The sequence below is a fragment of the Phyllobates terribilis genome, unplaced genomic scaffold (assembly GCF_046119375.1).
Source record: "Phyllobates terribilis strain yellow unplaced genomic scaffold, ASM4611937v1 Scaffold_11__3_contigs__length_659146591, whole genome shotgun sequence".
Taxonomy (NCBI): Eukaryota; Metazoa; Chordata; class Amphibia; order Anura; family Dendrobatidae; genus Phyllobates; species Phyllobates terribilis.
In genome coordinates this window covers 347,630,364-347,702,452 of record NW_027362771.1, presented here as the reverse complement: position 1 = coordinate 347,702,452, position 72,089 = coordinate 347,630,364, and positions in this window count along the sequence as shown.

Genomic DNA, 72,089 nt, shown 5'->3' with positions numbered 1-72,089 from the left:
GGGGCTAGACGTGGAAACCTCCTCTCACGGGTGACCACTTTGGCGCGCTCCTGGAACCGGATGTCAATCCGGGTGGCAAGGGTTATTAAGTCGTCGAGAGTGGTAGGAATGTCCCGACTGGCGAGTTCATCTTTAATACGGCCGGACAGACCCTCCCAAAAGACAGACACCAGGGCGTCGTTATCCCAGGCCAGCTCCGAAGCAAGGGTACGGAACCATATGGCATATTGGCCCACGGTGAGATTTCCTTGACGGAGGCGTAGCAGAGATGATGCGGATGAGGTCTTCCGTCCTGGTTCGTCGAAGACTTTCCGGAAGGCCGTGAGAAAGGCTGGCAGGTTGGACACCAGGGGGTCTCCTCTCTCCCATAAAGGATTTAGCCAAGCCAGTGCCTCTCCCGTGAGATGGGACATGATAAAGGCTACTCTGGGTCGGTCGGTGGAAAACTGGTGTGTCAACAGTTCGAAGTGCAGAGTGCACTGGTTAATGAAGCCCCGTGCCTGGCTGGGATCTCCGCCAAAACGAGGAGGAGCGGAGAGGCGGGGACCAGGAAGAGATGCCATGGTGTTGATGGGCTGCGGCGGTGCCGGGGTAGTAAGTGTGTGAGTGGAGGCCGCTCCCGAAGAGGTAGTCAAAGTGTCCAGGCGGGAGCTAACACTACGCAGGTGACTCAGGATGGACTCCTGTTGGGACCTCTGACGGGAAAGTTCATGACATAGGTCCGAGAGCGAGGGAGCTTGGGTGCCACCGGATTCCATGGCCCGAGCAAACTGTAATGGGTCTGGGAGGTGGAACCTCTGAGCAACTATACAAGGGGGCGGTCCTTGTAAGGAAGCGGGTGGCTCCCAGGCAAGACGGGCAGGTAGTCACGGCAAGTGACAGGGACAGTCTCTGGGTAGAAGGGCAGGTAGTCACGGCAAGTGACAGGGACAGTCTCTGGGCAGAAGGGCAGGTAGTCACGGCAAGTGACAGGGACAGTCTCTGGGTAGAAGAGCAGGTAGTCACGGCAAGTGACAGGGACAGTCTCTGGGTAGAAGGACAGACAGGTAGCAGGTGGACGCTCCCAGGTGAGCGGGCAAGAGTCTCTGGACGGGCAGGTGGTCACGGCAAGTGACGGCAGAGCCTCCAGGTAGACTAGCAGACAGGTAGCAGGTGGATGCTCCCAGGTGAGCGGGCAAGAGTCTCTGGACGGGCAGGTGGTCACAGCAAGTGACGGCAGAGCCTCCAGGTAGGCTAGCAGGCAGGTAGCAGGTGAGCGCTCCCAGGTGAGCGGGCAAGAGTCTCTGGACAGGCAGGTGGTCACGGCAAGTGACGGCAGAGCCTCCAGGTAGGCTAGCAGGCAGGTAGCAGGGGAGCGCTCCCAGGTGAGCGGGCAAGAGTCTCTGGACAGGCAGGTGGTCACGGCAAGTGACGGCAGAGCCTCCAGGTAGGCTAGCAGGCAGGTAGCAGGTGAGCGCTCCCAGGTGAGCAGGCAGGCTGGTCCATAGACAGACTGACAGGTGTCGGAAGGCAGACCGTCGGACCGCAGGCTTGCAAGCAGATAAGCGGATATCAGGCAGGTATCAAGCAGGAATCTGGCAGGTGACTGGCAGGTAACAGGCAGGAATCTGGCAGGTGACTGGCAGGTAACAAGCAGGAATCTGGCAGGTGACTGGCAGGTAACTGGTAACGGGACCTGAGGGCTGAAGCAGAGTGAAGGCTTTGCAACAACATTGCTCGGGCACCTCCATTTTGGAGGAGGTGCCTTATATATGATGAAGTCCTCCGGCCATTGGCCGGGGACTCCTTAGGACGGCGCGCGCGGCCCCTTTAAGAGAGGGGGAGCGCGCGCGCCCTAAGCACCGAGGCCGGGAAGCAGCGTTCGCTGCCAGCAGAGCGGGAGGAAGACGCCGGGCACGGAGCGGAGAGGTGAGGGGAACAGCGTCCCTGCCTAGCAGGAGGCAGGGACGCCGACGCTACAATAATGAGGGAGAAAGTGGTGAGGCTATTATGCAGCGTCGGGGCCACAGCGGCTCCTGATCATGGGCACATAGCCTTAGCCAAAACCAGGAGCGGGTGATAAATACAGAAGTGGTGACGTGTTTCTATTATACTTTTCCTCTGATTGTTCCACTCCTGGTTTTGGCTTACAAATACTGATGTAAAATACTGATCAAATACTGAACGTGTGAACGTGACCTTAACAGAATACTGGAATGCCTGACAGACGGAGGCCCCCAAAAGACTTTTTGACTTCTGAAAAAGGAACCTCACAGACTCACTTAGCGTGTACGCCAGTAGCTGTCCCAGCATACATGCTGTTTGTAAATGAAAGACATAATATGACCCTGAATGTTGCTGCAAGAGATAAAAACGAAACACTGTGCCTCATTGTGCAATAAGCCCAATATGAGGTGGGGATGTAGATGGTTTAGAGGGGAAGGTAATCACCTTCTGAGGTTGTGCAAATGCAGGCACAATCCTGATAAAGGCTTGTAGACTTCTGGACTGTCAGCTGCTGCAATGGTGGAAAGACACTGCAGGATACACAATATAAAAGAAAATACAGGACACGGGCGCTACTGATAATGAGTGTCAAAAGAAGAGAGGATGGTTGGAGTCATTAGTGCCCTGCATTTTTATCTATATTGTTATGATATGACCTTGGCTTTGTGAACACAAGCTTTATTTGCAACATTTTTTTCTGAGTAGTAAAAAAAAGCATTGACTTTCATTTCTGTTTTTTCAAGCATTTTAATAAATTCAAAAAAGGCAGCACCTAGAGCATGCTGCATTTTTAAAACTATTAACAAAAAGGTAATAAACTTCACAAAAAATTGAAAAGACACAGCATAGAAGTCACACCCTAAGGGCTCTTTCACACGTTAGTGTGTCCGGTACATGCGGTGACATTTTCCACAAGTACTGGAGACACTGACACACGTAGACCCATTCAAATCTATGGGTCTGCGCACATTTTAGTGTGTTTCCACGGGCCGTGTGTACATGTGCTCCACATGCTGACATGTCCCTTTGTTCTGGATGCATGATCCACAAAATGCCTCACGCTGTACACACACAGATGACATTCGTGGGTGTACAGCGTGACACATACCTGCGCCTACAGTTAGCGCTGGTCCTTATACTCACCTGTCCGGAGATGTCCCCCGCTGTAATCTTCTGACCACTGACGCCGAGGAGCCGGTGAGAATGAGCTACTCCAGCAGGGACCTACACTGAGCGGAGCTCACTGAGTGACAGGACACTGCTTCTGAGCTCAGCGCAGCTCCGGGGCCCGCTCGCTGGTGCGGTTCATTCTCCCCGGCTCTGCGGCGTTAGCGGTCAGAGGATTACAGCCGGGGACATCTTCGGACAGGTGAGTATAAGGATTTTATTCTTTTATTCTTATTTTTACACAGGGACACTGCGGGAGCAGACACTACTACTCCCAATATTGTCTCTTGCTCATGCTGAAAACAGCGCGAGCACGGACACACAGGACACAGATATCTCCGATACCGGAAATATACGGATGTGTGAAACTGCCCTAAGATGAGAAAATGACCCTAATGCCACATGCACATGTTGAGTATTTGGTGAGTTTTTACCCCAGTATTTGTAAGCCAAAATCAGGAGTGAAACAATCAAAGGAAAAGTATAATAGAAACACATCCCCACTTCTGCATTTCTCACCCACTCCTTGTTTTGGCTTACAAATACTGAGGTAAAATACTGACCAAATACTCTGCGTGTGCACGTGGCCTTAGAGTGCCTTCACACATCCATATAAAATCTATACATGAAAAACTGGTTCCAGTGTCGTCAGTGTGTCATCCGTGTGTCCGTTTTTACCATCAGTGTGTCATCAGTGTTTATCCAGTATGGATAAAGAAATAAATTACCAAGCTTCTCCTATACTTTGCAATGTTATACATGGACAGCACACTGATGCCATTGGTCGTATAACTCAGACAAGGATCACAACGCAATGCTTGGACTGGCCAGCGGCTCTCCTAACCCGAGCGTGTAAATACAAGCCCTCGAAAGAAGCGAAGCAAAACAGCTATGTGCCCATGATGCAGAAATGCTCCGGATTTTTTCCTGAGCATTTCTGCATCTCCCTGGCAGAAAAAAAAGCATGCGGATTGTACATGCGTTTTTCCTGCCAGGGACATGCGGATGTGAAGCGTTCTTCACATGCATTTCCGCATGCGGGTTGACAAGCGCTTTCCAAGCGATTTTAGCATCACTTGGAAAGTGCTTGACAACTTGGTCACACTATATAAATCCATGCAACCGGCATGGATTTATATACTGTGACCGATAGAATGGTAAAAAATAAAAAAAAAAATCTATACTTACCTTCTGATGGCCCCCGAAGTCCTTGTCTCTGCTTGCCGGCAGCTCGCAGTAGATGTAAGGACCTGCCGACGTCAGCGGTCGCGTGACCCGTCACATGAATAAATGACGTCAGCGCAGGTCCTTTAGTCTATCGTGAGCTGCCGGCAAGCAGAGACAAGGACACCGGGGGCCATCAGAAGTTAAGTATAATATTTATTTATTATTTTATTCTTTTTTTTACAGGTTCTATGGTACCCGGGTCCGGAGGAGAGTCTCCTCTTCTTCAAACCCGGGTACCATCCGCACATTGAAACGCATGGATTCCGCATGTACAGATCCAGTGATGCGGATTCCATGCGTTCCAATGCAAGTCAATGGTGGCGAAAGCGTAGCACTTCGGCAAAATAATTGGTAGTGCTGCGTATTTTTCCCGCAAGGATAATCCGCAGCGGAAATTTCCGCAGCATAAGCAGAGCACATGTGGATTATCATTGGGGAACATGGCAGACCTTTTACCATGCGTTTTTTAAGCGTTTCTGCAGCAGAATTGCCGCTGAGGAAACGCTTAAAAAACGCATAGTGGGCACACAGCCTTAAGATAGTTTGACACTGAGCCTGAGACCTCTTAGGTGGCACATTTATTACAGGTAACTTAGGGAAAGTATAATTGGGAAAACAAAAGGGGGAAGTAAGAAGGTAAAAATACAGGGGTGGGGAAGCAGAAGGGAAATGGAAGGATGAGAAAAAGGAGGGGAGGAAAAAAAGGGAAGGAAAAAAAAAAGGAAAGAGAAGAAACAAGAAAAATGGAAGAAGAAAAAGATCATCTGAAACGTGGTTAATCACGGTAATGAAATTACAATTACAGTTATTTATTCTTCACATAAAATATTACTGACTAACGTAACAAAATTTATTACTTAGGAAGGTATTCCTTACTTGTAGGAAAAGTAGCATTCCATGAAGCCCATCTCACTTGATATTTATGAAGAGAATTGTTCCTTAAAGCAAAGACTAATTCAAAGGAATTATGAACTGATATTTTTTCAATAATATCATTAGTAGTTGGAATAACAGGAGATTTCCATTTTGCTCCAATAAGTAATTTAGTTACAGCAAAATATGTAATGATATGTGTTTGATTCCCATAAGGGTTTCCATATCAAGAGAAAGAAGAGAAAGCTGAGGAGAGACGGTTACAGTATCTTTCTTAATTTTGTTCAATAGAACATTGACCTCTTCCAAAAGAGGCCTAATTTTCAGGCAGGACCAGAATATATGGATAATACTACCTTTCTTTCCACAATCCCTCCAAGATAAATCAGAATACTCAGGAAAAACGTTATTGAGTCCTACCGGTGTAAGATGCCATCGAGTGAGTATTTTGAAATCATTTTCATGAATATTGGCATTTATGTTGGATTTATATTTATTTTCAATTGCTTTATTTACAATTGCTTCCCATTTAATGATACGGTTAGGCTTATTGAATTCTAAATCTAAATTGAAAAACATATAAATATTTTTAGTGTTCCGGATTAATTCTATTGAGATATTATCAAGTCGAGTTGCTATTACCCTTGGGATGGCCAAAGGTAGTATTAATTTATTTTTTATATATTTCCAGAGATCTAAAAATTGAGTAATTCTTCATTTGGTAGCCCATGAGATATTTTGAGCTCTTGAAAATTGATAACTGAGTCCTTATTTGTTCCAGTGAACAGATAGGAGTAATTATCAATTCCTAACTGTATCCATTTGTTGAATTGGAATTTAGGAAAAATTGAATAAAAATTAGTAATAGGAATTTTCTCCAATGGATAGAGTCATATTATTAGATGTTAGTTTAAATAATTTTTTCCAATATATGTTTGCAGATTTTATAGTAGGTAGTGGAAGAGAAGAGTTGAATAAATGTATCAGAATAAGGGATAACAAAGAGATATTACCATAATAATTCTCTTCCAATTGCACCCAGTTTGGTTTATTATTTGGTAGTAGCCAATTCTTACTTTGGAGGATGATATTGGAGTCATGATAATTCTGATTATGGAGACCTATACTACCTTTGCTTTTGAAACTAAGGATTTTAGAGGTCATAGATGGTTTATTTTGCCAAATATAGTTGGATAGTTACTTATGGAGTTTATGAATCCAAGAAACCAGTGAATTTAAGGGAATGGATGTAAGAATATATTGAATTTTTGGAAGTACCATCATTTTATATATGGTGATCCTACCTAACCAGGAAATATTGGATTTGTCAAACTTTTCAATATCGATTTGGATTTCTTTGATGATATTAGAGAAATTCACCTCCAAGGTATGGTTGGTTTAAAGGATTTGTGATTTTGATACCCAAATAGGTTATGTTGCAGTTCTCCCACTTATAAGGAAATTCACTTTTTATTGAAAGTTGTAGATTCCGGTCCAAAAAGAAGTTTAACATTTTTGATTTCTTATTATTTATCGTATAGTAAGAGTAATGTTTTTTTAACACTATCCTTGGTTATTGATTGTTACCATGCTTTTAAGCACATCATTCATGCTTATCCCACTCTTTTAGGTAATTATATTTAACAATGTGTAGCATCGGCATCTCTGCCCTGCTCCCAGCCCGGCTCCTTCCGGCTCTCCTGCTGCTGCCGGCGCGCGCAGCTTCCTGGGCACTGTGCTTAGGGCACACGCGCGCACTCCCTCCCTCTTAAAGGGGCCGCGCGCGCCGTCCTAAGGAGTCCCCGGCCAATGGCCGGAGGACTTCTAATATATAAGGCACCTCCTCCAAAATGGAGGTGCCCGTGCAAGGTTGTAGCTTTGTGTTCTAAACTCTGCTTCAGCCCACAGGTCCCGCTGCTAGTCTGACTACCAGTCCAGTCTGCCAGCCTGACTACCAGTCCAGTCCGCCAGCCTGACTACCAGTCCAGTCCGCCAGCCTGACTACCAGTCCAGTCCACCAGCCTGACTACCAGTTCAGTCCGCCAGCCTGACTACCAGTCCAGGCCGCCAGCCTGACTACCAGTCCTGTCCGCCAGCCTGACTACCTGTCTCCGCCAGCCAAGTGTACTCTCCATCCTGACAGTCTGCCTATGATCCAAACCCGCCAGTCTGTCTATGGGCCAGGCTTGCCTGCCTACCCGGAGAACGTACCAGTTACCTGCTGTGCCTACCAGCCAGCCTACCTGGAGGCTCCTACCAGTTACCTGCTGTGCCTATTAGCCAGCCTACCTGGAGGCTCCTACCAGTTACCTGCCATGCCTACCAGCCAGCCTACCCGGAGGCTCCTGCCAGTTACCCGTGGGAGTCACCTACTCTCATACAAGTACTGGCCCAGAGTAGCACCTGGTCCCTCTGCTCGGTCCTTCCCTGGTTCACGGAGTCGATTGAGCCGCCGTGCGACCTTGGTCAGTCCGAGTTGATACCTAGTTACGCCCCTCTGGTCACTCCTTGCACCGCAGCACAGAGGTTCCACCACCCGGATCCGTAACACAATGGTGAATAACAAACTTTTTTTGTGGGATAATAATGTAAATAAAAACAAAACATTACATTAATTTTTTGAAACAAATATTTTCAATCATAACCACATTTTATATAACAAATTGCATAGGTGACAGAGTTGTTTGTTGTAGTATGTTTTTGGCTACCTTAATGACACACAGTGATTTGTGGAAAAAATACATAACAGATCATGTTGATTAAATGTCTTGCCTTTGAATTCACATATACACCAAGTGGCATGAAATTCCACCTATTGTGAGGAAAGAAAGTACATTCATGGGCCCAGAGTCTGTTTCCAATAATGTTGGCAATATGTTAGCGTGGATAATGCAACAAACCTCAGGAGACAATGTGTGTAATCTTGAAGACTGACTGAGCACATGTAATTTCTTTCATCTCTGTCAGCATGAATGCACAAACTGATTGTCAGGTGTCAGCTTCTTGTATTCTGCACTAAATTATGCAAAATTTTGGCAGTCTTAAAGGGTGCCTGGACATTGGCCGGATGGGTTTGTATTGTGCTCTGAAATATTCACCATATAAAGATTAAAATTCTAAAGGCACACTCAACAAATCGATGGGTCATTTGTTAAAAATGCGTCTCTGGGTGCCCAAACCTCTACGTGGAAATTGGCGTGGAACAAGTCTTGAGAAAGCAAAACCCTCATCAGCAACCATAATAAATGGTGCAGACGGCCCCGAGGCTGATGAAGGCGCACATGGCTATGGAAGGTTTAGATTCGTGTCTGTCAGCAAGCCGCCTAGCAAATCTGGAAGAGCGAAAGATGCGAGCATCCGACGCACTCCCTAGGCCCCAATGTCAGGAATTACAAAACAGTAGTTACTGTCAGCCAAAGCCACCTGCACTACTGAGAAAAATCTTTTGTGATTAAAGAAACGGGAGCCAGAGCTTGGGGGCTTCTTGACACCCATGTGTTTACCAGCCAGTGCCCCAATACAGTTTGGAAACTGGGCTGCTTCCATGAACCCCTGGATAACTGTCACCCAGTCTTGTGTGGTTAACTAACAAAGTTGCACTCTGTATTTTTAAAGCTAAAAGGATGTGAACATGAAATACATGAAATTTGAATTGCATTACTTCTCTAGAAAATAGGAAAAAAACAAAGATTCTTAGCACATAATTTGGCCAATTCATGCATGCTCAGCAGCAAACAAGGCAATCTTCTTATGCTGCGAACCTATCCTAATGTGATTCCTCTCCTGGGCTGATAGCCTACACTTATATGGGTAGGTAGGATCCTGCTGTAATTAAAACTGCCACGGGCCAATGGGTGGAGTGCTCAGTCAGAGGGTCAATGCTTATAAATAACAAAAGACGGACCGTCACTTACAAAAAGAACACTGCATGAATTGGCCAAATTATGTTCTAAGAATCTTTGTTTTTTCCTATATTCTAGGTAAATAATGCTATTCAAATTTCATATATTTCATGTTTACATGAAAAAATACAGAGTGCAACTTTATTTGTTAGTTATGTATGGAGATGGCAACTCTTAGTATGCACATGTTCAGACAAGTGTTCTATTTGGAAGTGACGGTCAATCTTTTCTTAGTCTTGTGTGATTGACTGAGGCACCAACCGGATCTTGAGTTTGTCCAAAATAATATCACAGGTTGAGTGCACAATCCCGGATATCGTTTACGTGCCAAGCAGGAACTCGAAATGGAGCAAATCAAATGAATTGCCAGTAGCCAAGAATCTGTCAAAATAAATATATTTTATTTGTAAAATAATTATCCAAAATAATAAATTACTGACAAAAAGGAGCTATCTGCACTATTGTTTCCGACCTTGTTAATTCTTTGCATTGTAACTTCTACGCTGGTTAAACATTGGACTGAGATTAGCTCCTTCATAAGGAGGTGACAGGCTTGAAACTGAGACGTAGGTTGATATATTTGTATTTCACCTCTGTTTACTTTGGTAATTTCAGGTAAATTTATAAACTAATTTTAAGATTTAAGATGATTATAACTGGCAAATTTGGGTTTGGCATATTGTGTGTTTGCACGTTTTTGAAATGCTTGTAAATTACATTGGATCCTAAAGATAGAGATAGGAATAAAGTACAGTTTGGGGGAGCAAAATAATTGAAAACAAGGCAAAGTGTGACAAATTAAAAGCCATGTCCCGTAAAGATGGATCACATTGTTGCCTTGTGGTTTATAAAACATTCCGCTGCCGGATAACTATGAAATGAAAAATAATAGAGAGAACATAAAGGTTAACATTCCTAAGCAACATTTATAAAATTAAAATAAAAAAATAGACTAGGGCCATAGTTGCGCATTAAATAGATGTGTTTAAAAAATGTATGATGAGGACAGTGTAAACACATTATTTAGAAAAATTGGTTAAGCTCATACAGCACATATAATCATAAGATATATGTGGTTAATGTGTGGCCTTAAAGATAAAGCACACCCATGAAGGAAGCACGCAGGTGTCACATATACCAGACAGCTGACAAATGGTGCGTTTGCACACATGGAGGGGAATGGTCTGAGCTTGGATGTCATTGTTAATATGAAAAGGCTTTGGGGTGCATTTGTTATTTACAAAATTAAAACAACCAAAGACTCTTTTAACAAAATTTAGGGCCAAAAAATGCAACAGTAAGCATAGTGGAATGGAGTGTTAAGCAAACCTACCTCTGGGTTAATAGAAAACGCTCCTCTGGAGAAATGCTTAGTCGCATGTAGTTGTCTAACTAGAAAAGGATGCAAACTGTCAACTAGTTGGTCAAAACTGCGAATGGACAGGTGGCAGAAGGCAACAAACTTTGCCGGATAATTGCGAAAGTTCACTATACAATGTGTGAAAGTGACTATATGCCTCACGTTGCAAGACTAGAGGGTGAACCCATAGCCTTTTTGAACTCCGTGGTTCCTCAGCAAGCATATGCCGCCGAACCCCGAAGCAACGAGACACAAACCAGGCCAACCACAACAACGCCTCATTTGAAAGAGAGATATTTATCAAGCCAAAGGACTACTAACACAGAAGCCAAAGCAGAAATGTGACAGATCATTGTGTTTAGTATGATTTTCATACCTAATTAATAAATTAGCACACCTTTTCCTTGTCGAACTCTTTAATTACAGGTAAAACCCTTTAATTTCCAAACAAACACATGGAAAGCACACGAATGACACACGGATGGTACACACGGATAGCACACGGATGACACACGGATTATACACACGGACACATATAGCACCGGTACTGTTTTTTCCAGTACCGGAAATATCAGGATGTGTGAAGCGGGTCTTACATGTACAGAGTACAAGCTATGGAGGGCACCATCCAATCTGTTTAGGGATCAACATGCAACATACCAACTCCATATAACTAATAACCAAGAAAAAAAGAAGTATGTTAAGGTGCAGTGATCACCCAATCTAAACAATATATCAATGGTGTATATAAAAAATATACATATAAGTTTTATTCATATCAATACACATAACAACGTCACAAACATAAATTCATTAAAACACAAGTAAAAAATTATACAGTGGAATTACCCACTAGTGGACAACCCATCTACTTCAGAAACCATCCCAAAACATGATCACAGTAAATCAAATACATGATAGAAATAAATATAATCTAAGTGCAGGCTAACCCTGATGATCAATATTGCACAATGAGTAGATGGCAAAATAGCCACCAATAATACCAGGAATATACTGCAGCTAAAGTGACCTGTGCACAATATAAATAAGGGAAATAAGGTATTGTATTGTTGTACCTGACGCTATAATATTGAGTTGCTCAGGAATCCCAAACCAGCCCCAAATAGGATCACAGCATCAGTCTGATTAAACCATGTAAATAGACAGGGAAAACAATACCAATAACAATGATGATAGCCCCACACAAGCTGCTAATGCCCCTGCCATAAATAGTTTGTAAAGCCGAATAAAGACTTGCGTCCATCAAGTTCGACCTGTTAGTTCTGTAATTGCTAAAGTTGATCCAGAGGAGGGCAAAAACCCCAAATGATTTGGCCAATCTTCACCTGAGGAAAAATTCCCTCCCGACTCTGAAACCAGCAGTCAGAATAAATCCCTGTATCAACCTACTATTTTATTTTATTTTTAAGTATACGCTGAAATCTGCCTGGTATCTAGAAATGCATCCAGTCCCCGCTTGAACTGGTTTAGTGAATCCGACATTACCGTCTCCTCACTCAGTGAATTCCATATTCTCACTGCTCTTACCGTAAAGAACCCCTTTCTATGCTGGTGCTGAAACCTTTTCTCTTCCAGTCTTAGTGAATGCCCTCTTGTTACCGTAATATTCCTCCTTTTGAACAAATCCCGGGCAAGATCTCTATACTGTCCCCTAACATATTTGTACACATTTATTATGTCACCCCTCAACCTTCTCTTTTCCAGGCTGAATAGTCCTAGTTTTGCCAACCTCTCTGGGTATTGCAGTCCCTCCATTCCCTTTATTAATTTTGTTGCCCTCCTTTGTACCTTTTCAAGCTCATTTATATCCTTTCTATATATTGGGGCCCATAACTGAGCACAGTATTCCAAGTGTGGTCTGACCAGTGCTTTGTACAGTGGAAAAACAATGTTCTCATCCTTTGCAGCTATACCTCTTCTGATACATCCCATTACCCTGTTTGCCCTTACAGCAGCGGCCTGACTTTGGGCACTCCAATTTAGTTTGCTATCAATCAAGATGCCCAAGTCCTTCTCCATCTCTGAATTTCCCAATGATTTCCCATTCAGTGAGTACTGGTGACTTCCATTTTTCCTTCCCATATGTATGACCTTACATTTCTCCTCGTTAAACCTCATTTGCCATTTAATGCTCCACCTACCCAGCTTATCCAAATCCCTCTGTAGGTCTGCACTGTCCTCTTTTGTATTAATTGTTTTACATAACTTTGTGTCATCTGCAAATATTGATATTTTACTATTTATCCCGTTGACTATGTCGTTAATAAAGATATTAAATAACATTGGGCCTAGTACAGACCCCTGTGGTACCCGACTAGTGACGCTTACCCAATCTGAGTATATTCCATTTATAACCACCCTCTGCCTTCTATCCTTTAGCCAGTTAGCTACCCACTTGCAGACATTTTCCCCCAGCCCCATCATTCTCATTTTGTATACCAACCTATTATGTGGCACGCTATCGAACGCTTTTGAGAAGTCGAGATACACGACATCCACTGGTTCCCCCTGATCTACTCGAGAGCTAACCTCCTCGTAGAAGTCAATCAGGTTTGTTTGGCAGGAGCGATTCCTCATGAATCCATGTTGGTTCGGGATTAAAAGATTATTAGCATCAAGATGCTCCGTAATTGCCTCTTTAATGAAGCTTTCAAAAATTTTGCCCACAACGGACGTCAGACTCACCGGCCGATAGTTTCCGGCGTCACTTTTTGCTCCCTTTTTGAATATTGGCACTACATTCGCCTGTCGCCAATCAAGTGGCACAGACCCAGTCTCAACAGAATCCTTAAATATAAGATATAACGGTCTGTCTATCACATTACTTAGTTCCCTTAGTACCCGTGGGTGTATGCCATCAGGTCCTGGTGATTTGTTTATTTTAATGTTACTGAGGCGTTTCTGTACCCCAGCTTGGGTTAGATTTGTCATACTTAGTGGAGGATTAAGTTTGTCACTTCTCATTTCTCCTGTTAGTTCGATTTCCTTTGTGAAAGTTGTCGAAAAAAAATTATTTAATAGATTAGCTTTATCCTCATCTTTCTCTATGATTTTGCCTTCCTCACTTTTTATCGGTCCAATATTATCCGATTTAATCCTTTTACTATTTATATACGTAAAGAACAGTTTGGGATTTGATCTACTTTCCCTAGCAATACGTCTCTCTGTTTCCTCCTTCGCTATTTTTATTTGTTTTTTACAGGTTCTCGTTTTTTCCTTGTAACACATTAGTGCCTCCTTATGACGCACCCCCTGGGCCAGTGTTGTTTGGGGAATACCCGGAGCCGGATCAGATGGGGGGTTGTAGTCTCCGAGTGGCGGTGACCCGGTCCGTGCCCAGGGTGTCAAGCTCAGTGTGTGGCAGTCCTACAGATGTTGCTGGATGTTCTTTTGTGTCGACTACGCCACCCGTTGAATTGCGGTCAATACGGCCGCCGCTGCAGCAGGGTCCGCTGAGGCTGGTGATGTGTGTGCAGCTCAGGTAGTATAACCCCCAACGGGAGGGGTATAGCCTCAGGGGGTCAGGTGTAGAGGATGGTGGTTGTGGAGGTGCAGTGAGGATGGTAATGAGACTCAGAGTCGGGCTGTGCAGTTCAGGGTCTTTACTTACTGCTGTTATTCTGGTCACTCCGGCCTTGAGTGACCGCCCGAGCCGTGCTGCGTCCACCAGGTCCTGGACTCGGCCAACTCCCAAGTAATTCTGGAGCGTGATCCTGAGCTCCCTTTCTGACGTTCCTTCTCTCTGGCCTTCCCCACCAGGGATCCACCTAAGTCCGGCTCCCTCGGGCCTCTTGTTGGTAAACCCTTGTCTCTGGGTTCCCTGACCCTATTCTTGGTTTGCCTTCCGGGTGGATTTAGTGGGTGGTCGTGGCAGATCCTGCCCACGACCTCCGGTCTCTGGCTAAGGATTAGGGCCCTCCACCAGCTTGGGATCCGGTACCCTTGTGCCAACTCTTCACCCTCTGATCTAATCTTGGGTTCTTGGAGTTCTCTCTTCTCCCCCTCTGGGTCCTTCTTTCTCCTCTCTCTTTCTGGGCCTTGGAGCTGCTCTTCTCCTCTGCTCTCTTCCTCTGACTCTACTCTGACAAAAGACTGACAGACTGACCGACCAAACCTCTACAAAAGACCCTGATCTAAGATGGTTCCCACCTTATATACTCCCTCTATGTGTGAGCTCAGGTGACCAGCACCCAATGAGCTCCTAGCATTACCCAGACTGCTCCCCCTATCTGCCCCTACACTACTGGGATGTTCCACCCCCCTCCCACTCCAGCCAGGGACAGACACTGTCGTACCTGCACATATATTGGTGGGAGTACCGTCGATCTGTCCCCCGGAAATGGGATGTATGTAGTGCATGCAGCTATCTGAGCTCAGTTCCACACTCCATCCTTACCCGGGAGTGGAATATCACACCTCTGGCTTGAGGTGTAATACCCCTGTAGCAGCCGAATCCTCAGGGTGCTACACTTACTCTTTTCCTGTTTTAATCTCTTGAATGCCTCTTTTTTGCTATTTAACGCCCCTTTTACGTTCTTGTTCAACCATATTGGTTTCCTCTTATTTCTGGCCCTTTTATTCCCATACGGTATATACCTCTCGCACTGAGTATTCAGAATTCTTTTGAAGGTTTCCCATTTACTATTCGTATTCCTTTGATTAAGAACTTTGTCCCAGTCAATAAGTTGAAGGCTTTCTTTCAGCTGATCAAACTTCGCCCTCCTAAAGTTTAATGTTTTTGTTGTTCCCTTATTGATAACCCTACTGAAGGGCATTTTGAAGTCGATAATATTATGATCGCTATTACCTAGGTGCCCCCCTATCTGTACCTCAGTTATTCTATCAGGCCTATTAGTCAATATTAAGTCCAACACGGCCTTCCCTCTCGTTGGTTCCTGCACTAGTTGGGAGAGATAATTAGTAGCAATAAAACCAGTATTCCCCAAATGCGGGAGAGCCTAGCAACGGGATAGATGGGTGTTCAATGCCCAACGTGTGTCGCCACACACAGTGGCTTCATCAGCCCCTCACTAAACAGCTTCGACAAGCGTCCAGGGCTGCGGAGCGGCGTTGGAAGAACACATACTCAAGATGACTTCACTGCATTCAAATAAGCAACACTCACATTCAAATCAGCACTCACCACTGCTAAACAGGCCTACTTCACAACCGTCATATCCTCCCTATCCTACAACCCCAAACAGCTATTCAACACTTTTAACTCTCTCCTCCGCCCTCCACTGCCCCCTCCGACCTCCGTCATCTCTGCTGAGGAGATTGCCACACACTTCAAAAACAAGATTGACCAAACACGGCAAATCTTTACTGTCCGACTACCACAACCCCTTTGTTTCCCACACCTTTTCCCTACCCCCATAACCTTCCTTCCCAACATCACGGAAAGAGACCTTACTCGTCTCCTCTCCAAATCACACCTCACCACATGTGCACTCGACCCCATCCCATCCCACCTCCTCCCCAACCTCACCCCCACATTCATCCCATCCCTAACCCATCTCTTCAACCTATCACTATCTTCTGGTACCTTCCCCGCTGCCTTCAAACATGCCACAATCACGCCCATCCTCAAAAAGCGATCCCACGACCCAACCGCCATGTCCAGCTATCGCCCCATATCGCTGCTCCCATTTGCTTCCAAACTCCTTGAGCAACACGTTCACGCTGAACTTTCCTCACACTTTTCATCTAACTCTCTCTTCGACAACCGACAATCCGGCTTCCGCCCCCACCATTCCACCGAAACTGCCCTTACCAAAATCACCAATGACTTACTTATAGCCAAAGCTAACAGACAATTCTCTGTACTCCTTCTTCTTGACCTGTCCTCTGCTTTCGATACAGTTGACCACTGCCTCCTACTACAGATCCTCTCTTCCTTTGGTGTCAAAGACCTTGATCTATCTTGGATCTCCTCATACCTTTATAACCGCACATTTAGCGTCTCCCACTCCCACACTACCTCCTCATCCTGCCCCCTCTCTGTTGGAGTCCCTCAAGGCTCTGTCCTAGGACCCCTACTCTTCTCAATCTATACCCTTGGCCTGGGACACCTCATAAAATCCCATGACTGCCAGTACCATCTGTACACTGATGACACCCATATCTACTTCTCTGGCCCAGATGTCACCTCTCTGCTGTCCAGAATCCCAGCATGTCTAGCAGCCATATCCTCCTTCTTCTCCTCCCGCTACCTCAAGCTCAATGTGGACAAAACTGAACTCATTATCTTTCCCCCATCTCGCATATCTTTCCGACCTGATCTTTCTATCACAATAAATGACATCACTCTTTCCCCTGTACCGACAACCCGCTGCCTCGGAGTAACCCTTGACCCTGCCCTGTCTTTCAAACCCCACATCCAAGCTCTCGCCACCTCCTGTCGCCTCCAGCTCAAAAATATTTCCAGAATCCGTCCTTTCCTCAACCCTCAATCTACTAAACTGCTTGTGCATGCCCTCATCATCTCCCGCCTCAACTACTGCAACATCCTCCTCTGTGGCCTACCTGCTAAGACTCTCGCACCCCTCCAGTCCATCCTCAACTCTGCTGCACGACTTGTTCATCTCTCACCTTGCTGCTCCTCTGCTACCCCTTTCACTGGCTCCCATTTCCCCAGCGTATCCAGTTCAAACTACTAACACTGACCTACAAAGCCATCCATAACCTCTCTCCTCCGTACATCTCTGAACTAATCTCCTGATATATTCCCTCACGTAACCTCCGGTCCTCCCAAGACCTCTGTAGCGCCGGCGTCCCTGCCCTCTGCTAGGCAGGGACGCTGTTCCCCTCACCTCTCTGCTCCGTGCCCGGCGTACTCCTCCCGCTCTGCTGGCAGCGCGCGCTCCTTCCCGGCCACTGTGCTTAGGGCGCGCGCGCGCGCTCTCCCTCCCTCTTAAAGGGGCCGCGCGCGCCGTCCTAAGGAGTCCCCGGCCAATGGCCGGAGGACTTCACCATATATAAGGCACCTCCTCCAAAATGGAGGTGCCCGAGCAATGTTGTTGCACTGTTCACTACTCTGCTTCAGCCCTCAGGTCCCGTTGCCAGTTACCTGCCAGATACCTGCCAGATTCCTGCCAGCTTGCTGTCTTATTCCTGCCTGATATTCTGCTACCTGCCTGCTAGCCTGAGGTCCGACGGTCTGCCTTACTACTCCTGTCAGTCTGTCTAAGGACCAGCTTGCCCGCTCACCTGGGAGTGCACATCAACTACCTGCCTGCTTGCCTGAGGTCCGACGGTCTGCCTTCCAACTCTTGTCAGTCTGTCTATGGACCAGCTTGCCCGCTCACCTGGGAGCGCACATCTGCTACCTGCCTGCTAGCCTACCTGGAGACTCTGCCGTCACGTGCTGTGACCACCTGCCTGTCCAGTGACTCCTGCCCGCTCACCTGGGAGCGCTCATCTGCTGCCTGTCTGCTAGCCTACCTGGAGGCTCTGCCGTCACGTGCTGTGACCACCCGCCTGTCCAGAGACTTCTGCCCGCTCACCTGGGAGCGCTCATCTGCCGCCTGTCTGTTGGTCTTCCTGGAGGCTCCGCCGTCACATGCTGTGACCACCCGTTTATCCAGAGACTCTCGCCTGCTCACCTGGGAGCTCACGTCTACCATCAGCCGCCACAGGTCGTACCAACCCTTTACCCAGAGACTGCCCCGGTCACTTGCCGTGACCATCTGCCCGTTCATCCAGAGACTGCCCCGGTCACTTGCCGTGACCATCTGCCCGTTCATCCAGAGACTGCCCCGGTCACTTGCCGTGACCTCCTGCCCGTTCTTCTAGAGACTGTCCCGGTCACCTGCTGTGACTGCCTGCCTGGTCGCCACCCGCTCCCTTACAAGGACCGCCCCCTTGTATAGTAGCTCAGAGGTTCCGCCTCCCAGACCTGTTACAGTTTGCTCGGGCCATGGAACCCGGTGGCACCCAAGCTCCCTCGCTCTCGGACCTGTGTCATGAACTGTCCCGTCAGAGGTCCCAACAGGAGTCCATCCTGGGTCACCTGCGGAATGTCAATTCTCGCCTGGACACTCTGACTGCTCCGCCAGCAACCTCCGCCAGTGCCATGACTCGCAATCCGGCAGCTCCGCTGTCCACTAATACCATGGTATCCTACCCCGGACCCCGGCTTTCTGCACCTCCTCGCTTCGGAGGCGACTCCGCCCAGGCTCGGGGCTTCATAAATCAGTGCACCCTGCACTTTGAACTCCTGTCCCACCAGTTTAACTCCGACCGGGCCAAAATTGCCTTCATCATGTCCCATCTCACCGGGGAGGCCCTGGCCTGGCTAAATCCTCTATGGGAGAGAGGAGACCCCTGGTGTCCGACTTGCCTGCCTTTCTCATGGCTTTCCGGAAAGTCTTCAACGAACCCGGACGAAAGACCTCATCCGCATCATCACTGCTACGCCTCCGTCAGGGAAGTCTCACCGTGGGCCAATATGCCATACGGTTCCGTACCCTTGCCTCGGAGCTGGCCTGGGATAACGACGCTCTGGTATCCGTCTTCTGGGAGGGTCTGTCCGGCCGTATTAAAGATGAACTTGCCATTCGGGACATTCCTACCACTCTCGATGACCTAATAACTCTTGCCACCCGGATTGACCTACGGTTCCAGGAGCGTGCCAAAGAGGTCACCCGTGAGAGGAGGTTTCCACGTCTAGCTCCTACTTTTCAGAAATCCGTCTCTCCCCAGGTACACTCTCCTGAGCCTATGCAGGTCGACCAGACCAAGATGGTCAAAACCCGTCAGGACTTACGCCGTGCCGAGGGGAGCTGCTTCTACTGTGGCAGTAAGGAGCACCGGATCCGTGCCTGCCCGGAGAGGTCGGGAAACGCCTGTGTCTAGGTTCGCTCAGAGAGGTCGACCTAGACAAGAATAAATCCTCTCCATCTCTGCTGCTGTCAGTCTCAATCGTCTGCGGGGAGAACTGTTATTTCGAACTAGCCCAACTTGACTCTGGAGCAGCCGGGAATCTTATTTCACAGTCCCTGGTAGAGAAATACCGCATCCCCACCAAACCTCTGGCTGTACCCTTGTCTGTTGCTGCCGTGGATGGGGGTCTCTTACCACGCCCCATCCAACTCATCACCGAATCCATTACTCTGCAGGTGGGAATGCTGCATTCTGAGAGTATCTCCTTTCATGTTCTGCCTGGACTCTCTCACGCCCTCTTGCTAGGTCTACCTTGGCTCCAGAGACATGCACCCGTGCTTGACTGGCAGACCGGAGAAGTCCTTCGCTGGGGACAGGACTGCCATAAGACCTGTCTGGTTCCCGTCCATCCCGTCCGTCCTTCTCCTACCCCAGCTAATCTACCTGGACTTCCGATTCCTTATTGGTCTTATGCTGATGTCTTTAATAAAAAGGAGGCAGAGACACTACCCCCTCATAGACCATACGACTGCCCTATCGACCTGTTACCTGGTACTACTCCTCCCCGTGGGCGTATTTATCCATTATCCGCTGCTGAGACCCGGTCGATGTCCGAATATATTGAGGAGAATCTGGCCAGGGGATTCATCCGGAAATCTACCTCCCCGGCGGGAGCAGGCTTCTTTTTCGTCAAAAAGAAGGACGGCTCTCTCCGTCCCTGTATAGACTATAGAGGCCTTAACCAGATCACGGTGAAGAATAAGTACCCCCTTCCGCTCATTCCGGAGTTATTTGATCGTCTGAGGGGGGCTAGAATCTTCACCAAACTGGACCTCCGTGGGGCGTACAACCTGGTTCGTATCCGTCAGGGGGATGAATGGAAGACGGCATTCAACACCCGGGACGGCCACTATGAATATCTGGTAATGCCCTTTGGTCTCTGTAACGCTCCTGCCGTCTTTCAAGAGTTGGTCAATGACATCTTCCGGGACCTTCTCTACTCCTGCGTAGTGGTGTACCTGGACGACATCTTGGTCTTCTCTCCGGATCTCCAGACTCACCGGAGGGACGTTCGTCAGGTCCTGCTCAGGCTCAGGCAGAATCACCTCTTTGCTAAATACGAGAAGTGCCTCTTTGAGCAGACCTCGCTTCCGTTTTTGGGCTACATTATTTCTCAGACCGGCCTACGAATGGATCCAGAGAAACTGTCTGCCATCGAGAAATGGCCTCGACCGGAGGGGTTGAAGGCCATTCAGCGGTTCCTGGGCTTCGCCAACTACTACCGCCTCTTCATACCGCACTTCTCTTCCCGGACTGCCCCAATTTCCGCGCTCACCCGTAAGGGTACTAATCCCAAAGAGTGGCCGCCCGAAGCAGAGGAGGCCTTTCTTTCCTTAAAACAGGCCTTCTCTTCCGCCCCGGTGCTGCATCGCCCGGACGGCAACAACAGTTCTTCCTGGAAGTTGACGCCTCCTCCTCTGGAGCCGGAGCGGTACTTACTCAAAAATCATCTTCCGGGAGGATGGTAACTTGCGGCTTCTTCTCTAAACTCTTCTCCTCCTCAGAGCACAATTATTCCATAGGAGACCGAGAGTTATTGGCCATCAAACTGGCATTGGAGGAGTGGCGTTACCTGCTCGAGGGGGCTCTTCACCCGGTAATAATTTACACTGACCACAAGAACTTGGCTTACCTCCAGCATGCCCAGAGACATAACCCGCGCCAAGCCCGGTGGTCCTTGTTTTTTGCTCGCTTTGATTTTGTTGTTCATTTTCGCCCGGCTGACAAAAAAGTCAAGGCGGACGCCTTGTCTCGATCCTTTCTGGTGTCTGATCTCGAGGAAGATCCGAAACACATCATCGATCCCGCCAGAGTAATGCAGGTGGCTCCCGTGAGTCTAAATCGTCTCCCTCCCGGAAAGACGTTCGTATCAGTACCTGATCGGGAGAAGATCCTTCACTGGGGTCACTCGTCTAAACTGGCTGGCCACGCCGGTCAGAAAAAGACCCTCCAGCTTATTACCCGGCACTACTGGTGGCCTACCCTGCACAAGGACGTAATAGACTTTGTTTCTGCCTGTGTGTCCTGCGCCCGCAACAAGGTTCCGAGACATCTGCCAGCCGGTCGCCTCCTTCCGCTTTCTGTACCTGCTGCCCCCTGGCAGCATATAGCAATGGACTTTATAACTGACCTCCCAGTCTCTGCCGGTTGTACGGTCATTTGGGTGGTCGCTGACCGCTTCTCCAAGATGGCTCATTTCGTTCCCCTGCCAGGCCTCCCGTCTGCACCCGAGATAGCTAAAGACTTTATTCGTCACATCTTTCGTCTTCATGGCCTGCCCCTCCACATCGTGTCGGATCGTGGGGTACAGTTCACCTCACGCTTCTGGAGAGCCACTTGTAAACTGCTAGACGTCACCCTGGACTTCTCTTCCGCTTACCACCCACAGTCCAATGGTCAAGTGGAGCGGATCAATCAGAACCTGACCAGTTACCTCCGGCACTTCGTTAATGCCCATCATTCAGACTGGGTGGATTCCTACCATGGGCCGAGTTCTCTTATAACAATCACGAGAGCGAATCCTCCTCCAAATCCCCGTTTTTTGTAGTCTTCGGTCAGCATCCTCAGATTCCTTTTCCTGTCTCCACCTCTGTGGACAACCCGGCTGCGGAATCTCTCGTTAGCAAATTTTCCTCCATTTGGGAGAGTACCCGATCCGCACTCCTTCAGTCGTCCGAACGGATGAAAAGACACGCTGACAAAAAACGCCTGGATCCTCCACAATTTCGTCCTGGAGATAAAGTCTGGCTCTCATCTAAATATGTCCGACTCAAGATACCTTCTTACAAGTTAGGGCCTCGGTTCATCGGTCCTCTGGAGGTCATCAGTCAGATCAACCCGGTGGCCTATAAATTGAAACTCCCGGCCAACTTACGGATCCCTAACTCCTTCCATGTATCTCTCCTCAAACCTGTGGTACTTAACTCTTTTTCCAAGTCTACAGGTACGCCTCCTGCTCCGGTTTCTGCTGAGGACGAGTTTGAGGTAGAGAACATTCTTGCCACCAAAAGGGTAAGAGGAAAGACCTTTTTTCTAGTAGATTGGAAGGGGTTTGGTCCTGAGGAGAGAACGTGGGAGCCCCGGGAGAACATCCATGCCCCGCTCATCCTTGCTAAATTTCTGTCTGGCCTAAAAAAGGGGGGGCCTAAAGGGGGGGGTACTGTAGCGCCGGCGTCCCTGCCCTCTGCTAGGCAGGGACGCTGTTCCCCTCACCTCTCTGCTCCGTGCCCGGCGTCCTCCTCCCGCTCTGCTGGCAGCGCGCGCTCCTTCCCGGCCTCTGTGCTTAGGGCGCGCGCGCACGCTCTCCCTCCCTCTTAAAGGGGCCGCGCGCGCCGTCCTAAGGAGTCCCCGGCCAATGGCCGGAGGACTTCACCATATATAAGGCACCTCCTCCAAAATGGAGGTGCCCGAGCAATGTTGTTGCACTGTTCACTACTCTGCTTCAGCCCTCAGGTCCCGTTGCCAGTTACCTGCCAGATACCTGCCAGATTCCTGCCAGCTTGCTGTCTTATTCCTGCCTGATATTCTGCTACCTGCCTGCTAGCCTGAGGTCCGACGGTCTGCCTTACTACTCCTGTCAGTCTGTCTAAGGACCAGCTTGCCCGCTCACCTGGGAGCGCACATCAACTACCTGCCTGCTTGCCTGAGGTCCGACGGTCTGCCTTCCAACTCTTGTCAGTCTGTCTATGGACCAGCTTGCCCGTTCACCTGGGAGCGCACATCTGCTACCTGCCTGCTAGCCTACCTGGAGGCTCTGCCGTCACGTGCTGTGACCACCTGCCTGTCCAGTGACTCCTGCCCGCTCACCTGGGAGCGCTCATCTGCTGCCTGTCTGCTAGCCTACCTGGAGGCTCTGCCGTCACGTGCTGTGACCACCCGCCTGTCCAGAGACTTCTGCCCGCTCACCTGGGAGCGCTCATCTGCCGCCTGTCTGTTGGTTCTCCTGGAGGCTCCGCCGTCACATGCTGTGACCACCCGTTTATCCAGAGACTCTCGCCTGCTCACCTGGGAGCTCACGTCTACCATCAGCCGCCACAGGTCGTACCAACCCTTTACCCAGAGACTGCCCCGGTCACTTGCCGTGACCATCTGCCCGTTCACCCAGAGACTGCCCCGGTCACTTGCCGTGACCATCTGCCCGTTCATCCAGAGACTGCCCCGGTCACTTGCCGTGACCTCCTGCCCGTTCTTCTAGAGACTGTCCCGGTCACCTGCTGTGACTGCCTGCCTGGTCGCCACCCGCTCCCTTACAAGGACCGCCCCCTTGTATAGTAGCTCAGAGGTTCCGCCTCCCAGACCCGTTACAACCTCCTTCTCTCCTCCACACTTATTCGTTCCTCACGTAATCGCCTCCAAGATTTCTCCCGATTATCCCACGTCCTATGGAATTCTGTGCCTCAACACGTCCGATTATCCACCACACCTGGATCCTTCAGACGGAACGTGAAAACCCATCTCTTCAAACAAGCTTACAGCCTGCCATGACCTTGCTTGCTGCCACCCCCAACAACACCGGAGTTACTGCAACCCCTCAACCTACTGTCTCCTCCCCCATTCCTGTAGAATGTAAGCCCGCAAGGGCAGGGTCCTCTTCCCTCCGTACCGTTCTATCATAGTTAGTTTGTTTACTGTAAGTGATATCTGTATTTGGTATGTAACACCTTCTTATGTACAGCGCCATGGAATCAATGGCACTATATAAATAAATAATAATAATAATAATAATGAATGTACTTCCCATATTTTCACTATCCTGTAGAACAGGGGTGGGCAATTAATTTTTCCGAGGGGCCACATGAGAGACCGTGACTGTTGTGGAGGGCCGAACCAATAAGCTGATATTAATTCTGTTTAATATTAATTTTAACATATTAATTATAATTATTATATTATTAATAATTATATTAATATGTATTGTATCACTTAATATTGAGCAGTATGTTGAGCAAGTATGTTGACATCCCCCTATATACCATTTGAACCGGAATACAGCCCCTCTATATATCGTATGAGCCCCCACACAGCCCCTTATGTACCGTAAGAGCCCCCACACAGCCTCCCCATATACAGCATGAGCCCCACACAACCTCCCCATGTCCAGCATGAGCCCCACACAACTTCCCCATGTTCAGCATGAGAGCACCACAGTCTCTCCATGTCCAGCCATGTCCAGCGTGAGAGCCCCATAGCCTCCCCATGTCAAGCATGAGAGCACAATAGCCTCACCATGTCAAGCATGAGAGCCCCATAGCCTCCCCTCCCCTCCTCCACCAATGCAGTTAGCCTTCGATGAAAACAGCAGAGAGAGCGGTTACAGCGGGCGGGCACAGTGCGGCCCGAGGGCCATTGTTTTCAGCCCTTCAGGGCAGCTCAAGAGGAGTGAGTACAGAGGCAATTTAGTGCGATGTTCACTGAAATGACAGCATAAAGGGGTGTAACCCCAAAAACCATATTCCAGTGCTTATTCCATAAAGAGAGCAAAGAAATACCATTACAACATTATATTTTGACATTAATGGCCTCTGCAGAAAACACCATTTCTAAACTTTCTATACTGTACAGTACGATATTGAAGTCAATATTTCAGCAGCAGAAAGGAAGGAAGGGAGACACAGATCCATTACTAGTGGGTAGGCGGAGCCCCACAGGATAGTTCACCTCAGATTAGAAAAAGTGACGACCGGCCCCTCCAGCTTAGGCTCCTCCTACTCCCATGTTCTTCAGTCTAAAATTTGAGGTCGCAGAGGATAGTCGCTGCCTTTGCAGCTCCTCAGAAGAATTTTTTATTTTACTCCGGAGACCTGGACCCCCCATGGTCTAGAGGTCTCACGGGGTCTCGGCGCTGCTGGGACCCCTGACCCTCCCCTGGCAGATCTGTGTACCCCCTAAGGAGGTCCCCGCAGAAGCCTGCCGGCCCCGGGGGATACAGGGCGCTCCCTGGCGGAGACGCACACCTCTTCTGTGGGGTCCCTGCGCGCTCCGCCGTGGGGGGGGAGCAAAGTGCCACGGCGCCACACATCCCTGGGGGTCCCTGTGGCACTCAGCTGGGTAAGTGCTCTCTGTGGTCTGAGTGCTTCAGCGGCTGCTGTGGCGCTGTTACTGTTTTCAAGTGGTGACTGCTTGTTTTGTCCCTGCAGGAGGATATCTCCGCTGCAGGCGTGTGTGTTATTGGCAGAGGAGCGCGGCCTCCGTTGGTAGCGGCGGCAGGGGGCGTGGCTTCGCGCCTCTCTGCTGCCTGTCATCATAGCTCAGGCAGGAAGTGCCAGGAAAGCGCGCGCTGGAGCTGTCCCTGCCCCCTCTTCTTCTTCCGGCCATTACCTCGTGCAACCTCCTGCTCCCTGCTCCCCGCTCTCTACGCCAGACACCGATAAGGAAGAGCAGTCACCGCGGCCAGCTGGTGAGTCACTTCTGTCTTTTAAGGCAGAAGATTCCTCTCTCACACTATTGCAGCGCAGAGCACCTTACTGCTGGCCTCTTAGGGCAGACAGGGTGTGCTATATACAGCGCTGCTACTTCCCCGCTGTGGGACTCGCACACCGCTATCCTTCTAAGGCAAAGGCGTATTGCGTGGTCAGCAGAATTAACCCCTTCTGAGGGGTCTGGCCTCACCAGGGCAGTTAACCCTTTCTGGACCCTAGTCTGTTAGGTTAACTTTTGCTCTGCAGGCAGCTGGGGTAGCTCTTCTCCCTTTAAGGAGGAGCTTTAACCCTTCAGTGTTTGGGGGTTTTGTGTGTAGGAACAGGCTGTGGTAGCAGAATCACACATCCTCGGTTCCCGTACCCATTGTAAGGGGTTATTACCGCCTTATCCGCGACGCTTGCAACTGTGTGGGGGCATGTCAGATCAGGGACCAGGGGGCGCGGACCTCTCTCCCGGTCCGCTTCAGGATCGGTCACGCGTATCTGATACACCGGGGTCTTCGACGGCGTCAGGTTCGACACTGGTTGGGGGTCTCAGTGATGTTAAAGTGGAAGCGCTCACTTGCTCCATTGACAGTCTGTCTGACCTCCTGGGTCATTGGGTATCAGCTAAGTCCCAACTGACGTCACGAGGCAAGAAGCGCCACAGGCCTGTGGTGGCGCTGTCTCCTCCACGCAGTGCGTCAGAGGCTTCGGAATCACCGACAGACTCTGCTGGTGAGATCTCCGATTCTGATGAAGAGGATCGGCAGGGTCGCTCTGCTTCGCTTTCGGGCCGCGTGGACGCTTTTATTGGGGCTATGCGGGAAGCGTTACAGCTGTCTGAGTCTGAAGAGGTGACGAGGCGCCCTGGCAAGTCGGCCCGGCTGTATCAGGAGTCGCGTCGGGCCCGTTCTACGCTGCCGGGGCACGATGAACTTAACGAGGCGGTGGAGAAAGAACGCCTGTGTCCGGATAAACGCTTCCAAGGGATGCGGTTTTTTGATGCCCTGTATCCCTGCTCCACGGAGACGATCGCTAATTGGGTCCCCTCTCCTGAAGTGGACGTGCCATTGTCTCAGCTGAGCAAATCCTCTTTGCTTCCTGTTAAAAGGAAGGCGAGTCTACAGGACCCGTTGAATAGAAGGTCGGAGTTAGCGGCGAAGTCCATCTACGAGGCCGCGGGTCATGGATTCCGAGCGGCCTTGGGGGCCATGTGGGCTACTGAGGCTTCTCTGCGGTGGTTGGATCAGCTGCGGACGACGTGGCAAGATGGGACTCCGCTGTCTGAGGTAGAAAGGCTCTTCCAGCTGTTGGAAGAGGCGGCCCGATATGGCAGGGACACAGTGCTGGATACTACTTTGGTTCTGTCCAGGGCTCAATCCTCGGCCATCTCAGTCAGGAGAGCACTGTGGCTTAAACAGTGGACTGGAGACGGGTATCCAAACAAGGTTTGCTGAGTCTGGCGTACAAGGGCGGTCAGCTTTTTGGTTCGGACCTCACGGAGCTGATTGCTAAGGCCAAGGCCAAGGATTCGGCTTTGCCGCAGCGGAAAGCAGCGGCTTCTACGTCTGGCAAGTCAAGTGCTGGTAGTGGTCGTCGGTCCTTTCGGGCCAGGGGACGGTTCGGTCAGCCCTCTTGGAGATCGGGTCGTCCCTCGTCTTCTGGAAAGAAGACCACCCAGAAATCCCGTACACCATGGAAGCAACATTTCCGTCAGGACAAACGGGAGGTTGACAAAAAGACCGCTAAGGCGGACTGATGCCTGGAACCCTCTCGAGGGCTCTCGGGTGGGAGGTCGTCTGCTTCAATTCGGGTCGATTTGGGCGTCCAGCGTATCGGACGCCTGGGTGTCGCGGGTTATGTCGGCAGGCTATTTCATAGAGTTTCATTCTCGACCCCCGGACAGATTTCGTAAGTCACGCATCCCGTCCGAGCCCAAGCTGGCTGCCGCACTGCTGCGGGAGGTCGACTCTCTTCTGCAGCAGGGGTGGTGGTTCCGGTTCCGCCGGAGGACAGAGGAAGGGGGTTTTACTCCAACCTTTTTGTGGTCCCCAAAAAGGAGGACAAGTTTTGCCCCATTCTGGACCTCAAAGAATTGAATGTTCATGTCCGGAACCGGAAATTCCGTATGGAGTCTCTTCGCTCTGTCGTGGCGGCCCTGTCGCAGTACGATTTCTTGGTGTCGATCGACATCCGCGACGCCTATTTGCATGTCCCTATCGGCAGGGCTCACCAGCGCTTCCTGCGTTTTGCCTTAGGTCAGGCCCATTACCAGTTTGTGGCCCTACCATTCGGGTTGGCCTCGGCGCCCAGGGTTTTTACAAAAATTCTGGCGCCGCTCATGGCGCTCCTTCGAAGGCAAGGAGTTACGATTCTCCCCTACCTGGACGACCTGTTAATTGTGTCATCCACAGCGGAGGAGGCGGTGATGGCTCGCGATCTCTCCCTTCAGCACCAAGAGGACTTCGGGTGGCTGGTCAATTGGAAGAAGTCGTCTTTGGAGCCGTCGCAGTCAATCCTGTTCTTGGGGATGCATTTCGACACGGTTCGAGCAGTGGTGTCCCTGCCTCCGGACAAACAAGCGACCCTTCGTCACCATGTCCAGGATATGAGGTCGGCGATGGCGATGTCCCTTCGGAAGTGTATGCGCCTTCTGGGTCTGATGGTGGCAGCAATGGAAGCGGTACCGTTTGCACAATTTCATTCCCGGGGTCTCCAAAATCTTATTCTGACCCGTTGGGACCGATCGCCGGCTTCGCTAGATCGCTGTGTCGGTATCTCCCGCAGGGTGCGAGAGTCTCTTGGATGGTGGTTACGTCCGGAGGCTTTATCCCTGGGGAAATCCTTCCTCCTCCCACGGTGGTCGGTCATTACCACCGATGCCAGCCTGACTGGCTGGGGGGGGGTTTGGAACGATCTCTGGGTTCAGGGGGTCTGGTTGTCAGAGGAGTCGTCTCTGCCGATCAACATCCTGGAGTTGAGAGCGATATTTCTCTGCCTCCGACATTGGACGGTCCCCTTGAGCGGTCTGCCGGTCCGGATTCAAACGGACAATGCGACAGCGGTCGCGTATATCAACCATCAGGGCGGGACGAGGAGTTCCAGACTCATGATGGAGGTCTCTCGGATCCTGGTATGGGCCGAGTCCAGGGTCCCAGCCATCTCCACGATTCTCATCCCAGGAGTGCTGAATATCACGGCGGACTTCTTCAGTCGCGAGCAGGTGGATCCCGGAGAATGGAGTCTTCATCCGGAAGTTTTTACACTGCTGTGCTCCCGTTGGGGGACTCCCCAGGTGGACTTGATGGCATCCAGGCTGAACGCCAGGATTACGACGTTCATGTCCAGGTACAGGGACCCGGAGGCTGTGGCAGTAGATGCTCTAGTGGCCCCGTGGGACCAGTTCGAGCTGATCTATGTGTTTCCGCCGGTATCCTTGCTTCCTCTGGTCATCCAGCGGATCAAACTCGAATGAATTCCGGCAATTTTGGTGGAGCCGGATTGGAAGCGGAGGGCGTGGTATTCAACGCTGGTGTCTCTTCTGGCGGCGCCTCCGTTTCCACTGCCTCTTTGCCCGGACCTGTTAACCCAAGGGCCCATTTGTCATCCGGACCTGAAGTCGCTTCGTTTGACGGTGTGGCACTTGAGACCGAGATCTTGACCCGTCGTGGGTTTTCAGCCGAGGTCATTGCCACCTTGCGGGCGGCCAGAGGTCCAGCTACGACTAGGATTTATCACAGAACTTGGGAGGCCTTCTATTCATGCTGTTCTGGATCGTCAAGGAACCCGAGGGTTTTTTCCATTCCCAACTTATTGGCTTTTCTGCAATGTGGTTTGGCCAAGGGTCTGGCAGTTGGTACCTTGCGGGGTCAGGTATCTGCACTATCCGTGCTTTTTCGGAAGGCTATTGCCTCGCGCAGGGATGTGCGCTCGTTTTTTCGCGGGGTTGCTTGTCAGCTTCCGCCTCGGAGGGCGTTTTTGGCTCCTTGGCGGCTCAATCTAGTCTTAGAGGCTCTTCAGCATGGGCCGTTTGAGCCTATGGATTCAGCTACGCTTTACTTACCTTCTTGGAAGGTGGCCTTCCTGGTGGCGGTCACCTCTTTGAGAAGGGTTTCTGAGTTGGCGGCACTGTCTTGCTCGCCCCCTTTTCTGGAGTTCCACTCGGATCGCGTGGTGCTTCGTACCCGTGGCGATTTTCTGCCTAAAGTGGTGTCGCGTTTCCACGTCAATCAGGACATCGTGTTACCCTCCCTCTGTCCGAATCCGAAAAGTAGAAAGGAGCGAGCCTTGCACTCGTTGGATTTGGTGCGGGCTTTGAAGTTCTATCTTTCAATTACGCAAGGGTTTCGGAAGTCGGACTCTCTTTTTGTGATTCCTGCTGGTCGTCGGCGTGGTCAGCGGGCCTCCAAGGACACTATAGCTCGGTGGATACGTTCGGCTATCCTGGAAGCGTACCGGCTCAAGGGCGAGCCTTGTCCGGTTAAGGTTCGATCTCATTCCACGAGAGCTGTTGGTTCGTCGTGGGCTTTTCATCAGGGGGCCTCGGAAGCGCAGCTCTGTCGGGTGGCTACCTGGCGCTCTGTTCACACTTTTAGTAAATTTTATAAAGTGGACGTGAGTGCTTCCGCCGATGCGGCCTTGGGACGCAGGGTCCTGCAGGCGGCGGTGGTTTAGGTTATCTCTTTATCTAGTTTTGGTGCTTGTTGCACGATTGACTAAGTTGTTGGGGTGTTGGCGATTCTGCCACTGTTTCCCACCCTTGAGTTCTGGACTGCTTTGGGACGTCCCACTATTAATGGATCTGTGTCTCCCTTCCTTCCCTTCTGCTGCTGAAAGACGGATTTTGGTAAGACCTTACCTGTAAAATCCTTTTCAGCGAAGAAAGGAAGGGAGACACAGCACCCTCCCATGGCAGAAGTGCATTATTGTTTTCTAGATGCGGCGCGACTCCTCTCTGATGGCGGTCATCTGGGCGGGGGTCGGCGCACAAGGGCTCTGTTCCAGCATTGCCAGCTCATTGCAGTTGTCAGGTCCAGTGAGTAGTGCCTGGGACTGTGTGTTTTTTCTGTTATATGCATAACCTGTTCTCTCGCATTTCTGAATTTTCGGAAGGGGTTGTGTTGTTCCGCTGGTGTTGTCTGCTCTTCCTTAGCTTGTGTACGGACTGAAGAACATGGGAGTAGGAGGAGCCTAAGCTGGAGGGGCCGGTCGTCACTTTTTCTAATCTGAGGTGAACTATCCTGTGGGGCTCCGCCTACCCACTAGTAATGGATCTGTGTCTCCCTTCCTTCCTTCGCTGAAAAGGATTTTACAGGTAAGGTCTTACCAAAATCCGTCTTTGATGCTCATTGTCTCCAATGATTAGACTAGGCACATAAATATCACTAAATATCACTAAACTGACAGTCCTAGGAACATCTAGGGTCATTTCTAGTGATGAGCGAGCATGTTCACTACTGCTCAGTGCTCGCCCAAGCATCTCACTGCTCGAGATGCTTGGCGCTCGCCGAGTATTTCCGGGGTTGCTCGGTGGGAGCTCGGGTCTCCTCCCTGCATGCTTGGCACTCTTTGGAGCGCCAATGAACATGCAGGGATTGCCAGCCATGCACTGTAATGCCGTAGCCATGTTGGTTGTGGCATTGCAGTGATTGGCTGGCCGCACAGCGTCATCAGGTCTATATCAGACCTGGCGCCGCCATGCTCGTCACAGTCACTCCGGAATCAGACAGTGTAGGGAGAGCTGCTGCTGAGCTAGGGAGAGATTTGCTTGTTTCTAGTTAGTGTAGGTGTACCAAACTTTATTAGAGACACATATCCATCTCAACAGACAGTCCTTCTGAGGACTAATCCATCTGCAAAGATATCAGGCAGGCAGTGTATATAGGCAGGCAGAAAGGGTATATAGCAGACTGCAGTGCACATAGCACAAGAGGCTCCATTCCAGTTTTGTCTGCTGCTGTTAGATATTTCTAGAAATAGGCCCAGGTCTCAGGGGCCAGGATGAATTTTTTTTGGGATCTTAATCCTCATTATTTGCTTAAAAAGCAATCCAGAGAACACAGTTTTTCTGTGCCATTTGCTTGTTGGCACTGCAGAATACAGCCAGGTCCTCTCCATATTACAGTGCTAAAAATCCAGCTATTTAAAACTGTGGTTTGTCCGTCACATGGATCACATATAATTGCGCTGAAAATACTGCCATTTCTGGCCTCCATTAAAAAAAATTTCAGCGTGTCAGTGAAACAATTGACACCAGATTGCTGTTCAAAATAGTTACCTACAGGCCAGGTATTCAAAACTGTGTTTTCTCCGTCACACGGATCACATATACGTTTTCAGAAAATACTGCCATTTCTGACCTATATTAAAAAAAATTCAATGTGTCAGTGAAGCAATTGACACCAGTTTGCTGTTCAAAATAGTTACCTACAGGCCATCTATTCAAAACTATGTTTTCTCAGTCACACGGATCACATATACGTTTTCAGAAAATACTGACATTTCTGACCTCCATTAAAAATTTGTTTCAGTGTGTCAGTGATGCAATTGACACCAGATTGCTGTTCAAAATAGTTACCTACAGGCCAGGTATTCAAAACTATGTTTTCTCCGTCACACGGATCACATATACATTTTCAGAAAATACTGCCATTTCTGACAACCATTAAAAAAAATTTCAGTGTGTCAGTGAAGCAATTGACACCAGTTTGCTGTTCAAAATAGTTACCTACAGGCCAGGTATTTAAAACTGTGTCTTCTCCGTCACATGGATCACATATATGTTTTCAGAAAATACTGCCATTTCTGACCTCCATTAAAAATTTGTTTCAGTGTGTCAGTGAAGCAATTGACACCAGATTGCTGTTCAAAATAGTTACCTACAGGCCAGGTATATAAAACTGTGTTTTCTCCGTCACACGGATCACATATACGTTTTAAGAAAATACTGCCATTTCTGACCTCCATTAAAAAAATGTCAGTGTGTCAGTGAAGTAATTGACAACAGTTTGCTGTTCAAACTAGTTACCTACAGGCCAGGTATGTAAAACTGTGTTTTCTCCGTCACACGGATCACATATACGTTTTCAGAAAATACTGCCATTTCTGACATCCATTAAAATTTTTTTCAATGTGTCAGTGAAGCAATTGACACCAGTTTGCTGTTCAAAATAATTACCTACAGGCCAGCCATTTAAACTGTGGTTTGTTCGTCACACGAATGACATATAAGTTCGCTCAAAATTCAGTCATTTGTAGTGAGCATGGAAGATATTGTCCTCCATTTAAAATGGGCAAAGCACGTGGCAAGGGACGGGGAACTGGACGTGATGGTGATGATGATGCATGCAGAGGCCGAGGCCGTAGGCAAACTGAAATTGTGCCACAACAAACACCCACATCTTCTCGCTCGACCTTCCTGTCCCAATTAATAGGAGACCGCAGAACACCACTATTGAAAACAGAGCAGTTTGAAAAGGTTATTGGTTGGATAGCAGATAATGCTTCCAGTCACATAGCCACCACCACCTCCACCTTGTCTTCCACATGGTCAAGTCTCAGTAGCTGTGAGTCTGGACCGTATATTCCTCACCCTGAACCTCCTTCCTCCCACCATGCCGAGTGCCCAGAGACAACTGATCCCACACTTGGACACTCCAAAGAGCTATTCACGTTTCCATTTATAGATTCGGGCCTCTCGCCCGGTCCACTTGAAGCAGGGCAAGAGGAGATCGCATATAGCGATGCCCAAATATTTGAGCAGACACGGTCACACGAAGGAGACGGTGGAAAAGTGTCACAAGAGGTGGACGTTGATGAGACACAATTGCCAGAAAGTCAGGAGGAGGACCAGAGTGCGGAAATGGAAGACGAGGTGGTGGATGATATAGTAACTGACCCAACCTGGCAGGAGGACATGCAGAGCGAGGACAGCTGCACACAGGGGGAGGGAGGCAGAGCACCCCAACAGGCAGGAAGAAGCAGTGTGGTGGCCACAGAAAGAAGGCAGTCAACCGTTCCCCGTAACACCAACACAAAGGAAGTTGCCAGTACAACTGTTAGATCTTCCCGAGTCTGGTTGTTTTTTAAAGACTCTGCCGATAACCCCAAAAAGGCCATTTGCACCACCTGCCAGGCCAGCATCAACAGGGGTGGCAAAACAACCAGCCTGACCACCACCAGCATGATCAGGCACAGGGCAGCAAAGCACTCGACTTTGTGGGCCGAACCCCAGGGTCCAGGAACAGTGTCTGCGGGTGGCACCACTGCTTTTTCCGCTGTTGTGCATGCAAGCCAATCCCCTGTCCATGGTGCATGCGAAGATGCCTCCTGTCTTGCACCTGTCATTGCACACTCTCAAGTAGCAGCATCAGGAAGCACGTCCACGTCCTTGTCCCAGTGCAGCATTCAGTTGTCCATACCCCAGTCCTTGGAGCGCAAATACACAGCCAACGCCCCACAGGCCACACTACTAAATTCCCACATTTCGCGACTGCTTGCGCTAGAAATGTTGCCTTTTAGGCTCGTGGAGATGGAAGCATTCCGTAAACTGATAGCGGCGGCCGTTCCTCGGTACTCGGTCCCCAGCCGCCACTATTTCTCCCGGTGTGCTGTTTCTGCATTACACAAGCACGTGTCCCAAAACATTAGCAGTGCCCTTAACAACGCAGTTACCGGGAAAGTCCACCTAACCACGGACATGTGGACAAGTGCTTGTGGGCAGGGACGGTACATCTCGCTGATGGCACACTGGGTAAACACAGTGGAAGCCTCTCGGACCTTGGGACGGAACATGTCCTCCCGACGCCAAGGATTGTGGGCCGTAGGTCAATCAGGGTTGCCCTCACAGTCTACAGCTCCTGCACCTCATCCTCCTCAGCCTCCTCCTCCTCTTCAGCCTCCATCTCTGAAATGACCACATCAGTCACAAGCTGGAAGCACTGCAGCACTGTCTCGGCCAAGCGGCAACAGGCTGTGCTAAAGCTAATATGCTTAGGTGACAAACCGCACAATGCTGAAGAGTTGTGGACAGCTCTGAAAGAGCAGGCAGATCTGAAGCTCACACTGCTGAAACTACAGCCAGGCATGGTCGGGTGTGACAATGGCCAGAACCTAGTGGGGGCTCTGAGGCGAGCTCACACACGTATCATGAATGGCCCATGTGCTTAACCTCATGGTTCAGCGGTTTTTCAAATCCTACCCGGAGCTGCCGGATCTGCTTGTTAAAGTATGCCGCCTGTGTGCCCATTTTAGAAAGTCACCTACAGCTTCCGCCACCCTTGCCGTGTTTCAGCAGTGTTTGCAGCTTCCGGCTCACAGACTGGTATGTGATGTCCTTACGCGTTGGAACTCTACACTGCAGATGTTGGGAAGGATTTGTGAGCAGAAGAGGGCAGGTGTTGAGTACCAGCATCAACAAGGCCGTCGGTATTCAGTTCAGACTCCACACATAAGATCTCAGGAGTGGTCATGGATGTCAGACATATGTTATTATTATTTATTATTATAGCGCCATTTATTACATGGCACTTTACATGTGAAAAAAGGGTATAATACAAGAACAATTACAATAATCTTGAACACAATGTGACAGCGACTGGTACAGGAGGAGAGAGGACCCTGCCCGCGAGGGCTCACAATCTACAAGGGATGGGTGAGGATACAGTAGGTGAGGGCAGAGCTGGTCGTGCAGCGGTATGGTGGAGCGGTGGTTACTGCAGGTTGTAGGCTAGTCGGAAGAGGTGGGTCTTCAGGTTCCTTTTGAAGGTTTCCACGGTAGGCGAGAGTCTGATACGTTGGGGTAGAGAGTTCAGAGTAGGGGGGAAGCACGGGAGAAATCTTGTATATGGTTGTGGGAGGAGGAGATAAGAGGGGAGTAGAGAAGGAGATCTTGTGAGGATCGGAGGTTGCGTGCGGGTATGTAACGGGAGACTAGGTCAGCGATATATGGAGGAGACAGGTTGTGAATGGCTTTGTATGTCATGGTTAGGGTTTTGAACTGGAGTCTCTGAGCAATGGGGGGCCAGTGGAGAGATTGACAGAGAGGAGAGGCCGGGGAATAGCGGGGGGACAGGTGGATTAGTCAGGCACCAGAGTTTAGGATAGATTGGAGGGGTGCGAGAGTGTTAGATGGGAGGCCACAGAGCAGGAGATTGCAGTAGTCAAGGCGGGAGATGATGAGGGCGTGCACTAATGTTTTTGCAGATTCATGGTTGAGAAATGAGCGCATCCGGGAGATATTTTTGAGTTGGAGTCGGCAGGAAGTGGAAAGGGCTTGGATATGTGGTTTGAAGGAGAGTTCAGAGTCCAGGGTTACCCTAAGGCAGCGAGCTTGAGGGACTGGGGAGAGTGGGCAGCCATTGACGTTGATAGATAGGTCAGTTGGGGGGGTTGAATGAGATGGCGGAAAGATGATGAATTCTGTTTTGTCCATGTTAAGTTTTAGAAATCTGGCAGAGAAGAAGGATGAAATAGCAGACAGACATTGTGGGATTTTGGTTAGTAAGGAGGTGATATCGGGTCCAGAGAGGTAGATCTGTGTGTCATCAGCATAGAGGTGATAATGAAAGCCATCAGATTCTATGAGCTGTCCCAGGCCGAAGGTGTAGATGGAGAAGAGCAGCGGTCCTAGAACTGAACCTTGCGGGACACCGACAGATAGGGGGCGAGATGAGGAGGTGGTGTGTGAGTGGTATGAGTGATATGTACCATCCTCCAAAACTTTGAGGACTCCACCAAGATGGTGAGCGGCGATGACGCCATAATTAGCGTCACCATCCCGCTTCTCTGTCTTCTGAAACACTCTCTGCTCACAATCAACGAGGATGCATTGCAGGCAGAGCATGATGAGATGGAGCAAGGAACCATACAGAGTGATTACACATAGCCCAGCCTCATCTCATCCCAACGTGGATTGGGTGACAATGAGGAAGAGGAGGAGGAAGAACAGGAGCTAGATTCATGCGCTATAGACGGTACTACCTGCACAACTGTCATACCGTCTGTTCAGCGAGGATGGCCAGAGGACAGAGAGGAGGAGGAAAGCATGGTCAGTCATCCTCTTGGTGAGGACACAGAAGTCTTGCCTGTTGGCAGCCTGGCACGCATGGCTGAGTTTATGTTACGCTGCCTTTTCCATGACCCTCGCGTTCTCAAAATTTTGGGTGACAGTCATTACTGGTTGGTGACACTTCTAGACCCACGCTACAAGGAGAACTTTATATCTCTTATTCCTGAGGCGGACAGGTGTACAAAAATGGGGCAGTACCAGAAGGCCCTTGTTGCAGAACTATTAAAAAATTTCCCATCTGAAAACACTGGCGGCAGAGGTCACAGTTCATTGGACAACCAAGGAGTACAGGCGAGAGAGCCACAAATGCAATCCAGCAGAGGCAGGGGAACACTGTCAAAGTTCTGGGACAGTTTTCTCAGACCCTCCCATCGCACAGGCCCTGAGTTGCGGGGTACTCTCACAAAGAGTGCAAAGTTTGGGAATATGCTGAGATAGTACCTTGCCAACCGTACTAACATCCTCCGTGATTCCTCTGTGCCTTATAATTATTGGGTATCCAAGCTGGATACGTGAAATGCCCAGGGTGGATGAGCTGATTGAGAGACTGGGGCAGGTCCAGTACTTTACCACGCTTGATCTCACCAAGGGTTACTGGCAGGTACCTCTCACGAAATCGGCGAAGGAAAAGACCGCCTTCATAACTCCGGAGGGTCTATATCACTATATGGTCTTACCTTTTGGGTTACATGGGGCCCTGGCTACATTCCAGAGGTTGATGGACATAGTGCTCAAGCCTCATCAGGAGTACGCGTCCTCGTATCTAGATGATACTATCATCTTTAGCACCAAGTGGCATACGCATCTATCCCAGGTACAAGCAACGCTGGATTCTCCCAGAGCCGCGGGGTTAACGTCAAACCCCAAAAAAATGTGCGATAGGGCTAGAGGAAGCCCGAGGGCGATGTTCTACAGAGAAACTGAAATTTTGCAGTGACAGGAACCACCTGGTGACTCACGCATTCCTCTCCTTGCCATTTCTCATCCATCCCAAGGGTGAGTGGTCCGTCACCAAGCAGAATTGACGCCAGAGTAAATAATAACGTAGCGATTCCAAGGCCCACTTAATAGCCAAACACTCTTTCTCTACCACGATATAGTTTTTCTGTGCCGGGACAAGTTTTCTACTCAAGTAGGTAACCAGGTGCTCTTCACCATTCACTTGTTGTGACAATACCGCCCCTAGGCCTACCTCCGAGGCATCTGTCTGTACAATGAAGGTTTCCTTGAAGTTTGTGCTGATGAGGACCGGCTGTCCACACAGGGCCAACTTCATGGACTGAAAGGCTTCTTCTGCCTGAGGGTTCCACCGAACCATTACCAATCTTTTTCCTTTCAAGCGATCGGTCAGGGCCGCCGTTCTCTGAGCAAAATTAGGTATAAACCGGCAGTAATACCCAAGGATGCCAAGGAACGCCCTCACCTGCTTTGTACTTGATGGTTTCGCCCAATTTTTTATGGCCTCAACTTTATTGATTTGGGGCTTGATAACTCCTCGGCCAATCACATACCCCAAATATCGGGCTTTCTCTAGCCCTATTGCACATTTTTGGGGGGTTTGCCGTTAACCCCGCGGCTCTGAGAGAATCCAGCACTTCTTGCACCTGGGATAGACGCATACTCCTGATGAGGCTTGAGCACTATGTCCATCAACCTCTGGAATGTAGCCGGGGCCCCATGTAACCCAAAAGATAAGACCACATAGTGATATAGACCCTCCGGAGTTATGAAGGCGGTCTTTTCCTTCGCCAGTTTCGTGAGAGGTACCTGCCAGTAACCCTTGGTGAGATCGAGCGTGGTAAAGTACTGGGCCTGCCCCAGTCTCTCAATCAGCTCATCCACCCTGGGCATTGGATAAATGTCAAACTTCGACATGTCATTTAGTTTTCGGAAATCGTTACAGAAGCGTAACGATCCATCTGGTTTCGCAATCAGTACGATGGGGCTAGCCCACTCAGTCCGTGATTCCTCGATGACACCTAACTGGAGCATTTGTTTTACCTCAGCCGTGATGGCTTGCCTCCGGGCTTCGGGTACCCAGTACGGTCTCATTCGCACCCTTACCCCAGGTTCGGTGACAATGTCATGTTGGAGAACTGTAGTCCTACCCGGTAGCTCTGAGAACACGTTGGTATTCTGCTGCACCAGTGAGCGAGCCTCCCGTCGCTGCAGTTTCGTGAGAGCATCACTTATCCTGACCTCTCCCCCGGACGCATCCCTGGCTGAAGGTAGAGAACTCTCTAGTGATATGCTCGGAGTGACGTCTGTAACTAAACACTCTCGATCTTTCCAAGCTTTTAGCAGATTTACATGATAAAGCTGCTCAGGTTTCCTCCTTCTGGGCTGATACACCCGATAATTTACCTCCCTCACCTTTTCTCGAACCTCATATGGCCCTTGCCACTTGGCCATGAGCTTACTCTCGGCTGTGGGTACCAGTACTAACACCCGATCGCCCTTGTTAAAAGACCTGACTCTGGTTCTTTTATTATATGTGCGCCTCTGGGCTGCCTGGGCATCTAACAGATGTTCTTTCATGATGGGCATGGCTGCCGCGATCCAGTCCTGCATACTAGACACGTGTTCAATTATACTCCTATGTGGAGTCGCTCTTCTTCCCACGTCTCTTTGGCTACGTCCAACAGTCCCCAAGGGGGGCTGCCGAACAATAACTCAAAGGGAGAGACCCCTGTGGAAGCCTGGGGTACCTCAACATCAAATAGGGTAGCAACATGTCCCAATCCCTTCCGTCCTTAGAAACCACCTTTTTTAACATGGACTTGAGGGTTTTATTGAACCGTTCTACTAGCCCGTCGGTTTGAGGGTGGTACTCCGAGGTGTGCAATTGTTTAATTTTTAGCAGTTTGCACAGTTCCCTTGTCACTTTGGACATAAAAAGGTCCCCTGATTTTGTCTACCCTATAGAGCAACTCACCATTGTTATAGCAGAAGATGAGGTCCCTCACGTTCAAAGACCCCATCTATGCTGTATAAGTCTGACGGTTACCTTAGGTCAAAAACAACAACAACTAAATGTTCCTTCCTTGTATCAATAGAAACTAACGTGTTCTTGCTAGTCATCAGAAGTGTCTGATTAAATGTGTCTGATTAAATGTTTCAACTACAAACCTAGGCGTCACAAGAACAGAAACCAGCTTTTGTTTGCACAGCTAAATTGTATGATCGGACCATATATGGTAAATCCGTTTCTGCCTCAAGAGTGTATATAAACCCTATGCTTTGTAATAAAATTAGAGTCTGTTGACACATACTACCTGTCTTGTGTCTTATTCTCTCCGGTACCGCATACCAAAGGATGGAAGGAGCAAGAAAGCAGTGACGACAGCTGGCGCCCGAACAGGGACCTGAGTTAATCTGCCCAGGGGTGCTCAACCGGTCCGAGATGTGGGACGAGCGAAGCTCTCTGTTGGTGATATATACAGCGCTGAGGTAAGAATAACTGTTATATTCTACCTAAATTATATCACTACATAGAAGAGACTCCCTCACCCACGAGCGGTCGGCTCCCAGGTAATTCACAGATTGTTGTCTGGCTCAGGTCCCTTTGAACCAGTAGAATCCCCTCAGATAAATTGTCAGTCCTGCCTTCTATCCTTTGGAAAAACTTAAGAATGACAGCATGGATCCGATGATTGTGTTGTGGGTGTGTCTCGGGATCGGTGTTTTTGGTCTGTTTTTCTGGTTGGCGTATAAGTCCTGGAGGGCAAGTAGTGGCGTGGTTCAGAAATCTTTGTGGCCCACTGTCTAAGTGTCTACTCTGAGTGAGGAGAACCCATTGTCTAAGTGATTGAGGAGTCTACTCTGAGTGAGGAGAACCGAAAGAATGGGGAACCAAAATGCAAAGAAGGCATTACAGCCAAAGACTTAGTAGTACGCAGAGAAGGGAAACAGGCACTGATTGTAATTGATAAAATATTGTGTAGGGCGGGAATGAATGAAAATGGAGAGATGAATGGAGAGAAATGGAAATCATTCTTTAACTCCTATCATGGATGGCTGAAAGATAAGGGTCTGTTGAAGACAGTGGATGTATGGATGAATGCATGCGCTCATTTTGAAGGAAGAATTGAAGAATTAGGAAACGGATGTTACAGACTGACAAAAACTGGAATGACAGATTTTCCTCCCTATCTGCCCCCGACATCACTCCCACCCCAGTACCAGAATTCCCAGGAACCCAATTGCTGGGTTTGCCCCAGATGTGGACAGCAGAATCCCTTGACTGTAGATATCTGTGTGGCATGCGGAGGACCAAGACCCCACCCAGCTAGACTATTCCCAATGAGGACGGTAGTTGTGCCAGGAGCACCAGGCGCAGCAGCAGCAGTAGGGGACGCAGTTGTTCCAGGTCAAGAAGCCCGTACAATGTTAATGTATAGACCATGGAGTCCTGTTCACAACTGCATTGGTAAAGGCATGTAGAGACAGGCAGGGAGAAAGGCAGGTTACACTAGAAGACCGAGTTCAGGGTAAGGAAGAGGACCCCAAAGACTACTTTTGGGCTCTAAGGAAGACTTGGTCAGAAATGGGGTTCATTCCTGAAAATAAGACTAGTGAGAGGGTATTAGCAAGTGCTTTCATGAACGGACTAAAGAAAGAGATTGCAGAAAAGGTAAAAGCAAGTAGACCAGAGTGGAGATCAGTGAAGGCAGAGGATTTGGCCAGGATAGCTCAGGGGGCACAGCATGACATAATACAGGCAAAAAGAGATGCCAGAATACACATAGTAGAGACGACCCCCAGAAACAACAGAGGCAGAGGACTGACTGCAGGAGGGGGACAGAGACTATGTTACGGATGTAGAAAGCCAGGGCATTTTAGAAAGGACTGTAGGACCAACCCGTATCCAGATGCTCAGAGTACGGATCCTCCAGCCAACCAAACAATGCCCCCATAGGATGAGGGTAGCTTGCACATGAACCCCCTCATCTCCTTACCCCCAACTCCCAGTTGTATAGTGCAAGTGAACCTACCAGGGGGACATGAAATCAATTTCCAAGTAGATACGGGGGCCGACAATTCAGTAATTACGCGAGGTGATTGGCCATACACTGACACTGATTTTTCACATCATGTCATTGCCACCCCTTTCAATTCCCCGTCTGTCCTGCTCCCTGTCACTAAAAAAATTCCCCTGCAAATTCAAGGAGCTACTGTACATAGCCAGCTCATGGTATCGCCCCGAGGCCAATGTAACCTTTTGGGAAACGATGTATTGTCTCAATTACAAGCACATATTGAATATCATCCTGATGGCACTGTCACCATGACCCCAGGTTTAAAACCAAGCACCCTTTGCAAAATTATGTCACTAGATATTGCCAGCATAGAAGAGACAAACGATTTTCCCCTGATATTGGAGCAGGCTGTACCATACGACTTTTGGGCCTCAGATAACACAGATGTTGGTAGGTTAAGAGTTCAACCAGTAATGGTGAATCTAAAACCAGGAGCCATCTTGCCTCAACAGAAGCAGTATCCCATTAGCTCGGCTCAGGAGAATGCCATAGCCCAGCAAGTCCAAAAATTACTACACAGGGGAGTCCTAGTCAAAACCCAGTCCCCTTGCAACACTCCCCTGTTCCCAGTAAAGAAAAAGAGCATGCCAGGACAACCAGCCGCATATAGAATGGTCCATGACCTCCGGTTGGTTAACAAAGCCACAGAACTTCTAACACCAGTTGTGCCCAACCCGCATACTCTTCTGTCACAGATACCTTCTAACTCTTTGTTTTTCAGTGGTCGATTTGGCAAATGCATTTTTCAGTGTACCATTACATCCTGACTGCCAGTACCTGTTTGCTTTCACGTTCCAGGGCAGTCAATATACATGGACAGTGTTGCCACAGGGTGCCCAGAATTCACCCACAATGTACACTGCAAGTCTGCAGGAAATACTGGAGGGATGGTCTGAACCACATATCGTTGTTCTGCAATATGTCGATGACCTGCTCATTTGTGCCCCCTCCAGGAAACAATGTCATAACGCAACTATATTGCTTATGTTGTTTCTCTATCACGCTGGCTGCAAGGCGTCGAAAGATAAGCTTCAGTTTTGTAAATCTTCAGTCACCTTTTTGGGACATTGCATTACACCAGGAGCCCGCCATTTGACAAATGCACGTAAACTAGCAGTACAGGCACTCACTGTCCCCATTAATGTTGCAGCCCTCAGAACTTTTCTTGGACTTGTTTCCTATTGCAGACAGTGGATTCATGCCGTCTCTGTCTTAATGCAGCCCCTCTATGACTGTCTTACCCCATAAAGAATGCTGATGCGGTCCAGCAGTTAATTGATGCGCTACAATTACCTAAACAAGTAGCTGTCATAAAGGTAAGAGCACATACCAGACGCACCGACAAGGTAAGCAGAGGTAATGCGATGACAGATGCAGCAGCAAAAACAGCAGCCTGCAAGCTGCTACAAGGGTCAACAGTACATCAGTTAAGTGCCCCTAAAAACCCCTTTGTGTCGGAGGACATCTTATCCCAAATGCAGGCTCAGGCTCTGAAGGAGGAGGTTGATAAGTGGTTGAAGGAAGGTGCATGCCTGAATGAAGCAAATGGGGTATGGGGGAAAGGGACACGACGATGCCTTCCAAGGGCACTGTACCCAGCGGCTGCCCAGATGCTACATGGACCAGTACACCAATCTAAAACGGCTATGATGAATGTGATGCAGAAATATTGGGTGGCACCAGGATTCTCCACCTGTATTGAACGACTGATAAAAGGGTGCATGATATGTGCTACACATAATCAGGGTAGAGTAGTTAAAACACCACCCAAACACACACCCCGGCCCCTCTATCCATTCCAGAGACTGCAAATTGATTATATTCAGCTGCCGAAGTCAGGATCATGGGAATATGTGTTGGTCTGTATTGATTTGTTCTCAGGATGGCCAGAGGCTTTCCCAATTGCCAAAGCCACGGCTGCGGCAACCGCAAAGAAACTGCTTGCGGAGGTGGTCTGCAGGTATGGGGTACCAGAGGTAATTGAGAGTGACAGAGGTACACACTTCACGGGTGAAATAATGAATTAAGTCATGTCAGCTCTAGGAATTCAACAAGCATTCCATACCCCATATCACCCACAAAGTAGTGGTAAAGTGGAAAGACTGAATGGGACATTGAAATTAAAAATTCAGAAAGCCATGGCTGAGACAGGAAAACCATGGTCGGATTGTTTACCACTTGCTCTGTTTTCAGTAAGATACACGCCCAATAAAAAGACTGGACTCTCTCCATATGAGATATTGTTTGGCAACGTACCCAGCCTAGGGTGTTTCGATCCAGATCAAGACTCTAGCAGCCATACGCTGCAACCTGGAGACTGGGTGGTTATAAAAGACACGTGAGGAAAAGCCTAGATCCACTTTTTGACGGACCCTTTCAAGTTCTGCTGACCACAAGCACAGCCGTTAAGCTAGAGGGAAAAGAGGCCTGGATCCACGCGTCCCATTGCAAAAAGATACTAGGAGACCCAGCGGACAAAGAATGAAGACATTGTTTATACTTACCTGCATCCTTGCGACCACAGGTGCATGGACTACGTTAGGCACCACAGATGGAGATGACAATAGATTCATTAAACACCATCTTGCTCTAATCGATGGACTAAAGGAGCAAAACCAGACTATTGCTAATTGTTGGATATGTACACATGCCCCTGTGACGTCCACTAGCATACCCTTTCTCGCTGTCCCAGTCTCATGGGAAGAGATAAACTTTTGGGTGAACTGCTCAGATACTTTGGCCAATAATTCTATTTTTTCAGGTTTTGCTAACGTGTCTTGCAGTTTATTTGGTTTTTAAGCTTTTTCTAATGTGTATTCAGCGTTGTACTAAAAGAAAAAATAATAATAATAGAAATTCATATTGATAAATGAAGGAACAAAAGGACAGAATGTTATAGCAGAAGATGAGGTCCCTCACGTTCAAAGACCCCATCTATGCTGTATAAGTCTGACGGTTACCTTAGGTCAAAAACAACAACTAAATGTTCCTTCCTTGTATCAATAGAAACTAACGTGTCCTTGCTAGTCATCAGAAGTGTCTGATTAAATGTGTCTGATTAAATGTGTCTGATTAAATGTTTCAACTACAAACCTAGGCGTCACAAGAACAGAAACCAGCTTTTGTTTGCACAGCTAAATTGTTTGATCGGACCACATATGGTAAATCCGTTTCTGCCTCAAGGGTGTATATAAACCCTATGCTTTGTAATAAAATTAGAGTCTGTTGACACATACTACCTGTCTTGTGTCTTATTCTCTCCGGTACCGCATACCAAAGGATGGAAGGAGCAAGAAAGCAGTGACGACACCATTGACTACCATGAGTGGAAATACAGTATCTGCACCGGGCTGTTGAGCTACGCCATTTACCTCTAACACCCTTTCCCGCGCCCGAGTCAGAGTGGCATTCTGTAGGTGAGCTGTCCCAAACATGCCCTGGGACACTTCCAGCTGGGGGATCGATGGGGTCTCCTCGACTTCTCCTGCCAGCACCTCTAGGGGAAACCTATCGGGGTCACACTCTGTCCCTAGGTTGGACACCCCTGACTCGGGTTCGTCGGGTACAGCGCCTGTAACACATTTTACTGGGGGAGAGTGGATTTTGGTTTTCCACAGAGTCCAGAACAGGGGCAAGTCTCTTCCCAACACAGTCCCATAGGGAATCGTTTTCACCACCCTCACCACATGTTTTATGTCTCCACATGGCGTGGACAAAACTACCTCCGCGGTTGGGTACTCTCGGAGGTCCCCATGGATACACACAACCCCGACTGTCCATCCACTGGGGATGTCTCCTGCCACCAGCGACCCATGTACCAAAGTCACTAGGCTCCCCGAATCTAGGAGGGCCTCCTATGGGTACCCATTAACCGGGAATTGGATGTTTCGCCCCCAGAAGTTCACCCCCAGCAATTCGCCCCCGGGTACATATCGCCCCCGCACATTTCGTCCCCAGCATTTGGCCCCCAGGATGTTTTGCCCCCGCACATATCGCCCCCGCACATATCGCCCCCAGTTCGCCCCTGGATGTTTCGCCCCCAGCAGTTCGCCCCCCGATGTTTCGCCCCCAGCAGCGGTGTCTTGGTGAGAGGAGAGGCATCCTGCCCCCGGGATTGACTGATAAATGGGGCAGGAGTGCCGTCTTGTCAGTGAGCGGCCGGGAGACATTCGGCTTCACTGCCGCGGCATTCATCATGCTTCATGGATCAGTGATCCAGGCAAGATGAAAAGACAGCCGGAAGCAGGAGAAGACGTCACGGGGAACCGCTAGACTGCACTCCGGGACCCAAGGAGCTGCAGCTGCGACAGGTAAGTATGTCAGTTTTTTTGTGTTCTAGGGTGATAATACTCCTTTAAGGCCAGCCAGAAGAGACACTGGGTGAGCTGCTGAAAAGGCAGCCACAGGTTCCACTGGAGCACAATTCTACAGCCTGCCACTGCTACTCACCGAGCCCAGGTTTTAGAAAGTTTCTTACCCAGCAATTGTGGTCCTGTATATTTTACCCCCAGGTATGTTCAGCCCTAGATGTTTTGTTCCATGCATGTTGACCCCAAAAGCTGAGGGTGAAACATCTGGGGTCAAAATGCTAGGGGCAAAACATCAGATGGCGACACATCCAGGGACAAAATGCTGTAGGTGAAACATCCGGGGGCGAAACATCCGAAACGTGAGGGGGCAAAATGCTATGGGGTCAAACATCTGGGGCGAAAAGTGCAGGGTGAAACGTGCGGGAGGGAAACATACGGGGGTGAAATATCCAGGGGCGAAACGTCCGGGGGCGAAATGTGCGGGGGCGAAATGTGCGGGACCGAATCTTGCTGGGGGCGAAATGTGCGGGGCGAAATGTACCTGGGGGCGAACTGCTGGGGGCAAATTGCTGGGGGCGAAACTTCCTATAACCCCATTAACCAGTACCTGGCACAGTTGGGGTTCACTGTCCGGGGGGTCGGCGCTCGCAGGGCAGACAGTCTGGGCGTATATTGAGACCCGGCGGATAAACCCGCAGTCCTTGGGTTCCGTAGTCAGGGGGCAGTTAGCAACCACATGTCCCGGCCCCTGACACCGCCAACACCTAATGGTGGAGGTACTGTTAGGTCTTATGACTGTTTGGGAGGGAACCGGTATCCTGCCACCCTCATTCCGGGGTACCCCTTCAGCACGGGAACGGTGCTGACTGTCCTCAGCAGAGGGACGCGACCCCTTTCCCGGTTCCTGGGTTGGTAAGGATCGGCGTGACAGTCGCAAGGGGGCAGAGTCCCGGATAAAGTCCTGAGTGGCCGAGTAGCGCTCGATCAGGCTGACCACCTGGTCGAGTGTGCCGGGGTCCCCTTGCCCCACCCAACGTTGGATAGCAGCTGGCAGAGTCCTCACCAGCCGGTCAACCACCACCCTCTCCACCATCTGGCCTGGAGACAAAGTCTCAGGCTGGAGCCACCTCTTTACCAGCTGCAGGAGGTCATAAGCCTAAGACCGGGCGGGTCGGGTCTCCACATAGGCCCATGAAAATACACACTGAGCCCTCACGTATGTATTAACCCCCAGTTGGGCAAGGATCTCACGTTTGAGCCTCTGGTAGTCCTGGGCGTCCTTTTGGGCATCGCCAACCAGAAACGGAGCCACCAATTTTGACCGCTGGCCAGCCGGTAGGTTTTCCCACTCTGCTGTGCGCTCGTAAATGATCAGGAAGGCTTCCATATCGTCCTCCGGTTCCATCTTCCTCAATGCTGAGCGAACCTTGTCCCGGGCCTCGCAACGTTCTGAGGCTGGTGCTGTCGGCGTCTCCCGCAGGGCAGCAATCTGTTGCAGCAACAGTTCATTTGTTTTTTGCTGCTGCTGGTACAGTAGCTGCTGCTGATTATGCTGCTGTTCCCGCTCCTGCTTTTGCCGTTGGAGACTTTGGTGCTGCTCCTGCTGTTGCCGCTGAGAATGCAGCTGCTGCTGCTTGGTAAGTACCAGCTGCTTTAACAGCTCCTCCATTTTGTCCACGGGGTGGGGCTGAAAGGTGGTCGGCCGGATTGTGGATATGCAGCTGCCGACGTGGTATGCCTCAGTCACTATGCCCACATTCTCTACCAAGCTGTAAGGCGGCGGTGTTCACACCGTGCAGTAACTGAGGCAGTGACCTAAGCAAGTCCAACATAAACAGCTTTATTCAGCAACTCACGAGTAAACAGAAAAGTCCTCCAGTTCGCAGCCGTGTTAACACGAGTCCTTAAACAACGGTTGCCGTTGGCAACGGCCGCTCAGAGCCTGACAGGTGCAGAGCCTTCCCAGGCGTGGGTTCAGCCACACTCAATCCTGCTGAGCTTTCCTGCTAAGCTCCTAGCAGGTTCCAATACAGAACAACACTAATCCTTAGTGCAGTGTTTTAAAGGACCTGTGGCAAGAGCCACTGGAAAACCCGGGTTGGAGGGAGGAGGCCGCCCCACTGCCTTCCTGTAGCCTCCCCCAAGAAATGAAGGCCCTGCCGGGTTTTACTTAATCTGCCTTAGCCAGATAGCTTGACCAGGTCAATGCTCATCTTCATTCCTGCATTGCAGCTGAAGGTGAGTTTGTGACTGCAATGCACTTCAATGGATTTAATAGGTCTCTGTACACATTCTGGGGGATATACAACGTCCCTCGTATACGATCCCGGTCACTGCCTCACAGGTGGGACCTTCCAACCCTGCTGAGAAGCAGTCCTGGCTAAGAAAAGTGTGTGGGAAGGTTCCCAGACACTCTATGGCTGCTTTTTTACCGAGGTGGAAAACCACACAAACACAGGGAGAACATACAAAGTCCTTGCAGATGTTGTCGTTGCTGGGATTTGAACCCAGGATCCCAGCATTGCAAGGCTTCAGTGCTAACCACTGATCCAATGTGCTGCCATTCACCCTCTAATATCTAACAGGCTGGAGAAACTTGCACCTACTGCCACTCTATCTTCAGCTCCTTTGTGAGAAACTAATGTATTTGGGCAGCCACTCAGTTTAACAAATAAAATTCCTGAGAAGGAAATTGGGGATGGCTTCGCTACTGGTACTGGGGGCAGTGCTAACACCATGGCGTCGTACCATAGTTTACTGGAAATATTCCAGGCTGGTAGGAGGCAAGAAAATTCCCACAGAAAAGTACTAGCAGTAATGTTTAGGGCCCCCCGCTTGTAGAAGGCGGAGACAACACCGGGAGAAATAGTGACAGCTGGGGACCGAGTATGGACACGAGGCATGAGGCATGAGGTTGTGAAAAGCTTCCGCCTCCACGAGCCTAAAAGGCCACATTTCAAGTGCAAGCAGCTGCCCAGAAATCTGGCAGTTTAGTATTGTGGTCTGGGGTAGTTGGGTGGGTGGCTGGCCGCATACTTGCGCTTGCATTCCAAGTAACAGAAAACTAAGCAGATGGTGGTCGCTATCATCATCATGGCCTCACCTCGGCTCTATGAACTCTCCTGAAGGAGAAGCCAGGGCCCACCGGAGGAGTCTCCGGTTTTCTGCTGGATCCGTCCAACCCTGCCGAGAAGCAGCCCTGGCTAAGAAAAGTGTGGGGGAAGGTTCCCAGACATTCTATGGCTGCTTTTTTAATGTGGATCGGACGTGCTTATGCATGTTATTTCTCAAACCACATTGCAGATCAGGCCATTGCCCAACTCTGTAGTCATGAAATTAAATGCACAAAGAAAGATGTTTGTGTGTCAAAGCACCACCGACAAGTGCGAGTTGATGTTGGATGGGCTGCCATTGCTTCTGCAACAAGCTGCATTAGAGGACTTCCTGGGAGAAATGACACCCAGAGTAGATACGGTTTCCCTCCAGTAAGTGCACTGGGGAGGGCACAGGTAATGTTGCGGGACCCGCGCTGGTGGAAGGCGAAGATGACACCGGGACAAATAGTGGCAGCTGGCGACTGAGTATGGATACCCAGTCGCCACTGCCATAAGATTGTGGATAGCTTTCACCTCCGCGAGCCTAAAAGGCCACATTTCAAGTGCAAGCAGCAGTCAAAAACTTGGCAGTATAGTATTGCAGCCTGTGGGTGTGTGACTGGGTGGCTGCATACTTGCGCTTGCATTCCAAGGTATGAGGTAGGGACAACTGAACGCTGCAGTGGGACAAGGACGTGGACGGTGATTGTTGCAAGTCTGCAACGACAGGTGCATGGCGGGAGGCATCTTCGCATGCGCCAAGGATCACTTATGATGGGCACACTTTTAGGCAGTGACCTGGGAGTCAGAGATGCTTCCAGAGGTCTTCCCCATGCTGTTCCCATGTCTTTTCAGCACTGTATGCATGTGTCTGATGATGTGTCACACACCACATAGCCAGATAAGGTTGTAAAATGTTAAAATGACATTTCCTGGTGAATGCATTTGTCTTGGTTGAAAGCAATGCAAAAGTGCAAAAAACGCATCAAAAACGCTACGTGTGACCATAGCCCAAGGTGTGGAGGAGCATTTTTGTTTTTGGTTATTTATTTTGCCTTATATACAAGTCATTACCCTGGAAAGGATGTTCCTTAACATATTTCCCAGGAAAATCAATTTTGGCTTTGTTTTTGTATGATTTATTGTGAGTCCGTAAAAGTGGCGTAATATTCTGACAACGTTGTTGACAGCAGTGACCTGGGAGTCATAAATGCTTCCAAGGGTCTTCCCCATGCTGTTCCCATGTCATTTGAGCACTGTTCCCATCGATTTGGGCAATTTTTAGGCCCTCTGCAGACAGCCAGGGGGAGCCGCCTGAAAAATGCTCAAGTTTCCCATAGACTTACATTGGGCTCGTTTCTTGGGTCGAGCACCCGAGTATTCCAGTTTGCTCGACCCGAGCAACAAGTACCCGAGCATTTTAGTGCTCGCTCATCACAGTCATTGCTATTCTGCTAATCCATAATTACACTTATTCACTGAAGAAGAAGACTGACAAATATGGTTTCATTTTACTAAGGAATACAATAAGCACTTAGAGCGGTTAGGACTAATAATAATAATAATTTTTATTTTTATAGCGCCAACATATTCCGCAATTTACAATTTTAGGGGGTGGGGCTTGATCAGACAAAAAGACGTTAAAAGACAAAAAAGCATAACTCAGATATTAAAAGGAGTGAGGCCCTGCTCGCAAGCTTACAGTCTATGAGGAAATGGGGGGGGACACAAAAGGTAAAATGTACAGTGGGGAAAAAAGTATTTAGTCAGCCACCAATTGTGCAAGTTCTCCCACTTAAAAAGATGATAGAGGCCTGTAATTGACATCATGGGTAGACCTCAACTATGAGAGACAAAATAAGAAAACAAATCATGAAAATCATAATGTCTGATTTGGAAAGAAATTTTTTTTCAAATTTTGGTGGAAAATAAGTATTTGGTCAATTAGAAAAGTTCATCTCAATACTTTGTTATATATCCTTTGTTGGTCAAAGGTCAAATGTTTTCTGTAAGTCTTCACAAGGTTGGCACACACTGTTGCTGGTATGTTGGCCCATTCCTCCATGCAGATCTCCTCTAGAGCAGTGATGTTTTGGGGCTGTCGCTGGGCAACACAGACTTTCAACTCCCTCCAAAGGTTTTCTATAGGGTTTAGATCTGGAGACTGGCTAGGCCACTGCAGGACCTTGAAATGCTTCTTACAAAGCCACTTCTTCGTTGCCCTGGTGATGTGCTTAGGATCATTGTCATGCTGAAAGACCCAGTCACGTTTCATCTTCAATTCTCTTGCTGATGGAAGGAGGTTTGCACTCAAATTCTCACGATACATGGCCCCATTCATTCTTTCATGTACACGGATCAGTCGTCCTGGTCCCTTGGCAGAGAAACAGCCCCAAAGCATGATCTTGCCACCCCCATGCTTCACAGTAGGCATGGTGCTCTTTGGATGCAACTCAGCATTCTTTCTCCTCCAAACACAACGAGTTGTGTTTCTACCAAACAGTTCTACTTTGGTTTCATCTGACCATATGATATTCTCTCAATACTCTTCTGGATCATCCAAATGCTCTCTAGCAAACTTCAGACAGGCCCAAACATGTAATGGCTTAAGCAGGGGGACACGTCTGGCACTGCAGGATCTTAGTTCCTGGCGGTGTAGTGTGTTACTGATGGTAGCCTGTGTAATGTAACATTGGTCCCAGTTCTCTGCAGGTTATTCACTAGGTCCCCCTGTGTGGTTCTGGCATTTTTGCTCACCGTTCTTGAGATCATTTTGACCCCACGGAGTGAGATCTTGTGTGGAGCCCCAGATCGAGGGAGATTATCAATGGTCTTGTGTGTCTTCCATTTTCTAATTATTGCTCCCACAGTTGATTTCTTCACATCAAACTGCTTGCATATTGCAGATTCAGTCTTCCCAGCCTGGTGCAGAGCTACAATTTTGTTTCTGGTGTCCTTCTACAGCATTTTGGTCTTCAACATAGTGGAGTTTGGAGTGTGACTTTTTGAGGTTGCGGACAGGTGTCTTTTATAGTGATAACAAGTTCAAACAGGTGCCAGTACTACAGGTAATGAGTGGAGGACAGAGGAGCCTCTTAAAGAAGAAGTTACAGGCATGTCAGAGCCAGAATTCTTGCTTGTTTGTAATTGACCAAATACTTATTTTCCACCAAAATTTGAAAAAAATTTCTTTCCAAATTAGACAATGTGATTTTCAGGATTAGTTTTCTCATTTTGTCTCCCATAGTTGAAGTCTACCTATGACGTCAATTACAGGCCTCTCTCATCTTTTTAAGTGGGAGAACTTGCACAATTGGTGGCTGACTAAATACTTTTTTTCCTCACTGTACAAATATTATAAAATACATCCATATTATGCTAAATAGGGTAAGTACATAGCACTGGTCGCCAGCCAATATGTGTACAGTACAGACAGAGGCTAATTTGTGCATGGATGGTATGAAAATGATTTTGAAGAAAATTTTGATATGGGCCAAACTGGGACAGTTAGACAAGTGTGTTAAGGCGATAGGCCAGTCTAAAGAAATGAGTTTTTAGGGCATGCTTAAAGCTGTGGGTATTGGGACTTAATCAAATTGTCCTGGGTAGTGCATTCCAAAGAATTGGCGCGACACGTGAGAAATCTGGGAGACGGGAGTGGGAGGTTCAGATTAAGGAGGATTTTAGTTTGAAGTCATTAGCAGAACGGAGGGCACGGGAAGGGTGGTAGACTGAGATGAGGGAGGAGATGTAGAGTGGTGCTGAATCGTGGAGAGCTTTGTGAGTAAGAGTGATACATTTATATTGAACTCTGTATTGGATGGGCAACCAGTGCAATGACTGGCACAGGGAAGAGGCATCGGTGTATCGGTTGGAGAGGAATATGATCCTGGCTGCTTGCATTCAGGATGGATTGGAGAGGGGAAAGTTTAGAAAGAGGGAGCCTGATTAGTAAAGAGTTGCAATAGTCCAGACAAGAATGAATAAGAGCTACAGTAAGAGTTTTTTCCGAGTCAAAGGTAAGAAAAGTTCTGATACCTGAGATGTTTTTGAGGTGTAGATGACACGAGCGAGTGAGTGATTTGATGTGAAGAGTGAAGGAAAGATCTGAATCGAGTTTGACCCCAAGACAGCGGGCATGCTGCTGGGGAGTAATGGTGGAGCCACAAACGGGAATGGCAATATCGGGCACAGGTAGGTTAGTGGAGGGAGGAAATATGAGTAGTTCAGTTTTTGACAGATTCAATTTTAGATAGAGGGAGGACATAGTGTTAGAGACAGCGGAAAGACAATCACTGGTATTTTGTAATAATGCAGGGGTGATGTCTGGAGAAGAGGTGTGTAATTGGGTGTCATCAGCATAGAGATGGTACTGAAAACCGAATCTGCTGATTTTTTTTCCAATAGGAGCGGTGTATAAGGAAAAAAGAAGGGGGCCTAGGACTGATCCTTGAGGGACCCCGACAATACGGGGAAGGGGAGAGGAAAAGGAGCCGGCAAAAGACACAGTGAAGGAGCTGTCAGAGAGGTAGGAGGAGAGCCAGCATAGATCAGTGTCCTTGAGGCCAATAGAGTGGAGCATAGTGAGCAGGAGCTGGTGATCCACAGTGTCAAATGCTGCAGAGAGATCCAGGAGAATCAACAGGGAGTAGTGACCATTAGATTTAGCTGTTAGTAGATCATTAGAGGCTTTGGTGAGGGCAGTTTCAATAGAATGTGAAGAGAGGAAACCAGATTGTAAAGGGTTAAGAAGAGAATTATCTGAGACATAACAGATTATAGGGAGTGGTCCAGGCGTTCTAGGAGTTTAGAGATAAAGGGAAGATTAGAGACAAGTCTGTAGTTATCAGCACAGTTCTGGTCAAGGGATGTCTTTTTACGTAATGGATGTATGCTGGCATGTTTAAAAGAAGAGAGAGAGATACCAGATGAGAGGGAGAGGTTGAATATTTTAGCTAGGTGAGTGTTGACAGCTGGAGAAAGGGACTTAAGGAGATGTGAGGGAATAGGGTCACTGGTGCAGGTGGTAGGGCGAGAGAAAGCAAGGAGTCTTGTCACTTCTTCTTCCGTGACTGGTTTGAAGTCAGAAAGTGAGCATGATGCACTGTGGGAGGGAGGAGCATGCATAACATTTGCGGATTGGGAGAAAATTTCCTGTCGGATATGGTCAATTTTTTCTTTGAAATAATTGGCTAGATTGTCAGCGCTGAGGTCGGTGGTCGGGGCATGTGCTGTTTGATTAAGGAGAGAGTGAAAAGTGTCAAAGAGGCATTTTGGATTATTGGGCAGTGAGATGATGAGGTTGTTAAAGTAGGTTTGTTTGGAGAGGTGAAAGGCGGAGTTATAGATTTTAAGCATAAATTTATAATGGAGGAAATCTTGGGCCAGATTAGATTTTCTCCACAGCCGTTCGGCACACCTAGAGCACCGCTGGAGAAAACGTGTTTGAAGCTTGTGCCAGGGTTGTCGCCGTCTTTGCCGAGTTGTTCTCTGTGTAGGAGGTGCGGCTTCCTCCAGGGCGTATTGCAATGTTTCATTATAAAGCTTCAGTGCAGAGTCAGGACATGAGAGGGAGGAGATCGGGGTCAATGACGATTGCAAGATTTTCATAAATATGTGGGTGTTAATGGCGCGTATATTTCTATAGGTATGGAAAGTGGGGGTGTCTTGAGCAGGGAGACAGTTCTTGACAGAGAAAGAAAGAAAGTTGTGGTCAGAGAGAGGAAGAGGAGAGTTAGTAAAGTCATGTATTGAACAGAGCTGGGCAAAGATCAGGTCAAGAGTATTTCCATCTTCATGTATAGGAGAGTTAGTAAGCTGTAAAAGGCTGAAGGAGGGACTTAGTGATAAAAGATGATCTGCAGATGGGGAAAGGGGATCACCAATTGGAATGTTAAAGTCCCCCATGATGAGAGTGGGGATGTCACAGGATAGAAAGTTTGGAAGCCAAGTGGCAAAGTAATCCAGAAACTGACGGAGGGCCTCGGAGGGCGATACAAAACTGCCACTCGCAGGGAGAAGGGCCGGTAGAGTTTGACTGTGTGGGCCTTAAAAGAAGGGAAGATAAGTGAGGGAACTGGGGGGATAACCTGAAAAGTACATTTTGTTGAAAGGAGCAGACCAACACCTCCACCTGATCTTTTGTTAGGTCTCGGGGTATGAGAGAAGTGTAGGCCACCATATGAGAGAGCAGCAGCGGCGGTGGTGTCTGACTGCTGATCCAGGTTTCAGTGAGAGCCAGAAGGTTAAAGGAATTTGAGAGGAAGAAATCATGGATGTAGGAGAGTTTATTACATGCTGACCGCAAGTTCAAAGGGCACAGTTGAATGAGAAAGAAGATATGCAGGGAATATTAATGAGATTGGCAGGGTTTCTGAATGTAGCAGGGAAAGAGTTAGTGTTATTATTACTAGAAAGTCCTGGATTAAGAGAAATATCACCTGTGACTAAGAGAAGGAAGATACAGAGAGTGAGCAGATGGTTGAGTGATTTGTGAGAGCGTTTCTTGTGTTGTATGGTGGGAATGAATGGGTCAGTGCGGTATAACATTGTGAAGAGAGCATGAGAGCTGTACATAGGAGAAGAGAGGAGAGAGGGGTTAATATGGATGAAGTGAGCCGAGTATGTGGGAGAACAGTGAATGTGGATGATTGTAGCAGCCAGAATATAAATGGCACAAATACAAATGGTGAACACTGTTTGCAAAACAGTTGGTCTGGCAGCAAGTTTGTTTAATTGTCTTGCATGTCTTACCTGTCTCCTGCCCAGTCTAATTGTCATGTCTAACTGTGGAGGGACTTTGAAAACCAATGGGACTGCCATGTCTAACTGTGGAGGGATTTTGAAAACCAATGGGACTTCAAAAAACTATGCATAAATGCTATATGCATAAATGCCCCCGGAAAAATGCTGCCCCTTAACTATGTCTCAATATATAGGGAAGTATGGGCTTAGATCTAACACAGATATAACTCGTTAGCAATCAATCAACTAGCTTAAGACAACAGGAGACAATAAAACTGCAGAAGAGAAAAAAAAAACAGACTAGCAGATCTACATGGATCATAAAACTTGGTCAAGTGTGATGACCTTAAAACATAATGGCTTAAAAAATGTAGATGAATGGGAAGTATATACCAATCAGTTGCAGATCAATACGGGCATGAAGATGCAATGCAGACTAAGGTCAATTGACTAAGGTCAATTTAACTACCGTAAGTTTTTCCCAAAGTAGAATTGTAAGACAGCCCACTAGGAACAATATGACTGACTATAAGAAAATCCCACCTTGTTTCAGCCTGGCTGCTCTGAAATTCCATTTAGTTTCAAAGAACATATATTTTGAAAAGCCGTCCAGGAACCAAACGGATACGTGACTAGTCCAGTGACATCCCGGCCAGCTTCTCCCCTCCCTGCCCCATATAATTAATTCTCCCTAAGTCCATGTGTACATGTCAAGCAACTGCAGCAAGGCGGGGAGAAGCCAGGCTGAGAACCACACCGGACTAGTCCCGTCTCTCCCTATAGTTCTCAGGGATGGTTGTCAAACTATGTATTTTTTTCGCTGAAACACTGGATCATTTCCGAGCAAAGCATACCTCGATATAATCCTGCAGTCAGTCTCTGATTCATGGTTTTGGTTTCCTTAAACCCTTTTGCCCTTTACCTCGCTTTGTTAATTTTCATTTCATGTAACGATAGGTCTATTAATACAAAAGTTATAGTATATAGACATTATATAAACTCATATATAAAACTGTGCTGTATATATGCATTATTGAGATGTACAGTGTCATAAACATGATACCCGATAATTTAGTATGCAACAATGAAGAATAGTGAAAACAATGATAAAAGAAAGTATCTCACATTCCTTGGCTCTTCCCTTCTACATTTCTGCTCTGTTCTATACCACTCCTACGCTTTCCACTCAAGGACATCAATTATCTGCAGTTTTCCCACACTTTCGAATGTTTGTATTTCTCAAGTGTAAAAAGACAGACTGTAAAGCTGGCAACTGTGGTGTAACTAGAATCTTTGGAGGTTGGGGGCAGGGGGCAATGCAAAACCTCAAGAGGGTCTGCAACTGTAGACGATTTTCATTAGTATTGGTCAAATTTATGTTTATTTTGGCCAAAGAGAACTCAGCACCCACTAGAGCAGTGGTTCTCAACTCCAGTCCTCAGGACCCACCAACAAATCATGTTTTCAGGATTTCCTTAGTATTACACAGGTGATGGAATTATTGCCTGTGCAGGTGATGCAATTATCAACTGTGCAATACTACGGAAATCCTGAAAACATGACCTGTTGGTTGTTCTTGAGGACTGGAGTTGAGAACCACTGCACTAGAGGCTGGCCCTACACGTATGCTCAAACAACAGCTGCCACTCCCAATTCTGCAGCCCAACATGCATGCATATTTCAGTAGGGAAATAAGCCACTGATGCAGGGTCGGACTGGGCTGGCGGGATACCAGGAATTTTCCTGGTGGGCCCCGCCCCCTGCTGCAGAGGAGAGGGGGAGGACAAAAAAAAAGGCCTGCGGTTTTAAGGGGCACGGGCAGGGACGCGCGCACACGGCGTTCATTACCTGAACCGCCGCGGCGCACGTCCCAGTGAAGCAGCTGAAGCTGCACGTCTCCCTTCACCGGCTGGTGTATGACGTCATCGCCATGCGCCTGCTGTGAAGGAGGCGCGCAACTCAGCCACCGGAGAAGGAGGACACCGCACGGGAGCGCAGGGAGGTAAGAGGTGTGTGTGTGTATATATGTGTGTGTGTGTGTGTGGAATGGTCTGGGCCCCTGGCTGGACACACAAGGGGGGCCCAGCTGGACACACAAGGGGGGGGCCCAGCTGGATACACAAGGGGGGGCCCTGGATGGACACACAAGGGGGAACCCTGGCTGGACACACAAGGGGGAACCCTGGCTGGACACACAAGGGGGGGGGCCCTGGCTGGACACACAAGGGGGAACCCTGGCTGGACACACAAGGGGGAACCCTGGCTGGACCCAGGCAAAGGGGGGGGCAGGGTGGGTATATGGGGGGCAGGATGGACACATGGAGGACAGGATGGATATATGGGGGGCAGGCTGGACACATGGAGGCCAAGATGGATATATGGGGGGGGCAGGCTGAACACATGGAGGCCAGGATGAATATATGGGGGGTAGGATGGATATATGGGGGGGCATGTTGGACACATGCAGGCCAGGACGGATATATGGGGGGGCAGGCTGGACACATGGAGGCCAGGATGGATATATGGGGGGGCAGGCTGGACACATGGAGGCCAGGATGGATATATGGGAAGGGGGAAGGCTTGACACATGGAGGCCAGTATGGATATATGGGGGGGGCAGGCTGAACACATGGAGGCCAGGATGGATATATGGGGGGGGGCAGGCTGAACAAATGGAGGCGAGGATGGATATATGGGGGCTGGAGGCAGGTTGAACACATAGAGGCCAGGATGGATATGTAGGGGGACAGGCTGGACACATGGAGGCCAGGATGGATATGTGGGGGGACAGGCTGGACACATGGGGGGCTTGGATGGATATGTGGGGGGGCAGGCTCGATACACGTGGGCTAGCATAAATATATGAAGGGGCACGCTGGACATATGGGGGCCAGAAGGGATATATGGGGGTGTCAGGATGGATATATGCAGGGGGGAAGGGCAGGATGGATATATGAAGGGGAGGCTAGACACATGGAGGCCAGGATGGATATGTAGGGGGGCAGTCTGGACACATGGAGGCCAGGATGGATATATGGGGGGGTCAGGCTGGACACATGGAGGCCAGGATGGATATGTAGGGGGGCAGGCTGGACACATGGAGTCCAGGATGGATATATGGGGGGGCAGGCTGGACACATGGAGGCCAGGATGGATATATGGGGGGGCAGGCTGGACACATGGAGGCCAGGATGGATATATATGGGGGGCAGGCTGGACACATGGAGGCCAGGATGGATATGTAGGGGGGCAGGCTGGACATATGGAGTCCAGGATGGATATATGGGGTGTCAGGATGGATATAAGCAGGAGGGAAGGGCAGGATGGATATATGAGGGGGCAGGCTCGACACATGGAGGCCAGGATGGATATATGAGGGGGCAGGCTGAACATATGGAGGCCAGGATGGATATATGGGGGGGCAGGATGGACACATTGAGGCCAAGATGGATATATGGGGGGGCAGGCTGAACACATGGAGGCCAGGATGGATATGTAGGGGGACAGGCTGGACACATGGAGTCCAGGATGGATATATGGGGTGTCAGGATGGATATAAGCAGGAGGGAAGGGCAGGATGGATATATGAGGGGGCAGGCTGGACACATGGAGACAAGGATGGATATATGGGGGGCAGGCTGGACACATGGAGGCCAGGATGGATATATGGGGGGGCAGGTTGGACACATGGAGGCCAAGATGGATATATGGGGGGGAGGCAGGACACATGGAGGCCAGGATGGATATATGCGGGGGCAGGCTGGACACATGGAGGCCAGGATGGATATGTAGGGGGGCAGGCTGGACACATGGAGTCCAGGATGGATATATGGGGTGTCAGGATGGATATATGCAGGAGGGAAGGGCAGGATGGATATATGAGGGGACAGGCTGGACACATGGAGGTCAGGATGGATATATGGGGGGGCAGGCTGGACACATGGAGGCCAGGATGGATATATGGGGGGGTGGACACATGGAGGCCAGGATGGATATATGGGGGGCAGGCTGGACACATGGAGGCCAGGATGGATATGTAGGGGGGCAGGCTGGACACAGAGTCCAGGATGGATATATGGGGGGGGTAGGCTGGACACATGGGGCGCTAGGACTGATATATGGGAGGGGGCAGGCTGGACATATGGAGGCTAGGACAGATATATGGGGGGCAGGCTGGAACATGGAGGCCAGGATGGATATGTGGGGGGGGGGGCAGGCTGGTCACATGGGGAGCTAGGATGGGTATATGGGAGGGGGCAGGCTCGATACACGTGGGCTAGGATAAATATATGGAGGGGTCACACTGGACAAATGGGGGCCAGAAGGGATATATGCAGGGGGGTGTCAGGATGGATATATGCAGGGGAGGGGGGCGGGATGGATATATGGGGGGGGGCAGGCTCGATACACATGGGCTAGGATAAATATATGGAGAGGCCACCCTGGATATATGGGGGCCAGAAGTGACATATGGGGGTACCTGGCTGGACAAGGAACTTAATTACTGTTTGGGGGCCAGATTGAGGAACATACTTTATTAGTTTATGGTGGCCAGTGGGGAACATTATTACTTTAGATTCCAATTATTATTATTACATTATTACTTCTGTAATATAATTTACTTTTTAGGAAATTGTTTTCCATGGGATAGGACAAAAAAGGGCTCCTGTTACTGCGCAGGATGGCACTATGTTGCTTTTTTTCTTCAACTGGTGTAGTGTAGAAGTCGGGGGGGAAAAGTGGGAATATTCTCTAGAAGAGATCAGTTATTGATAACTGTGTGTTATTTTCTGCAGAGATGATTCCTGGCTTGAAGAAGTGATGGCTGTCTGTGTCAGATGAAGAAGAAAGCGAAGATGAAGGACTTCACCTAGAGACGTCACTGGTGAGTCAGTGTATTACATGTACACTTACACTACACACGTGGTCAAAATTGTTGGAACCCCTCGTTTAATGAAAGAAAAACCCACAATGGTCACAGAAATAACTTGAATCTGATAAATTAAAAATCTTTGAAAATGAACAAATGAAAGTCAGAAATGGTCACAGAAATAACTTGAATCTGACAAAAGTAATAATAAATTAGAAATCTTTGAAAATGAACAAATGAAAGTCAGACATTGCTTTTCAACCCTGCTTCCACAGAATTTAAAAAAAAATTAAACTCATGAAATAGGCCTGGACAGAAATGATGGTACTCTTAACTTAATATTTTGTTGACCAACCTTTTGAGGCAATCACTGCAATCAAACGATTCCTGTAACCAGGGCCGGCGTCAGCACCCGGCGTACCCGGGCAAGTGCCGGGGCCCTGGAAAATCAGAGGAGCCCACCGCCCACTCACTGTCGGGGCCCTGGCCGCTTCCTCGGCACCTGTTCAGGGACGCAGGCGCTGCTTGATTGCCAGCACTCCCCCAGACATGGCCGCGCGCTGTGCGGCTGTGTCTGCTAGTAATGACGCGGCAGGGTCGACGGCACTGCACCTTTAATTGTGCTTGTGTGTCGCCCCTGCCGCGTCATTACTAGCAGACACAACCGCACAGCACGCGGCCATGTCTGGGGGGAGTGCCGGCAATCAAACACCGTCGGAGGTCCTGCACAGATGGGGGGGGAGCGGCCCGGACCCGACCGCAAGTGGGCCCCTCTGATGGTCCAGGGCCATGATGTCTGTGACACGCCGGGGGCCCTGCACTGCCCCATACCTGAGGAGCTGCTGGACAGGACACTGGACCGGGGACAGGTGAGTGAGGCTTCCCCAATCCCCATATTAAAAATATTTGTAATGGGTCTGTGTGAGTGCATATATGTGAATGTCAGTGTGTATGACTGTGTATATATATTTGTCTCTTTTATATATGTCTTTAAGAATTTGTGCAAAAATGTGTGTATGTCTGTATGTGTACATATCTGTGTACCATGTGTGCGTGCGTGTGACTGTGTACCGTGTGTGCGTGCGCATGTCTGCGTACCGTGTGTGCGTGCGCATGTCTGCGTACCGTGTGTGCGTGCGCATGTCTGCGTGCCGTGTGTGCGTGCGCATGTCTGCGTACCGGGTGTGCGTGCGCATGTCTGCGTACCGTGTGTGCGTGCGCATGTCTGCGTACCGTGTGTGCGTGCGTGCATGTGTCTGCGTACCGTGTGTGCGTGTGTGCATGTGTCTGCGTACCGTGTGTGCGCATGTCTGTGTGCCGTGTGTGCGTGCGCATGTCTGCGTACTGGGTGTGCGTGCGCATGTCTGCGTACCGTGTGTGCGTGCGCATGTCTGCGTACCGTGTGTGCGTGCGTGCATGTGTCTGCGTACCGTGTGTGCGTGTGTGCATGTGTCTGCGTACCGTGTGTGCGTGCGCATGTCTGCGTACCGTGTGTGCGTGCGCATGTCTGCGTACCGTGTGTGCGTGCGCATGTCTGCGTACCGTGTGTGCGTACGCATGTCTGCGTACAGTGTGTGCGTGCGCATGTCTGCGTACCGTGCTTGCATGTGTCTGCGTACGCATGTCTGCGTACCGTGTGTGTGCACATGTCTGCATATGTGAAGGATGAGGTGGCAGGCTGGGCCCTGTGTACTATATATATATTTCTCCGCCGTATCTGTGCATCATGAATCGTGTATGTGTTAAAATGGCCCACTGAGACTCTTTTGCCCGGGGCCCAGAAAAACCTGAGACTTCTGCACCTCTCTACAGGTATTTTGGCCCACTCCTCATGAGCAAACTGCTCCAGTTGTCTCGTGTTTGAAGGTTGCCTTTTCCAGACAGCATGTTTCAGCTCTTTTCGAAGATGCTCAATAGGATTTAAGTCAGGGCTCATAGAAGGTCACTTCAGAATAGTCCAATGTTTTCCTTTTAGCCATTCTTGGGTGTTTTTTAGCTGTGTGTTTTTGGCCATTATCCTGTAGCAAGATCCATGACCTGCGACTGAGACCAAGCTTTATGACTAGAGATGAGCGGTGTTCGACTAGAACTGTTCGCCAATCTCAAATTCGAGCTGTTTTGGGCGGTGTTCGAGTTGTTCGACGAACCCGAACGATTTGCAAAAAATTCGGCTGTTCGAGGTTATGTTCGATAACTGTTCGTGCACCAAAAGCGTGTCCTGCATGTCTGGCGCTATTTTGAGCACCAATCATGCAGGGATTGCCTGCCACTCACTGTAATGGTGGTTGTGGCATTACAGTGATTGCCCAAATCGATGGGAACAGTGCCAACAGTGAAACATGAAAAGCGGCAATTCAGCAGGGGCATAGACCGGTACCCGACAATTTAGAACAGAAAGAATAGAGCATCACACATAGATTAGATAGATAGAAACAAGTCAGCCACATATATATGAAGTACAGTGACAGTGTTGCTTACTGTACTTGTCATTTAGTGTAAAGGATTTATCAAAAAAAATAATAGTGTTTTCATGCACCGTCTCTTTAAAAAAGCCGGCCGGCAATTCAGCAGCGGTACCCGACAATTTAGAATAGAAAGAATAGAGAATCACACATAGATTAGATAGATAGAAACATGTCAGTCACATATATGAAGTACAGTGACAGTGTTGCTGTCAGTGACGTGCATGAGGTGAGCTCATTCATGTCCAATGATCTCAGCTCACCTCATGCACGTCATTGACAGCGTGGGAGAATTCTCACGCTGTAGCGCTGAGTGCAGGAGAATTTTCCCACGCTGTCAGTGACGTGCATGAGGTGAGCTGAGATCATTGGACATGAACTCGTCTCATCTTTATGCCGTCACAGCGAGACACTGAGGAGCGCAAGCATGCCTGCCCTTCTCAGTGTCTGCGGGATGACAGGCTGGATGGCAGCGTTCTGCTGCGGTCCAGCCTGTCATCTCGATGTAGCAGAGCTGAAGCTGTCGTGGGAACCATGGAAAGGTAAGGATGAGGTTGCTTTATTATTTTACTTTTATTGCAGGAGATCGTTGGCTTCAGCTGGAATGGGCGTGACGGTAAGTATGGTTTAATTTAGAACAATAAAGAATTGTGTGTTTATTTCAATTAAAAGACTTTTTCCTGGGTGTTGTGTTTTTTTTAAATACTTTACTAGAAATTCATGGCGGTCATGTCTAATATTGGCGTGACCCCATGAATTTCGGGCTTAGGGCCAGCTGATAATGCCAAGCTGGCCCTAACCCCTTTATTACCCAGTGAGCCACCGCACCAGGGCCCTGGATGAGTTGGGTACAGAGCCAGAAGATGGCGCTTCTATGAACGCGCCATTTTCCGGGGTGGCTGTGGACTGCAATTTGCAGCGGGGGGGACCCAGAAAGCTTGGGCCTCCCTGCGCTGCAGATTCCAGCCCCCAGCTGCCTAGTTGTACCTGGCTGGACACAAAAATAGGGCGAAGCCCCACGTATTTTTTTTTTTAATTATTTCATGAAATTCATGAAATAATTAAGAAAAAAAGGGCTTCCCTATATTGTTGTGTCCAACCAGGTACAAATAGGCAGCTGGTGGTTGGGGGCAGCCCGTTCCTGCCTGCTGTACCTGGCTGGACACAAATATAGTGCGAAGCCCCACGTCAATTTTTTTTTAAATTATTTCATGAAACTAGATGGTGGCCCGATTCTAACGCATCGGGTATTCTAGAATATGTATGCGGCAGACCCGGCGCAATCAGCAGAGCGGTGTTTAAATTTGGCGCCAAAATCGCTGACTAGTCGCGGCCAGCAACCGCGACCAATCAGCAAAGCGGTGTTGAAATTTGGCGATTATATCGCTGATTGGTCGCAATCGCCGGCCGCGACCAATCAGCAGAGCGGTGTTTCAATTTGGCGCCAAAATCGCTGATTGGTCGCGGCCGGCAACCGTGACCCATCAGCAGAGTGGGGTTTAAATTTGGCGCCAATACTGCTGATTGGTTGCGGACGGCGACCGCGATCAATCAGCAGAGCGGGGTTTAAATTTGGCGCCAATCTCGCTGATTGGTCGCGGCTGGAGTCCGCGACCAATCAGCAGAGTGTTGTTTAAATTTGGCGCCAATCTCACTGATTGGTCGCGGCCGCTATTTAAATGTGGCGCCCAAATCGGTGATTGGTCGCGGGCAGTTTCCGCGACCAATCAGCAGAGCGGTGTTTAACTTTAGCGCCAAGATCACTGATTGGTCGCGTGCGGAGAGCGCGACCAATCAGCGAATCGTATTGGTGAGGACCGGGGAGCGCCGCTGCCTGGTCGGATACTTCCTCTGCGAGAAGCCGGGAGATGAGCGACTGCTCGCAGCAGATGTATCCCGACCCGCAGCTCCGCTCCCCGGTCCTCCCTTGACACCCTAGCCGCTGATCTCCCCACAGTATCCCCATGGTGTTACAAAGATCCGGACATTTGTGTTAAAAATCGCCGATTGGTCGCTGGAGCTGCCCGCGACCAATCACCGATTTGGGCGCCAAATTTAAATATCGGCCGCAACCAATCACCGATCTTGGCTCCACATTTAAACACCGCTGTGCTGATTGGTCGCCGACGCTGGGCGCGACCAATCACCGATTTTGGCGCCACATTTAAATAGCGTCCGCGACCAATCAGTACAGCGGTGTTTAAATGTGGAGCCAAGATGGGTGATTGGTCGCGGCCGATATTTAAATTTGGCGCCCAAATCGGTGATTGGTCGCGGGCAGCGCCAGCGACCAATCAGCGATTTTTAACACAAATGTCCGGACCTTTGTAACACCATGCGGATACTGTGGGGACATCAGCGGCTAGGGTGTGAAGGGAGGACCGGGGAGCGGCGCTGCGGGTCGGGATACTTCTGCTCCGAGCGCCCGCTCATGTCCCGGGTTCTCGCAGCGGAAGTATCCGCACAGGCAGCGCCGCTGACATCCATGCTGCTAGGGCGTGAAGGGAGGACCGGGGAGCGGCGCTGACATCCAATTGGTCGCGGCCGCTATTTAAATGTGCCACACAAATCGGTGATTGGTCGCCGTCTTGACCGCGACCAATCACTGATCTTGCCGCCAAAGTTAAACACTACTGTGCTGATTGGTCGCGGACGCTGCCCGCGACCAATCACCGATTTGTGCGCCAAATTTAAATATCAGCCTCATGCACGTCACTGACAGCGTGGGAAAATTCTCCTGCACTCAGCGCTTCAGCGTGAGAATTCTCCCACGCTGTCAGTGACGTGCATGAGGTGAGCCGAGCTCATTGGACATGACCTCGGTTCATCTTTATGCCGTCACAGCCAGACACTGAGGAGCGCAAGCATGCCTGCGCTTCTCAGTGTCTGCGGGATGACAGGCTGGATGGCAGCGTTCTGCTGCGATCCAGCCTGTCATGTGAATGTAGTAGAGCTGAAGCTGTCGTGGGAACCATGAAAAGGTAAGGATGAGGTTGCTTTATTATTTTTCTTTTATTGCAGGAGATCGTTGGCTTCAGCTGGAATGGGCGTGATGGTAAGTATGGTTTAATTTAGAACAATAAAGAATTGTGTGTTTATTTCAATTAAAGGACTTTATTCTGGGTGTTTGTGTTTTCTTTTAACTTTGACTATGGGGTTAGTAATGGGGGTGTCTTATAGACGCCTCTCCATTACTAACCTGGGCTTGATGTCAGCTGGTATTATAAGCTGACATCAACCCCAGCCCTATTACCCCACTGCCACCGCTACAGGGCAGTGGGAAGAGCGAGGCTAAGTGCCAGAATTGGAGCATCCTACGGATGCGCCATTTCTGGGACAGCTGACGGCTGGTGTTTCTAGCCTGGGAGGGGGCCAATATTCATGGCACCCTTCCTGGGCTATTAATATCAGCCCCCAGCTGTCTGCTTAGCCTTTGCTAGCTATTTAAATAGGGGGGACCCCACGTCATTTTTTTGGGGGGGTCCCCCATTTTAATAGCTAGTAAAGGCTAGGTATTCAGCTGGGGGCTGATATTAGTAGCCTGGGAAGCTCCGTGGGTATTACCCCCTTCCCAGGCTTCAAACATCTGCCCCAGCCGTCTGCTTAACCTCCGCTAGAGACTAAAATTACGGGGAACCCCACGCCAATTTTTTTTTTAATAAATCCTTTATTTTAACACTAAATGACAAGTACAGTGATCAACACTGTCACTGTACTTATTATATATGTGACTGACATGTTTCTATCTATCTAATCTATGTGTGATGCTCTATCTTTCTGTTCTAAATTGTCGGGTACCGAGGCTGAATTCCCGGCCGGCTTTTTTAAAGAGACGGTGCATGAAAACACTATTATTTTTTTAAATAAATCCTTTACACTAAATGACAAGTACAGTAACCAACACTGTCACTGTACTTATTATATATGTGATTGGCATGTTTATATCTATCTATGTGTGATGCTCTATTCTTTCTGTTATAAATTGTCGGGTACCGCTGCTGAATTGCCGGCCGGCTTTTTTAAAGAGACGGTGCACGAAAACACTATTATTTTTTTTAATAAATCCTTTACACTAAATGACAAGTACAGTAAGCAACACTGTCACTGTGCTTCTTATATGTGTGACTGACATGTTTCTATCTATCTAATCTATGTGTGATGCTCTATTCCTTCTTGTCTAAATTGTCGGGTACCGCTGTGTGCCGCTGCTGAATTGCCGGCCGGCTTTTTTAAAGAGAGCGTCTTCTGAGCAGTTTGTCAGCTTTTGGACACCTTTGAAGGTGTTTTCTATGTGTTTCTATGTGTTTTTGTTTGCCTGCCATTGGTTTTAACGGTGTTCGACGGTGTTCTAAGGTGTTCGACGAACATTTCCTCGAACATCCCGGTGTTCGACGAACCGAACCGAACCCGAACACTACGGGGGTGGCTCAACACTATTTATGACACTGGGCAGCACATTTCTCTCTAGAATCCCTTGATATTCTTGAGATTTCATTGAACCCTGCACAGATTCAAGACACCCTGTGGCAGATGCAGCAGAGCAGCCCCAGAACATAACAGAGCCTCCCCCATGTTTCACAGTAGGGACAATGTTCTTTTCTTGATATGCTTCATTTTTCCATCTGTGAACATAGAGCTGATGTGCCTTGCCAAAAACTTCCATTTTTGACTCATCTGTCCATAGTACATTCTCCCAGAAGCTTTGTGGCTTGTCAACATGTAGTTTGGCAAATTCCAGTCTGGCTTTTTTATTATTATTTTTTTCAACAATGGTGTTCTCCTTGGTCGTCTCCCATGAAGTCCACTTTGGATCAAACAACGATGGATAGTGCGATCTGACACTGATGTTCCTTGAGCTTGAAGTTCACCTTTAATCTCTTTAGAAGTTATCCTGGGCTCTTTTGTTACCATTCGTATTATCCATCTCTTTGATTTGTCATCAAGTTTCCTCCTGCAACCACGTCCAGGGAGGTTGGCTACAGTCCCATGGATCTTAAATTTCTGAATAATATGTGCACCTGTAGTCACAGGAACATCAAGCTGCTTGGAGATGGTCTTATAACCTTTACCTTTTAACATGCTTGTCTATAATTTTCTTTCTAATCTCCTGAGACAGTTCTTTCCTTTGCTTCCTCTTGTCCATGTTGAGTGTGATACACACCATGTCACCAAACAGCACAGTGAGTATCTGTAGCCTTATATACAGGCCTACTGACTGATTACAAGATTGTAGACACCTGTGATGCTAATTAGTGGACACAACTTGATTTTAACATGTCCCTTTTGTCACATTATTTTCAGGGGTACCATAATTTCTTTCCAGGCCTATTTCATGAGTTTAATTTTTTTTAAAAATTCTGTGGAAGCAGGGTTGAAAAGCAATGTATGACTTTCATTTGTTCATTTTCATAGATTTTTAATTTATTATTACTTCTGTCAGATTAAAGTTATTTCTGTGACCATTGTGGGTTTTTCTTTCATTAAACGAGGGGCAGGGCCGTATTTGCCCTTAGGCACTTGTAGGCATGTGCCTAGGGCGCCGGAATTCGGGGAGGGCGGCGCCTGAGCGTGGTTTTTTTTTTTTGTGTTTTTTTGTGGGGGGGGTCGTGCCCCGAGCCGGCCGGGTGGCTCCGCCCCTCCCCCCATCCCCCAGCAGCGGTGCACGGACGCTGCTTCTTCTCCGGCTGGGCCAGCACTGCAGTAGTTAACTTCCCTGTGCTGGCCCGGCCACGTCACTGCTAGGAGACACGGCCCTGTGCGCGGCCATGTCTCCTAGCTGTGACGCAGCTGGGCCAGCACAGGGAAGTTAACTGCTGCAGTGCTGGCCCGGCCGGAGAAGAAGCAGCGTCCGTGCGGCCAGCCTGCAGTGCTGCATCAGAGAGGAGCAGCAGGAGGACTGGAGCGGAGCCGGGGGATGGTGAGTCTGTGTGTGTCTGTGTGTGTGTGTGTGTGTGTCTATGTGTGAGAGAGTGTCTATGTGTGAGAGTGAGTGTGTGTATGTGTGATTGAGTGTGTGTGTGTGTGTGTGTGTGTGTGTGCAGGCAGATATCACTGTGTGATGTTTGTTTATATGTATTTTTGTGTTTCAAATGTGTTTATGCGTGTATGTATATATCTGTATATGTTTGTGTGTGCGTGACTGCATGCGGCCTCCCTCTGTCTCTGGGGGGGGGCGCCGTGCGGCCTCCCGCTGTGTACAGATGTCTACGTGCGGCCTTCCGCTGTGTATAGATGGTTACGTGCGGCCTCCAGCTGTGTATAGATGGCTACGTGCGGCCTCCCGCTGTGTATAGATGGCTACGTGCGGCCTTCCGCTGTGTATAGATGGCTACGTGCGGCCTCCTGCTGTGTACAGATGGCTACGTGCGGCCTCCCGCTGTGTATAGATGGCTACGTGCAGCCTCCTGCTGTGTACAGATGGCTACGTGCGGCCTTCCGCTGTGTATAGATGGCTACGTGCGGCCTCCTGCTGTGTATAGATGGCTACGTGCGGCCTCCCGCTGTGTATAGATGGCTACGTGCGGCCTCCTGCTGTGTATAGATGGCTACGTGCGGCCTCCCGCTGTGTATAGAAGGCTACGTGCGGCCCCCTGCTGTGTACAGATGGCTACGTGCGGCCTTCCGCTGTGTATAGATGGCTACGTGTGGCCTCCTGCTGTGTATAGATGGCTACGTGCGGCCTCCCGCTGTGTATAGATGGCTATGTGCGGCCTCCTGCTGTGTATAGATGGCTACGTGCGGCCTCCCGCTGTGTATAGATGGCTACGTGCGACCTCCTGCTGTGTATAGATGGCTACGTGTGCTCAATATTGAGTCATACAATTAATGTAAGGCTATGTGCCCACGATGCAGAAATGCTCCGGATTGTTTTTGAGCGTTTCTGCATCTCCCTGGCAGAAAAAACGCATGCGGATTGTACATGTGGATTGTACATGTGGATTGTACATGCGGATTGTTCATGCGGATTGTACATGCGGATTGTACATGTGGATTGTACATGCGGATTGTCCATGCGTTTTTCCTTCCAGGGACATGCGGATGTGAAGCGTTCTTCACATGCATTTCTGCATACGGGTTATCAAGCGCTTTTCCAAGCGATTTTAGCATCACTTGGAAAGTGCTTGACAACTTGGTCACACTATATAAATCCATGCAACCAGCATGGATTTATATAGTGTGACCCTAAAAGAATGGTAAAAAATAAAAAATAAATATATAATTACCTTCTGATGGCCTGCCAATGTCAGCGGTCGCGTGACCCGTCACATGACTAAATGACGTCACGGCAGGTCCTTTTCAGACCATCGTGAGCTGCCGGCAAGCCAGGACGCATCGGATAAAGACACCGGGGGCCATCAGAAGGTAAGTATAATATTTCTTTTTTTATTTTATTCTTTTTTTTTTTACAGGTTCTATGGTACCCGGGTCCGGAGGAGAGTCTCCTCTTCTCCAAACCCGGGTACCATCCACACATTGAAACACATGGAATCCGCATGTACAGATGCAGTGATGCGGATTACATGCGTTCCAATGCAAGTTCATGGCGGCGAAAACGCCGAGCTTCCGCAAAATAATTGGTAATGCTGCGTATTTTTCCACAATGATAATCCACAGCGGAAATTTCCGCAGCATGTGCACAGCACATGCGGATTATCATTGGGGAGCATGGCAGACCATCTACCAAGCGTTTTTTAAGCGTTTCTGCAGCGGAATTGATTAAAAAACGCATAGTGGACACACAGCCTAAAAAGAAATTATTATAATTAATATTGTGCCAAATTAATTTCACGTGAACTATCACATGATCTATCACAGGGGATCATGTGACATGTGATACATCAGGTGTGTGTGTGTGGGGGGGAGGGGCCGCACCTTCTAAACTGCCCGGGGCCCTTGCTACTCTTAATCCACCCCTGCCCTCCAGTCACGCCCACCCACCTCACCTCTCTAGTCTGCTCTGCTGCTGCAATCTGGAAAGAAGAGGAGGAGCCCGGGCACTTGAAGTTCCCGCGGAGGCCGGGGCAGCACATCGCTGGCGGCGGCTCATCTCAGCAGGCAGCGCCGATAATTGTGTCCTGTTGTGATGTGCCATTGCGCCAACACTGCCACCCGGGCCGTGGTGCCGGTGCATGATGCTGGCTGAGGAGCTGACGCTTCTGCAGACAGTCTGCTCTGCAGCATAATTGATGATGGCGGGCGGCAGGCAGCGAGGCGGGCAGCAGGATCATAGTTTAGGCGCAGACGCGCAGTCAGCAGCTGCCGCCGGTACTGTGTTCTGTGCTGTGCACAGACAGTACAGCCAGCGGGCAGCAGTGCCAGCCTGACAGAGCCCAGACTGGCTGAATCTCTGACTAGTCTCAGACTCTGAGGAGTCTGACTAGTCTGTGACTGTTGTCACTGGTCAGACATGATGGCAGGCAGCAGCAGGGAGGGACACAGTGGGGTCTGAATCCCAGACATGGGCTGAATCAGGCACTGCAGCATTGCATATGGGCCATATGTAATGCTGCAGTGCCTGCTGCAGCCCAGTTCTGTGTGGGCCGCTCCCATTCCCCCCCACCCCCATATACAATGCTGCAGCCCTGTGGTCTGTGTGGGCCGCTCCCATCCCCCCACCCCCA